Source organism: Lygodium microphyllum, chromosome 22 (genome assembly GCF_053477565.2).
Source record: "Lygodium microphyllum isolate KBCC chromosome 22, Lygodium_microphyllum_v1.1.10, whole genome shotgun sequence".
NCBI lineage: Eukaryota > Viridiplantae > Streptophyta > Polypodiopsida > Schizaeales > Lygodiaceae > Lygodium > Lygodium microphyllum.
Genome location: NC_141156.1, coordinates 34,383,319 through 34,455,407, shown reverse-complemented (window position 1 = coordinate 34,455,407; position 72,089 = coordinate 34,383,319). Strand labels below are relative to the sequence as shown.

The 72,089-nt window shown below is 40.0% G+C and overlaps 3 protein-coding genes across 3 annotated transcripts in view; all 3 read right to left on the bottom strand.

Annotated features, from left to right (window-relative positions):
* LOC148017015 (uncharacterized) overlaps positions 1-3,441 on the bottom strand; it is a 5,066-nt gene extending 1,625 nt beyond the window's left edge. Inside the window, exon 1 of the mRNA XM_087662531.1 lies at positions 1-3,441. This exon is cut by the window's left edge and continues 137 nt beyond it. Coding sequence (XP_087518657.1) covers positions 1-2,525 — 2,525 coding nt within the window. The 5' untranslated portion in view covers positions 2,526-3,441.
* A 37,646-nt stretch (positions 3,442-41,087) lies between these two features.
* On the bottom strand, positions 41,088-41,764 carry LOC148017014 (pentatricopeptide repeat-containing protein At4g18520, chloroplastic-like). Its single transcript, XM_087663145.1, has 2 exons — positions 41,297-41,764; positions 41,088-41,213 (listed from the first exon to the last, which is right to left on the bottom strand). Exons 1-2 carry the CDS (start codon positions 41,762-41,764, stop codon positions 41,178-41,180), a joined length of 504 nt encoding a protein of 167 aa, XP_087519271.1. The 3' UTR covers positions 41,088-41,177.
* A 272-nt stretch (positions 41,765-42,036) lies between these two features.
* LOC148017013 (L-gulonolactone oxidase 5-like) lies at positions 42,037-71,422 on the bottom strand. The gene is made up of 5 exons (XM_087662718.1): positions 71,171-71,422; positions 43,317-43,541; positions 42,719-43,011; positions 42,574-42,644; positions 42,037-42,518 (listed from the first exon to the last, which is right to left on the bottom strand). Exons 1-5 carry the CDS (start codon positions 71,420-71,422, stop codon positions 42,037-42,039), a joined length of 1,323 nt encoding a protein of 440 aa, XP_087518844.1.
* Between the last annotated feature and the right edge of the window lie 667 nt (positions 71,423-72,089).

Sequence of the window (72,089 nt, the reverse complement as noted above, 5' to 3'; positions counted from 1 at the left end):
TGGACCACTTGGGGAAAGCAATCATGGTGGAGATAACACAGACCCTGTGCAATACCCACAGCTATGTTGTACCTTGTGACCCAGTCTGCGAGAATGTAAGCTCGGTCCTTAGCATGAAGAGCATCATCTAGACTACCATTTGTCATGTACTCATAAACAAGCAGAGTGTTGACATTGTTAGAGCAGTAGCCCAACAGACGGACAATGTTGCGATGGCGGATGCTACCCAAAAGATCAACTTCAATCTGAAACCCACGAGCCGATTCTTTGTTGGGAACACCTTTGTGACTCATCCACAGTTTCTTCACTGCTACTACCTCTCCACTGGGCATTTCTGCCCTGTAAACAGTTCCGGTTGCTCCACGCCCGACAATGTTCTCATCTTTAAGTGAATCTAGAATGTCATTGCTTGTGAATGCCAGTCTCTGAAATGCAGTAAGCCTCCATGGCCATTCATCCATGTCTTCGAATGTGTCCTTGCTGCACATTTGGGAACCATATTGCTTGAAGAGACAGCGACCACCGGCAACAAGAATAAGCAATGCAATGCCAAAAACAGTCCCGACCAGCCATGCCAGGGTCCCAGGACCTCTTCTCCCTTGATTCATGGACTCCCCATCACCACCCGAGTCTATGCAAGAATGGGGCAGCATGCCTCCACACAGATTTGGATTGCCCTCAAACGAGCTGGAGCTTGCAGTTTTGAACATTCCTTCTAGTGGTACAGGCCCCGAAAGGTTGTTGTAGGAGACATTGAATGCCTCAAGGGTAGTGGAGTTCTGGAATTGGGTAGGGATAGGACCTGTGAGCATGTTCTGTGAGAGGTCAATCACCTCAATGTTCTGTATGCTCGCAAGCTCAGAGGGGATGATTCCTGTCAGCTGGTTTTGTTGCAGTTGAATGGTGATCAATTTCTGGCAGCTGCTCATGCTGGGAGGTATGGCACCTGTGATCATGTTCTGAGCCAGGGAAAGTGCGGTGAGGGAAGTGCACGCATCAAAGTCAGTTGGAATGGTGCCAGTGAGATTGTTGCCAGAAGCAAAGAAGGCTTGGATGCTGGGGAGCTGCCATATGTCCATGGGGAGCTCTCCACTGAGCTGGTTATATGAGACATCAAAGTAATTGAGCTTGGATGTGTTGCAGAGATCAGGGGGGATGCTGCCAGTGAGCTTGTTCCTCTGCAGCTCAAGGCGTGTGAGCTTGGGGAGTGCACCAAAACCACGGGGGATGGGGCCGGTAAGCTCATTGTCCTGAATTCGGACACGGAGGAGGGATTGGCAGCTGGCGAGGTTGGCCGGGATGGGGCCAGAGAAGCGATTGGAGAACATGATGAGCTTGGTGAGGTTGGAATGGAGGCAGAGGTCGGCGGGGATGGGGCCGGAGAACAAATTGGAGGACACATCGAGCCACTGCAGGGGCGAGGAGCGGCCGAGGCCAGGCGGGAGGGCGCCGGAGAAAGAGTTGTTCCAGATGAGGAGGGTGAGGAGGTTGGGAAGGTAGCCTATCCCTTCAGGCAGGGAGCCATTGAGGGAATTGTACATAAGACTGAGGAGAGTGAGGTTCCGGAGGTTGCCGAATTCGGAAGGGATGCTGCCGGAAAGGTTGTTGACGGAGAGGTCGAGCGACATAAGGGACGACATACGGCCGAGCTCCGGTGGGATGCTTCCGGAGAGGCTGTTCCGGTACAGGAAGAGGGTGTTCAGGGAGGAGAGGCCGCCGAGAGATGGAGGTATGCTGCCGGAGAGATTGGTGCAGCACAGGTCCATGTATTCCAGGCTATGGAGGCCCCCCAGCTCCGGCGGGATGCTCCCGTTATAGCGATTGTAGCCGATTACCAGGTGTCGCAGGCTATGGATGTTGCCGAGAGACGACGGAATGGGACCCGTCAGGAGGTTGCCGGAGAGGCCGAGGTACGTTAGAGACGAGAGGTTCCCCAGCGATGGAGGGATGACCCCCTCTAGAAAGCTGCCGCCAAGATCGAGGTGCTGCAGGTGCGGCAGGACGGAGAAGCCTGCAGGGATTTCCCCAGTAAGATTGTTGGAAAACGCCGAGAAGAACACCAGCGACGACATCGTCGCCAAGCCGGACGGAACTTCCCCGATGAAGAAATTTCGGCTGACGTCGAGATAGGCCAGGTCCGGCAGGGCGCCCGCCGTCAGCGCCCCCGCCGGCAGCGGGCCGTCCAGCGCGTTGCAACACACGTTGAAGGAGGCGAGCGCCGGGAGACGCCGGAGGGAGGCCTCCGACAGGCCTCCCGACAGGTTGCGCTGCGAGAGGTCGAGGCCGGTGACGGAGCCTGACGTGTTGCACATCACGCCCGTCCACGTGCACGGATAGGAGTCGCTGGCCAGCCAGTCCGACAAGTGGCCGAAGGGGTCCTGCATGCCCGCTTTCAACTCCAGCAGCGCCGCCCCGTCCGGGCTCAGCCCCGCCGCCGTTAGGCTCATGCACATGATCATAACGGCCGCCGCCGTCAACCCCACGACGGCCCCCGCCGTGATCTCCTTGCGCCTCCCTGCCGCCATCTCGCACCACCTCTCCCTATACCTGACGGAGCCGCTGCTGCTGACGGAACGTTATCGATGATCACGTGCTGGCTGCTCTGCCGCTGGCGGAACCAACGATCGCGACTACGCTCGATGACGGAGCTCCTGCCGCAACAAATCGACGGATTATTACTCGTGCCACCCTCTCCTACCTCACGCGCCAAGCATCACCCTAAGCAGAGCTAATTCTCAATCTCAATCTTAATCTTAATCTTCTTCTTCTTCTTCTTCTTCTTCCTGATTATATATATCGGCAGCTACGGCGGCGCACTCCACTCAAGCGGTTGCTTCACTTATACTGCACCGTCCATCTCTCAACTACGACATCCATCATGCTGCCTTGCTTAGTGCATAAACTGTTACTAGCAGCTGAAGCTCTGCATCTGGTTCCGGCACTTAAGCTATGGCGCCTCTAACTGATCTGATAGAAAATAATGCCCTACCGTAAGCCTTACGTGCACCTATACACTACTCATCAACTTCACTGAGCTTGCTCAAGTAATTGAGCTGCCCCAGCTTCATGCCTTCCAGCTCCTGGCTTGGCTATGGCGGCTCTGATTAACACATCGCAGGAAGCATTAATCAGCACTGATCTAACTGTAGCCTAAAGTACAGGGTAGAGGGAGACGGACTCTCGATAGAAGGAATGGGAGGAAGAAGCTCTTGCGCTTACCCTATAAATACATCGATAATGCTGCATAGAATAATGACCTTCGTTCAAACTACGATAAAAAGCGGGCAGGCGACACACACACGATCATCGCAAAAGGGCACTGACGGAAGGGGCCATGATTTTTCACAGAGGCGGGGGAGGGGACACACTCACGCACCAGAGATTAACATTAGTTTTTTGAAGGGGGGACAGAGAGAGAGCGGTGCAGGGTCGAGAGAGAGAGGGGGGGGGGGGCCTCGTGAAGAGGGTCGACGGAAATTGGGTTGCATGTGGATGCTCCGTCCAGTCCATTTTTTTAAACGATCCCCGAGAGGCCGATTTGACAAACTATACACAGTAATAATACACTAGTAGGCAAGACTATATAGTCTATAGAGCAAAGTCTACACCCCCCTTCTCTCTCTCTCGTGGTTTTCTTCGACCTCCCTATTCCCTAATCGTTCATCTTGCCACCCCTCGATTTGCCACCACCCCCGCCCCCTCCTTCTATCTCTTCATGAGACTAAAATTCAAAGGATCCTTAGGTATCAGTTGTTACCAACACTTCTTGGAAACACTTATGAAGAAGCATCATAGTCACAAACACTTTCTATCGAAATTTAAAAGGCAAATTGCTATTGCGTTAATAATATGGAGCTTACATTACCTAGGAACTTACTAGACTTTCTAAAGTCTTGCAAGTAAAGTCAGCCTCGCGTGGCTGCCTATTTGACTTTCATTACTCTTATAAATCCAATGCTCACGTTACTTGCTAGACCATGTCCCCTTAGAGTATGTCCACACTCGTCCCCTTAGAGTATGTCCACACTCCTTACTAGCTATGAGGATTACTTTTGATGTGCAACATATGTCCTTATTCTCATCCTTATTACATCCATTTCCAATTAATGTTCATAGAACCCAATATTTGACACATCGAAAACAACAACCAATTTTCAAAACATGAAATATCATGCCCTATAAAGAGAGTCATGCAACTTGTGCTCAAGCAATTGCAAGATATGTTAAGCAATTTCTTCTGCTTCTTGAACCTGCAAATAAAATCTTTTACCATTTCACCAATGGTTAAATCATAACTATATGCTATTCCTTCTAATTATCAAGGTGGCTTATTCTTTATATCGTATGTTAATTGTGTCCTTAGACTTTTGGTAATTGTAGCATCAATGTACAAAAACAACATTTGTTTCTCAATCTTCAACATATATAGAAACCTTACAACTAGTTAAAGAAAAAAAGTTTCCTTTTATTGAACATTACAAGACACAAAGCCCCGAGATAATTTTGTATCCATGGGATCATACACTATAACAAAATTGAAGTAGAGATGTGAATCCTTAACCCCTGTTAGTGGGCATGTTTAATTATGTGATAACAATTGCATTTTCACATGATGATTAAAAAGTATCACACACACAATTAAATGTGCTCTAAAACACACAAAAATAGCCTCACCATTAATGCATGTTTCATTGTTAATGCCCGTTTAAACATACTTCTAAGCACGTACAAGTTAGTCGTGTCTATACTCCTACTTTCAAATTATATTTAGTTGCATTGAAAGAGAAAAGAGAGGAAAGAGGACTTGGAGGGGGAAAATATACAGAGAAAAGAGAGGAACCATTTTCTTTGATCTCCAAGTAGAGAAGGGTTGTGTGTATTGACAAGAAAGAGGAGAAGATTCTTCTTCATATCCAAAACCATGTATGCATTTTTTCCTTCTCTTTTTCTTCTTCTTCTTCTTCTTATTTCTTTTATGTTTTCTTATTTCAAAACTTCCTTGAATAATATGGATATTTGCTCTCCTTTCTTCTCTTTCTTTTACTAGTTGTATACAAACTGCCCACTTTTTTTAAAAAAAGTGAACATGCGTTAAGTCATAGGGTATTAGCACACGTAAACATGTACATAGTAGCTCACTTAAACGTGCAAGTAATAGTGTAGGTAATGGCACAGAGAAATGTACAAGTAATGGTGCAAGCAAAAATCTAGCTAATGGTGTTGTTAAATAAGCATGTAAACATGTGGATGAAAGTGCATGTGAATATACAAGTAAACCTACAAGTAATGGTGCAAACGAAGGAGTAAGCCATAGCACAAATAAATACCCAAGTAATTGCATGAGTAGACATCTAGATAATAGCAACCATATAATAACACATGTAATAGCATAGATAATAATACAAATAATTGCTAAAATAATATAACCTTTTTTTGTATTACTTTTCTATACGGGCTTAAAGTTTTCATTAATAAAAATGTGTAGGTACAAGAAAAACACGGGGAAGTTCTTCTTCAATTGCAATATGATGTATTTTTTAATCCTTTTCTTTTTACTTTTTTATTTCTTGTTTCTTAAGTTTTTTGAAGAATATAGATGTTTGTTGGTCTTCCTCTATGTTCTTTCATGGTTATGGTAGTTTAGTCATGTATTTTGTTTTATTTTCTTATGTAAATGCATAGTGGCATCTACAACAATGCCTCTAGTCACATATATAGATGTGCTTAGAGTGATGTAACAGAAAACTAAAAACAAGATAGTATTTCTTCATATTACTTTATATACATGGGCTTGAAAGTTTTTTCATCTGAAATTTGAAGAAACAAGATAGGCACGGGCTTGAAGTTCATCTTTGAGTGAAATCTTTCTCCAAGGAAGAGTGTTGTGTGTATTGACAAGAAAGTGAGGCAATTTCTTCTTCAATTCCCAAATTAAATATATTTTCAATCTCTTCTTATCTTCTTCTTACTTCTCCACTTCTTATTTTCTTTATGTTCTTTAATAGCTTTGGTAGTTTCGTTCTCTATTCTTTTTTTTTTTTTACGTAAATACATAGACTAGACTATGAAAATGCATAAGCTAGTCTAGGCTATGCATAAACATTGGTTAGGCATAGGCATTAGCAAAATCAATGCCTAATGAGCATGAAAAAAGGGTTTTCTTCAAAAAAAGTAGGGAGTTGTTGATTGTAGAAGTATGCACACTTATGCAACCAATAACTCCCTCTTTTTTTTTGCCAGTATCTAGCATGTTTTTATGCATGTCTAATCATAGCACATATAAATTCACATTTAAAGCACCATAAAATTAGTAGTTGGATTGTGGATAAAAGCGTGTAAGTTGTGTTTGTCCTTCACAAAATACATGTGACATTAGATGACGGTCTCTTGAGGGTTCTTAAGCACGATGTTAAATGTCACAACTCTATAGAAACAGAATTTGTATCCTTTTTCATTAATTTGTCTATATAATAATTTATTAAATTTATTTCCTTTGCACTAATTAGATATAAAGAAAAGTGCATTGGAGTTGGCCACTGATGAGTGGTCACAGGTTATGGTGGACCCACACGGTGGGTTAGAGAAAAGATAGTTCACACTTCCACCTATATGACCCGATTGGGCGCCTGTGACTAGAACTCACGCATATCAGGGTTAGACTCGCACACAGAAAGGATTGATGCCTTGAAGTGTGGGCTAGATCCACCAGAACAGACAGTTACAATCAACAAGATGGCATGATCATGAAATGCTTGTATAATGTGCATGTGTGGGCTGAAAGCTTGAAATGCACATTTCTTTGCATAGGAAAGTCACATGAAGATTCGGATACCATTTTTGCGATGTACACGGAAAAAGCTTTCATATGATACCCATATTGGGGGGGTCCCTAAATTCTAGGAGATCCCTAAATTTTAGGAGCCTCGAATTAGCCTAAAAATGCTAGTCCTAAAAAATAGGGATGTCATTCTAAAAATAGTAAGTTTTGTACTCTGACTGTGCTTACTAAATTTGGTTGTTTCTATTCTTGACAATATTCAACCCAAAAAGGAAGGCCATAAAGAAGAGACAAGTGTCAAGGCACTTGTCACACAAGTTTCCAAGTGTCCCACCACTTGTCACATCTCATGACATGTGGCTGGACACTTGTCTTGTGCTACTCCACTTTCCCCTTTTGTACTACCTCTCCCCTCTCCTATAAATAAGAGCTCGTTTTTCTTCATTGAGCATCATTTTTCTTTGCTGTAAACTCATGTACAGCACCCACAGATAGCCAGAAACTGGCCCCATCCATCCCCATCATCATCCCCCACTTCTCCATTATCAAATTCCTCCATATTCCCTCTTCTATCACTGCTGTTTTACAAGACAGCAAGCCTGTAAATTCATTACAGCACCTCCTTCTTGAGCTCTTTCTTCCATTTTAGCTACAAGAAACAAGCTCTATCCCTGTACTGCTGATCAACGATGGAGAAAGACTGAATTCCCCTTTTTCTTCTCTCATATTGTAAAGAAATCAGTTCTTATCATTGCATAATAGATAATGCATGTGTGTTTGTACATCTTTGCATGATCTTGTGAGAGTGGGAATTACTTCTTCTCACTCTCAGGTTGATTGTAACTGAGCTCTTCCCTAAGGGACTTGGGTTGAGCAGAAATACATTCCTTCGGGGGGGTTGCCCATCTTCAACCCTCAATCTTGTCTCCATTACTTTTACATTTTTATGGCTGTAATTTTGTGAGAAATTTTCATTTTCAGCTTTAAGTGTTCATTCTCTTTTCTATTAAATCTCGAAAACAAGCAAATATCATAATTGTTAAGCATACTACGTTGTTCGGGGCGTTTACAGTGGTATCAGAGCTTTGGCTCGGTCCTCACCCCCAACACTGGTAGTGCTTACAACTATAAGTTTGTTTGTTTCAGCCCTTGCATTGAGTGCTTGAGCATTTTTTTTTCTTTAGTCTCAATGGATCAATCGAGTGCTATCCTTCAAGCCATTCAAAGTCTTAGAGAGGAGAATCAGCAAATTCGTGAGCAACTTCTCAAACTAGAAAAAGTTGAGAATCCCAAAGAATTCAAGGAAAGGAGCCCATCTACTTCAAGGAGACAAAGCCATACCAATGAAAGGAGCCGATCAAGAAGTCCAACTACTTCTAAGAGGCAGTCCCATTCTACTTCAAGACAAAGAAAGAGATCGCGTCGAAGCTCATCCTCTTCTTCAAAGTCATTTGGCGCCTATTCTGATGGATCCTCTTCTAGTAATGAAGAGTCACACCCTTCTCGTGGAAGACCTCATCATCGTCAAAGGCGTCGACATTCTTCACCCTCGTCTCCATCTTCATCCCCATCAAGCACTTCATCATCTTCAACCTCAAGATCCGAGCATGGACGAAGGAATAAGAAGAAGAAGAAGACTAAGTCACTATCTCAACTTGAAAAGAAGATCAAGTTCAGTATGTATGATGGTTCCCGAAATCCTGATCTTCTTCTGAAGTTTATTCGTCAATTTCAAATTTTGTATGGTCGTGACAAGTATAAAGAAAAAGAAAAGATTAAGTTTGCAGCTTTACATTTAACCGACTTAGCCCATACTTGGTGGACGGGGTTGGAATATGATCATGCTGCCCCAAAATCATGGCGGTCCTTTGTTCGCCTGATACAAAGCCAATTTCTTCCTGTTCATTTCAAAAGAGATGTAAAAATGGAATGGGATCGGCTTTGGCAAAGGAAAAATGAGTCACTTGGTGACTATACCAAGAGATTTTGGGAGCTACTTTTGAAGGTCCAACATTTCAAGAAGATCAGCAGTTCGGAAAAGCTTAGGAAGTTTCAAGGAGGTTTGCATTTTAAACTTCGTACTGCTCTTAATCATTATCATTGTTCTAGTCTCAGGGAACTCATTGACCATGCTGAGACATGGGAAATGGAGCACAATGGCAACAAATCATTCCAAAAGAATGATAAGAAGAGAGTAGCTGATGATGAGGAGTATTCAGCCCCAAATGAAGGACAAAAACAGTGGCAAAAGCAGCCATCAAATCAAAAGAAGATGAAGCCCTATGCACCTCCTAATGCTCCTCAATTTCGCTCCAATCTATACCCACAAGCAAAGCAATTTTCCGAAGAAGAAAAGCAACGCTTCATGAAAGAAGGGAAGTGCTTTAAATGTGGACAAACAGGCCACATAGCGAAGCAATGTCCAAACAAGGGACAAAGCAAGGTTTCTGACAACAAGCCTAAGTCACCAGTGAAAATCAATGCTATCAGTGATGTAGTTGCAAACACAACTCACACTCCAGAGACGCGCAAATTATTAAAAGCTTGGGGACAGTTGCAAGGTAAGCAAGCACTATTCTTGATAGATCTTGGGGCGAATGAAAATATTATTTCCTTGCAATTAGCTAAAGAGCTTGGATTAAAGAATGAAGAGATGGACACTCTGGTAGAAGTTCGCCAAGCTTTAAATGTTGATGAAGGTGACACAATGAAGACTGTGATACCCTACATTGGCAAGCTCAAGTTTCAAATTCAAGGCTACAGTGACGAAGATACCTTCTGTATCGGAGACCTTGATGGTTGCGATGTGATTCTTGGCATGCCCTGGAATCATAGAATAGATTCAACCATCTTCTCTCAGAAAAAGAAGGTAGAACTCACCAACAAAGGCAAGAAGTACGAGATCCAAGCTGGAGTTTCTGGAGACACCATACCTATGGTAAGCCATATGCAAGTCTCTAGAGCAATTAAGGATTGTGTTCAATGTTGTCTGCTTTATGTCACTGATGTAAAAGATAATATGAATGCTGAAAACCAAGAGCAACTTCAGCTCTTGGAAAAGTATAAAGATTGTTTTTTGGAAGATCTTCCTTATCAGCTTCCCCTAGAAAGGCCAGAAGACCATCATATTGATATTATCCCGGGCAGTTCTCCTCCTAATATAGCACCATACCGTGTGAGCCGTCCTCAACAAGAAGAAATCAGAAAGCAAGTCGAAGACCTACTCAACCGTGGGCTAATTAGGCCAAGTAGCTCACCATTTTGTTCACCGGTTCTTCTTGTTCAAAAGAAAGATGGCACATTCAGGATGTGCATTGATTATCGAGCCCTCAACAAAATCACCGTGAAGAATCGGTTTCCTATTCCCAGAATTGACGACATTTTGGATCGTCTAGGAGGCTCAAAGGTTTTCAGCCGCATTGATTTAAAGAGTGGTTATCATCAAATTAGGGTAATACCACAAGATGTACACAAAACTGCTTTCCGCACTTCATACGGTCTTTATGAATTCTTGGTAGTTGCTTTCGGATTAACCAATGCACCAGCCACCTTTAATCGAATGATGGAGCGCATCTTTAGAGAGCATCGACAATATGTCGGTACTTTCTTTGATGATATTCTTGTCTTTAGCAAGAATGAAGAGGAGCATCATCAACACTTGGAAATTGTTCTACAATTACTACAACAAAATCAACTCTTGGTAAATGGTAAAAAGAGTGAATTTTTCATGCATAAAATAAATTACCTTGGGCATGGCATCTCTTTTGAAGGAATTCAGATGGATCCTGAAAAGATCAGGATAATCCAAGAATGGCCTCATCTTCGTGATGTACATGAGGTGCGATCGTTTCTTGGCTTATGTTCTTATTACCGCCGCTTCATCAAGCATTTTGCACATATGGCTTCTCCACTTCATGACCTTACAAAGAAGAAGATCTCTTTCCAATGGAAGGAAAAAGAGAAGGCAGCCTTCACAAGGCTGAAAACAACTCTTACTTCTGGACCTGTTCTTATCATTCCAGATCTGGTAAAACCATTTGTGGTGGAAGCAGATGCTTGTGGTGATTGTATTGGTGCAGTGCTAAATCAAGAAGGCCATGCCGTAGCCTTTGAAAGCCGCCGTCTAAATGATGTGGAGAAAAGGTATGACATTTATGAAAAGGAGCTCTTAGCAGTGGTTCATGCTTTAAAGATATGGAAACATTATCTTTTAGGCAATGAATTCCTTATTAAAACCGATCATCAAAGCTTGAAGTATTTCAAGACTCAAAAGCATTTGCAGGAGAAACATGCAAGATGGAAAAATTTCTTGTCTATGTTTCATTTTCAAATTATGTACACTCCAGGGAAACAAAATGTAGTTGCTGATGCACTTTCTAGAGTGCCTCGCATTGCAACTATTACAGTGGCTCATCATGAAGATTTTCAAACGATGAAGAATACTTATGATGAAGATACTGATTTTGCAGCAATTTGGTCAAATTTACAGCAAGGAGGTTCTCATCCAGATTATTCCATCAAAGATGGTTACCTTCTCATGAACAATCGCCTTTGTGTCACTCTTCCTGTTCGACAAAAGGTGCTTAAAGAAAGTCATGAACCCCCTTATGCAGGGCATAGAGGGAGGGCAGCCACTCTAAGTGCAATTGAGCGCTACTTTTATTGGCCAACATTATGAAAAGATACACATAACTTCATTGAGGCTTGTCTGGTATGCCAAAAATCCAAATATGATAGGCAGAAGATTCCAGGATTGTTGCAACCTCTTCCAGTGCCCAAAGATCTATGGGAATCTATCACAATGGATTTCATCTCAGGTATTCCAAGAACACCTCAAGGTCATGATATGATTTGGGTCATAATTGATAGATTCAGCAAACAATCACATTTTATTCCATGTCATAAAACATTGAAATCCGCACAAGCTGCAAGACTTTTCATTCAACATATCTTCAGATTACATGGTATGCCTTCTGAGATCATTTCAGATAGAGACTCCAAATTCACAAGTAACTTTTGGCGTGCTTTATTTGAGAATTTGGGAACCACTTTAAAGTTCTCCTCAGCTTTTCATCCTCAAACTGACGGCCAAACAGAGGTGATGAATCTCACTCTTTTGGATATGTTGAAAGCTTATGTTAGTGAACATAAGTCACAATGGGAGAAATATCTTCCATTATTAGAGTTTGCTTACAACAATACAGTGCACTCATCCACAGGGAAAGCTCCAAATGAAATAGTACAGGGTAAAGTGATTCCTCCTCCAATTATTCGCACTAAAGATAAGATTTTTGCTGCTGATGAGTTTGCTTCAGATTTAAAAACAACAATGGATCAAGTTCGAGCCACTATCAAAGTTGCGCAAGAGCGACAAAAGAAGCAAGCAGATAAACGAAGAAGACCTTTGGCTTTTGAAAAAGGTCAATATGTCTTGCTAAAGTTTGATAAAAGCAGGCTCAAACAAGGTTCTGGTCAAAATTCATCTTTTCCAAAGCTCTCCAGTAGATACTTTGGACCCTTCAAAGTGATTGAGAAAATAAATGAAGTTTCTTATCGACTTGAGCTTCCTACTCATTGGAAAATACATAATGCTTTTCATGTAAGTTTGCTAAAACCTTACATAGGACCAGAACCAAAGGAACCCATTACTGAAGATCCCCCAGAAGTTGAAGAAACAGAGCAACTCTTGGAACCTGAAAAGATTTTGTTTCTCAAGGATCGAACCACGAGAAGTGGCCTTGTGACACGAAAATTCTTGCTAAAATTCAAGAATCTACCCACCACAGATGCACAGTGGGTAGATGAAAAATTCATGAAGGATTACCCAAATATTCTACAACAATATCAAGAAGATTTTCAGCTGAGGACAGCTGAATAAAAGCCAGAGGGCTGTCACAACTCTATAGAAACAGAATTTGTATCCTTTTTCATTAATTTGTCTATATAATGATTTATTAAATTTATTTCCTTTGCACTAATTAGATATAAAGAAAAGTGCATTGGAGTTGGCCACTGATGAGTGGTCACAGGTTATGGTGGACCCACACGGTGGGTTAGAGAAAAGATAGTTCACACTTCCACCTATATGACCCGATTGGGCGCCTGTGACTAGAACTCACGCATATCAGGGTTAGACTCGCACACAGAAAGGATTGATGCCTTGAAGTGTGGGCTAGATCCACCAGAACAGACAGTTACAATCAACAAGATGGCATGATATGAAATGCTTGTATAATGTGCATGTGTGGGCTGAAAGCTTGAAATGCACATTTCTTTGCATAGGAAAGTCACATGAAGATTCGGATACCATTTTTGCGATGTACACGGAAAAAGCTTTCATATGATACCCATATTGGGGGGGTCCCTAAATTCTAGGAGATCCCTAAATTTTAGGAGGTCCCTAAATTTTAGGAGCCTCGAATTAGCCTAAAAATGCTAGTCCTAAAAAATAGGGATGTCATTCTAAAAATAGTAAGTTCTATACTCTGACTGTGCTTACTAAATTTGGTTGTTTCTATTCTTGACAGTATTCAACCCAAAAAGGAAGGCCATAAAGAAGAGACAAGTGTCAAGACACTTGTCACACAAGTTTCCAAGTGTCCCACCACTTGTCACATCTCATGACATGTGGCTGGACACTTGTCTTGTGCTACTCCACTTTCCCCTTTTGTACTACCTCTCCCCTCTCCTATAAATAAGAGCTCGTTTTTCTTCATTGAGCATCATTTTTCTTTGCTGTAAACTCATGTACAACACCCACAGATAGCCAGAAACTGGCCCCATCCATCCCCATCATCATCCCCCACTTCTCCATTATCAAATTCCTCCATATTCCCTCTTCTATCACTGTTGTTTTACAAGACAGCAAGCCTGTAAATTCATTACAGCACCTCCTTCTTGAGCTCTTTCTTCCATTTTAGCTACAAGAAGCAAGCTCTATCCCTGTACTGCTGATCAACGATGGAGAAAGACTGAATTCCCCTTTTTCTTCTCTCATATTGTAAAGAAATCAATTCTTATCATTGCATAATAGATGATGCATGTGTGTTTGTACATCTTTGCATGATCTTGTGAGAGTGAGAATTACTTCTTCTCACTCTCAGGTTGATTGTAACTGAGCTCTTCCCTAAGGGACTTGGGTTGAGCAGAAATACATTCCTTCGGGGGGTTTGCCCATCTTCAACCCTCAATCTTGTCTCCATTACTTTTACATTTTTATGGCTGTAATTTTGTGAGAAATTTTCATTTTCAGCTTTAAGTGTTCATTCTCTTTTCTATTAAATCTCGAAAACAAGCAAATATCATAATTGTTAAGCATACTATGTTGTTCGGGGCGTTTACATTAAACACTCTTGTAAAAAATTTAAAGTTCAAAAAATGCATAAACATGGATGCATATGGACCTAATCCCTTGTAATGATAATATTCCCCAAAGAAAATGTGCTTCTAAGCATAGTGGAATGAATGTATGAGATAATTACGCATAAGCTCAAAGGCCTCTTTATAATCAAATGTCTTGAAAGTTTTAACTCCACTACCTACCCATCCAATACAATAACATCTTTGATCATGATATTTGCAAGGAGGGCAAGAAGGATTTACATCATCCTATCTAAACCTTATTAGGTAATGCATCTCTAAGTATGCAATGGCATGTTCGAGATGAGTCCCCCTAAGGTTTTTTTCCCTCAATTAGAAGTACGTGTTTAGGGAGGAATCATTAGACCTCATGATTGTCAATGTTGTATATTTCACTCCACCACTTGATGCCATTTTGAGAGAGCTTCCATGATTGATAAAGTTATTAGTAGGACTAAGCATGATGTAGTGTGAGTGATCCTAAACACCCTAACTTTACGTCTTGGAATTAAGCTATGTAAAAGGCTAGTGTATCTATTGTTCCATGACTCCCAAAGATCTTGAACCAAAACAGATTAGTTAATATTTGAGGAAAGTTTTAGGAAAGTAAAATAGTTTGATTAAAATGCTTCACAACTTAGGCATATCCTTAATAGATAACTCTTTCTACATATATTGTATGAAGATTAAGTAATGTTCAAATTTATTGAAGCTTATAAAAATACCTATTGATCCACCTTAGATGGTATTCTATTAGTTAGAGTGTTCATAATTTGGAGTTTGAATGAGTCCCAAGATGATCCTTGAGAAGGTTAGATAATCACCATCCTCTCCCCAAAGAGAGTTCTTGTGCAAAGAGAGACTTGGGGGGTTTTTCAAACAAAGTGAAAGCAAATACATGATTGTATTCATAATAGACGCCATTGTCTATTGACTATTCATTATTATAATCACATGGGTTGCACATTTGAATATTAAACATGGCCAATACGTGGCATCAGTGGCCCCATGGGAAGATCAACAGGGTGGGAGAAGAGTCCCTAAAAAATAAAATATGAGAGAGAGAGAGAGAGAGAGAGAGAGAGAGAGAGAGAGAGAGAGAGAGAGAGAGAGAGAGAGAGAGAGAGAGAGAGAGAGAGAGAGAGAGAGAGAGAGTGTGTGTGTGTGTGTGTGTGTGTGTGTGTGTGTGGCCATGCGCACACTAGGAGGAACTCCACTCATAGACCCCTATGCCTCCATTGCTAGTACATTTTGCATCTCTAGCTTATGATATTGATTTTCTTGCATGTCATCATGTCTATTTTCTTCAATCATTGAAGATATGTTGCTTTCGCCCCACTCTCACCATGTTATTTCTATATCTATTTAGCATGTATCCTCACACATCCTAGCTCCATCCTAACAACGTTACTATGTGCAAATCTATAGCTTGACTACATTGGGATCCTCCTTCTTGGTGACCCTATAAGATTTTTAAAATTTTTCTTTTAAATTTAAAAAGAGCCACTGCCTGTGGCAAACGTCATCATCATCATGTATGTCATCATCATATTCATCATCTTCGTCTTGTCCTCATCTATGTCATCCTTGTCAATCCCATCTTCCACAAATACAATAGCATGATCATTGGGTGGCAAAGCTTGCACAACAAAGACACAAAAATCTCTAGAGTTTGATTAGGGAGCAAACAACTCCCATGCAATAACAAAGGAAAGCACACTCAGTGTTGAGTTAGCTAAAGGCTATATAAGACATAGAGCTTACGTTAATGGGTATTATTTTCTTCCCTTTGCCTATCACACTATGAGAGAGAGAGAGAGAGAGAGAGAGAGAGAGAGAGAGAGAGAGTGTGTGTGTGTGTGTGTGTGTGTGTGTGTGTGTGAGTGAGTGAGAGTTAGAAGGGAGAGAGAGAGAGAAGTAGGAGATAGTAATAAAAAAGGAGTTAGAGGGAGAGGTAGTGAGAGAGAGGGAGTTAGAGAGAGATAGTGGAAAGAAAGGGGAATAGAGAGAGAGAGAGAGAGAGAGAGAGAATGCCCAAATTATATTTTCCTCCCAACCGAAAAACCTTCTTACTTTGCCATATTCTAAGAATCCAATTTGTCTCACCTACTTATACTTCAAGCCATACAGATTAGGAGGTGATATAAGGGTCCAAGAAGAAGGGATAAAAAAAGAACGTGTTAGAAGAAGTTCACTTGCTATGATGGCCCCCAAGCAGCAGAGAGTTGGAGCAGGACAAGAGGTTGCACATGTGAACAAGCCCCATCCACACCAACTTCTACTCAAGTGCCATTGGATACATTTAAAGTAATTTTGATTAAGTTGATTGATTAGTCAGCTATTGATACTACTTGCAACAATGAAGAGAAAATAGTAGTTTCTATCCATCATTGACTATCCTTAAAATTATTGCACAATGGAAATGAATTGTCCATAAGGAACTAATCATGATTACCCCCCTTGAAGGAGCAAACTAGTAGAAGTACCTGTAGATGCCTTCCTCATGCATGTTAATGTGCATGTAAAAGTGTTACATGCTAACGTGTTATATCATCTAGGAGGAAACTTTAGCATCATGACTTTTGAAAAAAATGAAGAGGGTTTAAGGAGCATCGCATCCTAAACAATAGAAGGACTATCATGTATCATTGCACTCAAGGAGAAATAAGTCATCGATTGCATCTTCTCTTGTGGGATATTCAAAAGAAACTATTTTGATTTTGATAAAATGTTTTAAGTTATGCTTGCTACTTAGAAAATGACAATTTCCTAGTTGAGAATAAGCTGATTGCCTTGTTTTTGGATTTTGGAAAGAGATATTATGCCCACACGGGTGGATTCTTGGATACACCCTAGGTCTCCCCCAAGATTAGTGACGAAGCCCTACACTAAGGGGCTGGATTTGTCTACAATGGGTGCTAAGATTGGCCTCAAATATGAGAGGTCACTTTGTATGGAGGACATTAGGATAGGAAGCAACAAGAGTGCCAAGGGGAATCTGGCTATAAGTTCCTTGGGTGTTGAGGATCAGCCTAACCCCAACAAGCCTACGATGGTCTTCCTAGAAGGCCTTGATGCTAGATAAGGATGAATCAATGGATTGTGCCCATCCAGGAGTATCTAGGTACTTTGGATGCCGGCATAGCATTACACCTCGGAGAAGTCGTTGATAAATATACTACTTGCACAATTATTTTCAAAGACTCTTTGGAATTGTATTTGAATCCATGTATAATGTACGTGAATAAATGTTGTTTTAAAAGGCTAATTAATGATTTGATTGCTATATGTCAAATCAAATCATGCTAGGATTAATTAGCGAACTAAATAAAACCCTAGATGGAAGGGGGTGGTTAGATGCCCAACAGGTCTTGCCAAAGGTAGGGTGGTGTCAGTTCACCAAGAGGCTTCCATCACAATTTGAACATTAGATTAGGCAAGTCTAAGAAGAGCTGAATGGTAACTATCCTAGTGTGTCATTATTAGAATCCAATCGACATCATTTTAGGAGTCCAAAGTTGAGACTTTAACCTAGGATAGAGGGATTGATGCACATCGATCCCTCTCGTTTCTCGCTCTCTTTGAATCAAGTACGATAATAGTTCACTTCGGCTTGAGAGATAATAGCAATGCAATCACCTCAAAAACTGATGCTAGATAGATGATAGGAGAGTATAGCATATAACATAGGTTCTCATTTTAGGTTAATCCTTGCAGAGTTGAGATGGAGCAAGTAGTTCAAGATTACAAATGTCTAATTATTCTGATGAGTTCCAAGCAACAGTAGTCTTGATTAGTTCTTGATAGGCTACACAAGTACGTGCTATTGACATTCATTTAGGTAGGCACGTTACAAGCACGTTATAAACCCTAACAAGAAGAAGGACTAGCCAAGTGTTTGAGTGGTAAGAACCAATCACACATGCAAACATAGGTACCCAAACTAAGTGATCCACTTAGCAATGATTAAATCCTTAACCTTACAATTTTGAACCCAAATTTCTATTGCTAGGCTATCATCTTGGGCATGTGTTATGTTATTTCAACATCTAATATTATCATGGCAACTTTTAAGTTATTGATTTCAAACCTCAATATATTAATGTACTCTACAAATAAGCATGAGATGTCATGATTGAATTATAAAGGAATCGACTTTTAGTTTTTCTATTTGGTCCAAAGATCTCATTCCACGTTACTATGATGTTTCAATTCTAGATTAGTTTATGGATCATACAATCACTTAAATATAGCCCATGAACTATTGATTATTTCAAAGGCTTAGAAACTTCTAATTGTAAATACATATAGGTAGAAAACTTTTGACTCATTAGATTCACTAATAAACATAGCACGGGCTTTGCGCGCATAGAACGCTAGACCGCTTCGCTACCTCAAAGTGGCAAGCGAAGTTGCCGTGCTATCGCATGGCAACTTCGCTCAACAATCCATTTCTCATATTTCTCTCTCCTCTTTTTTCACTCTCTCTCTCCCCCAAATTCTTTATGTCTTTTTTTTCTCTCTCTCTCTCTTTCTTTCTTTGCCTTCTATTTTAGTTTATTTTTTCTTTTCTCCTGGTTCTCTCTCTCTCTCTCTCTCCTTTTATTCTCCCCCCTCTCTCCTCTCTTTTCCTTCTCTCTCTCTCTCTCTCTCTCCTCTTTTTTCCTTTTTTTTCTTCTTCTTCTCTCTCTCTCTCTCTTTTCATTCTCCTTTTAAATTTTTTCTTTTCTCTCTCTCTCTCTCTCTCTCTCTCTCTCCCCTCTATTTTTATTCTCTCTCTTTTTAAATTTTATCTTTTCTCTCTCTATAATTCTCTCTACATGTTCTCTCTCTCTTCTTCTTCTTCTTCTTCTTTCACTTTCTTCCTCCCCCCAGTCTCTCTTAAAGTATGTAAATTTTATATTCTCTTTATATATAATTATCTCTTTATGTTTATATTCTCTCTCTTCTTCTCCTCTCTCTCTCTCTCTACCCCCTTTTCTTCTTCTCCCCTTTCTCCTAATTTTCCTTTTTCTCTTCTCTCCCTCTCTCCCTTTTAAATTTTATCTTTTTCTTCTCTCCTTCTCTTTCTTTTAAATTTTATCCTCTCTCTCTCTCTCTCTCTCTTTCTCTCTCTCTCTCTCCCCCTTCCTCTCTCTCAAAAAATATTTAAATTTTAAAAAGAATTTTCTCTTTTCTCTTTTTTCCCATCTCTCCTCTTTTCCTCTTTCTTCTTCTTATTCTTCTCTCTCTCTCTCTCTCTCTCTCTCTCTCTCTCTCTCTCTCTCTCTCTCTCTCTCCTTTGCTTCTCTCTCCTCTTTTTTCCTTTTTCTCTTCTCTCTTTAAATTTTTCTGTTTTATGTTTCTTCTAAATTTCATCTTTCCTCTCTCTATAATTCTCTTTGTATTCAAATTCTCTCTCTTATTATTTTCTCTCTCTCATTTTCTTCTCTGTCTCTGTCCCCCCTCTCTCCTCTCTTTTTCTTTTTTCTTTTTCTATTTCTCTCTCTCTCTCTCTCTCTTAAATTTTATATTTCCTCTCTCTATAATTCTCTTTCTCTGTGTTCCCCCTCTCTTTCCCTCCCTCTCCTCTTCTTTCTTTTTTGCTCTTTGTATCTCTCTCTCTCTCTCTCTCTCTCTTTCTCTCTCTCTCTCTCTCCTTATTTTAATTAAAAAGAAAGTTTCTCTTTTTTCTTTTCTTTTTCTTTTAAATTTTATCTTTCCTTTCTCTATAATTCTCTCTCTATGTTTAAATTATTTCTCTATAATTTTCTCTCTATAATTCTTCTTCTTATTTTCTCTCTCTCATTTTGTTCTCTCTGTCTCTCTTTCCCCTCTCTCCTCTCTTTTCCTTTTTTCTTTTTTCTCTCTCTCTTAAATTTTATATTTTCTCTCTCTATAATTCTCTTTCTTTCTTTTAAATTTTATATTTCCTATCTCTATAATTCTCTCACTGTGTTCAAATACTTCTTTTCTTCTTATTTCTCTCTCTCATTTTCTTCTCTTTGTCTCTCTCCCCCTCTCTCCTCTCTTTTCCTTTCTCTCTCTCTCTCTCTGAAATTTTATATTTCCTCTCTCTATAATTCTCTTTCTCTCAATTCCCCCTCTCTCTTCTCTTCTTTTTTTTGCTCTCTCTCTCTCTCTCTCTCTCTCTCTCTCTCTCTCTCTCTCTCTCTTTCTCTCTCTCTCTCTCTCTCTCCTTATTTTAATTAAACAAAACATTTACATTAAAAAGTTTAATCTAACAGAGAGAGAGAGAGAGAGAGAAACCTAGACCCTACGCATGAGAGAGAGGGGGGAGGGGAAGAAGAAAAATTTTTAATTAAAAAAAGACTATTCTCTTTCCTCTTTCTCCCCCTTCTCTCTTCGTCTTCTTCTTCTTCTTCTTCTTCTCTCTCTCTCTCTCTCATTCTATCTCCTTCTCAAAGTGTGTGAAAAACTATGTTTGAAAAACTTTAAATTAAATTTTTTTAAAAAATATTTAATTAAAAAATTTAAATTAAAAAGTTTAATCTAACTGAGAGAGAGAGAGAGAGAGAAAGAGAGAGAAAACCTAGGCCCTACACATGAGAGAGAGAGGGGGGAGGGGGAAAGAATTTAATTAAAAAGGGGATGGGAAAAAGAAAGAGAGAGATTATAAGTGAGAGAGAGGGGAAGGGGTTTTAATTTAAAAAAGGGAGGTGAGGGGAAGAGAAGGCTAAAGGAAGGGGGAGAGATCAAAATGAGATATTGCATGTGAGAAAGAGAGGAGGGGAGGGGGTTTTGATTGAAAAAAGCAAGTTTGGAAAAGGGGGTAGGTTCGGGAAGCCCTCTAGAGGTTTGGGGCTTTCCAAACCTATAGCTAAAATAATATAGTAGTAAGATTGAGCCTAAATATTTGAACTTGGAATGTTACAAATTTGCTTGAGGGGGTCACTCATGCATAAATGTGTGTATCACATAGATTCAAAATACGATATTTTTAACATACCATTCTTATACATTTTTTACAGAGAGAAGGGTGTCATATAAAGGGATTATTTGTAGATTGAATAAAAAAGGTTTGTGTTTTATTCGTGAAAAATTCACAGATAAGGGGATTTATAAATAGGCATTGAACGCACATGATATAGGGGATATACATACAGTGAACCCCCTAAGCAAAATTACATTTTCTACTAATAATAGACAAAATACTTTGACAGGCACAATCATACTAAGCCATATCTTAATATATGGCTCTTACCGATTATTTGTACTTAATCAATCTTGATTGAGAACCTAGATCTACAATGTTGACTCATACTCTTTTCTTATGTTATCTTAAATAATATCAATGCATCATACATGGATAACATTGACAAACAATCCCAAGTTCAAAAGTTGTGAGCCTAGCTTTAATTTATTTAGATGCCTTATATTGATCACAAGGATAATGATAGTTAAATGGGATAACTCTTGATTTAGATACAACTTTGTTAAAGGAGATCCTTTGCTTCTTATGTCAACATGTACAATTGCTCATGCCTATAAATATTTAGTTTCTCTTACTACTTCAAAACCTAGGATCTCTAGTAGTATCCATGGCAAAGGATCAAAGACTTGGTTGGATGTTTGGTATGCTCACAGGGTAGATTGATTGAGCACATGTGAAGTTAAATGCTAGTTTGGTTTGAGTGAACCAAGAATGACTAGATGGTTTGGTCAATATAATGCATGGAAGAAGGCTACAAAAGGAAAGCTAGACTTCTTTGTTTTGGGTAAGAACTTTCAAAGGCTTTGATTTCTTGTGGATTGGGGTGTGACTCCCACATGATGAAAGCCTAAGGCCAAGAGATCCTCCTTTGTGAATGGTGAAAGCAAGTGAAGTATCAAAGAATCATGTGCTTATATTTGTCTCAAAGATTAAGAAGATTCTCATCAAGGATAGGAAGGAAATCCCTTTACAAACTTTGAACAAGAGAATGAATAGCCAAATGGTTACAAGTATGAACATATGTCTACTTTGCCATGATTATTCAGAATATGATTTTTTTTTTGCCTCTTTGAAGAAAAGTGTAGACTTGGATTTATAAGGCTATTTTGATGATGATAAGATCACTCAAAGGTAGGCCTCACTAGGAGTTAAAGTAAGGATGTCTCATAGCTTTTGGTTTGTTCAAATATCACTAAATTCGCACTCTTGTTTTGTTAATCTAAGCTCTAAGAGATAGAGTGGTTTTTAGTGGAATCCCTCAAGCTATGGCTGAGCACACTGACCATGTTGGTAAGGTTGCTGATGAAATTCCTAGGCTAGTTAAACTTGTAAAGGATGATAAGACTTCTATAGCATTGAGAAGGCTCGAAAACATGCATTACAAAGAAAAAAGAGTTCAGTTTGTAGAGACTTAGAAATAACCCATGGATGAAACTTCGATCAATCAAATATGTATTCTTCATAATCAAACTAGAGAGGGACACTAGAGTGAAGAGTTGGATTGGGAGACATAAAATAGAACCCATGGGATCTTTAATATGTATAGAGATTGGTGAAACATATTTAGAAGTCAGCTATCGAACACTACAGCCCAAAGCTCCCAAGGACCTACTCCACCAAGCGAAGATTCACAATTAGTTTGCACACTACCTACTGAACTTGTTGGTTTGCATGCTTTGTAGTTCACAATCAAGAGTTGAGCCCAGAATCTTTTTTGGGCCAAAGATGAAAGCATTGCTTGAAGAAGTTTGCCTCTATTTGCCAGCACAACCTAAAAAGTTGTGAACATTATATTTTATCTTTTGTTGGTACGACCAAAACCTATCTTTATGGGCTCCTGTCTAATGCCCAAATTGGTTGCGAACCATTTTTGAGGTGGGAATAGGTCACAAGTTTCATCTATGTTGTTGCTTTAGAGGTTATATTTATGTATTACTCCATGTCATATCATTAAAAAAAGTACAAGGTTCATAGGTAGATAGGTAGAAGCTAAAGAGAATTTTAAAGCACTACAACGGATCCGAATATCTTGATGTACTTGACAAATAGTTCTTTCATGGATGTATAATTCATCTCATGATTTGATTGACAAATGCCAAAACATTAGCCACCCTCACCCTTCAGGCTAGCGCTAGATCAACATTTGAGATGCGCCCCGCGCCCCCCCTTTTAGTGCAATGCGATACGGCAATTACTACGAGAAATAAGGACCTGTCTCTCTCTCCACACACACACATAAAACGAATTGCAAAATTTCCGAGAAAGGTAGGTAGCACAACGAGATGGGGGCACCAAAGCCAATAAACATTGGACTCGCTTCACCTTCCTCTCTCTCGCTCTCAATCTAATCATCGAAGTCTAGTGAATTTACTTACTTACCTTGCTTGCCCCACCCACGGATGACCCTTTCCATTACATGATAATGATAATAGGGCTGATGTGCTGCTCATACAGACAAGAAGCGAGGACCGAGCGCTGAAAAATGTCGCACGTAATCTGGCTTACCCTCTCCTCCCCAAAGGCCTGCTGCGACTTCCTCGTTGATTATAATTATTGATTGGTCCAGTTGTCCATCATGATTATTTGTTCCACACAAACATGGGCAGCTGCTTGAAACTTGCCCATACCACATATGCATCTCCCTCCTCCTCCTCCTCTTCCTCTAAGCCTTCAGCTCTCCCACGGAAACATTATGGCATTGGCCAATTTATTTGCTAGTCGTATCGGAACAATACCGCTAAAGTAAAAACAATCAAACCATGGTTTTTCATGAACACATCCATGCATTGTTCTTACAACTTGGTCACTTCTAAATTTTCAAGAGACCCCTTGACCTTATCTATTCATAATACTCGATGCCATCATGCTCAAGTTTTTATGGGCATCTTTACTATTAGTTAACGAGAGGTCCCCGCCCCCGCCCGCAAAAATCGCGCCCACCCCGACGCGAAGCATCAGGCTGAGTCTAGGCGCGGAGCGCCTAGTGTTTTATAATGCAATTGTGAAATTATATTAACAAAATAGAATGGAATATGCACATAGCCATTAACATCGCGGGTTTTGAGAAGAGTTCTTAGGCCTTAGACAAAGCTTTATAAAAGACCTTAAGTGGGATTACTTTTATGGGCACGCTTCTTGTGGTTTTTTTGAATTTGTTCTATGTTGATTATTCTGAAACATTTAATAGTCCATCCAATAATACACAACAACTCATGAAAACTTTTAGGTCTTAGCTTGCACACAACAACTTTAAAGGGTAAAGTAACATGCCAAAAATTAGGGATGCTTGAGAGTAGGTGGCCTTTAATGTATCTTAGTCCCTCAATATGCTCCTCAAGCTTATCCATCCTAGGTGCCCATATATAAGGAGATTTTAGGCATTGGTCGTGTGCAATAATCACAAGACTATGTACCTTTTTAATTGGTCTATATGAGTGTACATACAGAGTTCTTAGAGGTGGGCATGTGAACCATTCATGTACTGTAGGATTGGTGGTAATGATAAGTGATGAAATTGTATTAAAGGCACGTTTGGATATCCTTCATGCTCTCTTTATCATGTTTCTAGCATCCCTCTATCATGTTGAATGCAAAAAATTAAATTAAATTAAAAAAACTTACAAGGGCTAGAAAGCCCCCTCATTCTCAAGGGTAACGGATATTGGGAGACAATGGCCCTTTTATATGTTGTTGCATCTTCATGACTTTTGTGCCAAAATAAAGGGCCCCAAAACTTTTTGTGTAGAAGACCAAAGTCTATAAGAAGGATAGCCTCACCTAACTTTCATCTCTTTTATTGTGGCATTTTGTATCATGGGTTTGTTTCATTTACATGGCATCTAATTCATTCCCATAAGCTAAAGTCAATAGACCCAACTAGAACTATGGACTATGTATCAATAAGATTTTATGCAAGTCAAGATTTCTTTTCACATTCTTATCCCTACATGCAACATATACTAGAATTCTTGTTGTCTCATTAGAATTTGCAAAAGTGTTTAAATCAAGTTATGCCTAAATGATTGAGTAGTTCATACGTGAGACTAACCTCTTAGAAGGTAGAGAGCATGTGAATAGATATTAGATTCACCCACCTTCCTAGGAACTCTACTCCATGTTTAACATTACTATAACTAACTTTCTTTTTGTTGGAGAGCTAAAAGATCCCATAATGGGTCAATGAGTCTTGTTAATTTGATGGTGATTTGATGCATGTTCTTTGCATGGTGATTGCCCATAATATAGTGCATCTCATACGAAGAGAGATTGTGGGCTATGTCACACGTTTCATAAAATAACTTAGTTATAGCAATACAAGTAATTTTAAACCTAGTAAAAGCTCCTGCGATTCATGGTTTTCATATGTTGGCTATACACAATATAGAATATCTCATATCAAAAGATCTTGTGTGCCATAGGCTATCACGCTTCTACGAGCTACCAATGATAAAGAAGTTGGACAAGTGTAGAAACATTACTACTTGGTGGCAAAGCTACTTATGGCTAGCTTGATGTGAAACTCATGCCATGTTAGGCCTTGTAAGATAAAATTTCATGCCGATTGTATCAATCCATTGACAAGTTCAGATCTCTCTTTAGATCCTTATTCATCACAGTCTTAAGCAAAGGGAGTCCAAAGCACATTTAAAAGGTGTTTGAGGACTTAAATTTGACTTATCCAATAGGCCCATTTAATAGGACAATATATGCAAGTTCACTACATATGTATCTTAAGGAGAAGATTGAAAACTTGAAACCTACATCTTTAAGCATAACTATAGTCTTAACATAAAAACAATTTCCATCCAATCAATCAATTATCCTAAAGAAATTCCTTGCTCAATTTACTTTATCAAATTTATTTGCATACCATTTAGTAGTAACCCTCATCATGTGGATGGGGAAGTGTGCTTACTTTGTAAGCACACAAACCCATCCATCCCTGAACGAGGCATACAAACAAGTAGACAAATAACCACACTAACTCACCTTTCTTGGTTTTAGCTCAAGAGCATGAGGGCAAACTTTTCCCATGTCCAAGGAAATAAGCAATCTTGTTTCAGAGGCAAGCTACTTGGCAACTAAGGTCCAAGACTATGTAATATAAATAACCAAGATCACTTTAAGCGTTTAATCTTGGGGTTAAACACATAAGGGATGCATGTGCTCTTGATTGTAAAGAATGTGAGATTGTTTAAAATAGTAAGAGCTTTTTCCTCCTTTTTCGACATTTGTGTCTTCCAATCCGTTATCAAAGTTGAAGGCCAATATAATGATAATTGATATTTTGCTAACCTGTCATAATTTAGTCTTGTCACGTGGCTTAGATAAGTTTGCACTTGGTGCAAAAGATAAACTTGTGAAACGTAAACACTTTTTACGTTTTACAATGTGAATATAAACTAAGCACTCTACAAGCTAACAAACTACTTTTCAGCCTTTCAAAGATCAATAAGCATTATCCTCATGTAATTAAACCAAGTGCTAATATCTTCAAGTTAGGTTCTTTCATGTGCACCACCATATGGTTTAGTGCACAACATGTGTATTGTAAGTCAAGAATGATGAAACTTTTGAAATCATTGATGACTTTAGCCAAATGTCTATACTAGAAGTTTCCTTCCAAGATGAAGTTTATTCCTCATTCCATTGACAACTTGTAACTTTTCTATCATAAAAGTTCATCATGCTCAAATATTACAAGTTGAGTATGTATGGTGATTTTCTACTACTTCTATGTTGATATGCAATGTCAAAGAGTGATTGATTACTTCTAGAAAATATATTTTAGAATTATTAAAAAGAAGTCTTATTGCACTTATTAATGCTAATCATATGCTTCAAGATGTCAATCCAAATAGAAACGTCCCACGATTGAATTTAGAAATATCGGTACGAAAGAAACTTTATGTGAAATAATCAAAATATAATGATGTTGAAGGCTAGATTTGATTGATAAGGGTGTGACATCATCTTTGTTCCATTTGAATGTGTGTATATGTAAAACATATTCACACATCCATGATGTGCTCATTTAAACATGGGAGATGTAGGCATCTCGTTTGTAAGTAAATGTGTTTGAAGCTATTACTAGCAAGGGTGATGTCTAGAAGAGGGTCTATAGGTCACACAAATAGGAAGCAAAAGTTTTTTGAAATTATTTGAAGATCCATTACAATGGATCACCATATGTACTCTAGACTAGGGTGCTTTTGCTATTCAAAGCCTCATGTACTATGTAGTAGGGTGACAAGGGCTCTATTTTCATGTACACCATATGGGATGCTAGAAAAATGTGACAACCATTCCATGGAGCTTCTTGGTCAAAGAGTGGGTCCAACCTTCTCCTCCTTGGAAAAGAAGAATGTAGTATTTGGAAATGTGACATTGATTCCTAGTCGTGGGGAGAGCACACAAGAAAAATGACACTATATGGAGCAAAAGACAACAACATATACATGACATACATGTAGATAATAAGAGGATAGTAATTTGTAGTTCACCATTATTTAACTCAAATAATCAACCTTGAAAGCTATAAATATACAACAAAGGCAACACAATACATTCATACTTGAAGTAGTCAGTGGAAGGTAATTTTAGCTAGAAGGCAAGAATTTTCAAATTTAAAAAGTCAAAGATGGGAACTTTTGTCCAAAAAAATTTTGTCAAGAATTTGGCAAGTTTACTTATCAAGATTCACAACCCATGAAAAGTTACAAACTTTTGAGAACGTTGGTCTGAGACTCTCTCTCTCTCTCTCTCTCTCTCTCTCTCTCTCTCTCTCTCTCTCTCTCTCTCTCTCTCTCTCTCTCTCTCTCTCTCTCTCTCTCTCTCTCTCCTCATGCCTCTATTGAGCTAACTAGAAATAGACTCTGAACTATTGGCCCCACCTCATCAGAATCTACCTCACCTCAAAGCTTTGTAGGCCATTCTATGTGTGGTGTAAACACACATGCATCCATGCATTAGTGTGTAAATATGTGTGTTAAAGCATACATCACAAAAGATATAGATGTAAAAAGTTTCCACACATTTCATAAACCATGCATGCTCAAAAATTTTCTCATGAAGTGTCTCTCACTACCTATGGTTTAATCATGCATCACATGTAATGGTATTGAAAGAAACTTTTGTACTATTTTGAAAAATTCAAGTGATATATATCTCTCTCATTGATAACATTGGGTGTGCAATAATATTTAATCATGGATATGTGCATGTAGTGTTGTAATATTATAGCAGAACACAGCCTCTGTAAAGTGCAACAATAGTTGAGTTCATGGTTGTAATATTGGTCTAATGAGCTATTTGATTGTTGCTTCATATTTGTGACCAAGATATATTAACAATCTTTGCTTTAAATTTTCTAAAATAGCACATGCATGAATATCATGGATGCATGCATTTAATAAAATAATTCATTATTCTACAAGTTAGTGTTATGATAGTTGAGTTCAGAGTCATAGTACTTGTCGAAGGGGGGGGGGGGGGGGGAGGGGCAGTTTCATTGTTGTTTCATTTTTTACCATGACATGTATTGTAAGAGTAACTCTTATTGCTCTCCAACCATTAGTCATATTTGATATAAGTCTTGACTTCTAATACATATGCTAGCTCAAATTACTTATCCATGAGAGTTTTTGACACCCATATATGACTTGATTTGAATTGTTATTGGTGATTGACTTGATCTAAGTATTGGCCAATACATAGTGGCTACTAGTTATAGATATATCCATTGTCAACCCTCAACCATATTCTCTATTATTGAAAGCTTAAACCTTCAATAAGCAAATAACATGTTATATAATGGCAAATTGAAATTCGACGGTTCTTGACCTACACTTTATGTTTATGTAGGCAATAGAAGGCCTAAAAGATAGTGCACACACACACACACACAGACACACACACAGAATCAACCAACTAATGTGCTTGCTGCTTCACCATGATTAGGAATAGGAAGCTTGTAGGACATGCCTCCAAAATGAGCATGGTTAGGTTAGGAAAGATAGAATGTGGATAGTGTTTGTTTGGTGAACAAAAAATTGAGTGAAATGTTGATTTTTTGCATTCCATTTCATTGAAAAATGGGGGAGAAAAGAGGTTTTAGTAGTTCTTGGAGCATTGAGGTATGATGTGAGGTATTCAACTTGGGGGGACATAACATAAGAAAACCAAGCTCCAAACAAGGTAAGAAAACTATGAAATATGTGCTTTGCATAAAAATTTCATGTGGTTGAACTTGATTTCAGCATTTGAGTGCTCTCAAATTGAGTGTTAAAGTGTTGATCCTAGAGCTCAAGTGGAAAGAAAAGATAAAAAGAGGATAGGAGGGAGAGGACCCCTCCAAGGTCTCAAGTCAATTGGAGAGGAAGAAAGGAAAAAGAAAAGGAAGAAAGAGAATTAAAGACATCAAATCAAGGCAAAAGAACATTGAATTGTTGGCAAGGGATTCACTGTGTGAGAGAGGACATGAGAATAATCCAAAGGGAAAGGGTTTGATAGATCAATGTAGCACATGTGATTGCCATCATGCATGATGCTAGAGCCATTAATTGTATTGATAGCATGTGGACCCCCACATATACCAAACTCGAGAGTAGAGGTCAATCACCTGAGTGCTTGAGTAGAAGAGACAAATGATGGAATTGAGAGCCACTTGAGAGTTGTATGTAGGAAGTTTGAACTTGAGCACTACCCAAAATCAAGTGAGGGAAAAAAGTCAAGGATTCAAAAGTAGTGATTACAATCATTAAGAGCATACAAATGCATCTTCAAAAGAAGTGTTATATACTGATTATGCATTAATGGCTAATTGTCACCATAAGGGGGTGAACCTCTTGAGGCCATTAAATATTTTTTAAACCTATATTACTACATGTTAGCTTGATTAAGTTGAGCTCCCAACAAATCAATTAAGGGCTTGAGCAACTCAATTGTTGACTTGACTCTACATGCACTTGAGGGTGCCTGTGTAAAAGCTGAGATAAAAATTGAGCAACTCAACCATCAACTCGACATTACATGCACTTGAGTGTGCAAATATAGAAGTTAAGATAAAAATAGAACAAGCACTCGCAATTAAGTGAGTGTGAGACTAAAGAGATGAGTGAAGAGAGCACTGCTTTTGTGGGTTGTGATTTCCATAACACAAGGGAGAGTTGGGGGTGCACCCCAATCATGCTTTTTTCTTTCTTTAACTCTAATAGCCAAGTTTATTCTTGCTTTCATGGTCGTGTTTCCTTCAACTTAGTAAGACCATGGCTTGAGGGTGCACGAGCAGCATTTCCTGCATGAACTTGAAACGTGCACATACTTAACCCCCGTTGTGCACTTGATGCACCAGACTTATTTGACTATAGAAACTAGACTTTACACTTAAGCTAGGATCAAGTCTAGGGCCTCTCAACCACAACACTAGATCTTGACTCAAAGGGGCTACTTGAACTTGGGAGATGATTGCTCACACACACAAAGTCACTTAAGCCCTCGATTGTTTGAGTTGACAATTGAGTCTTAGCACTTGAGAGACCTATATTAGACATAATATTTTAGTGCAACTATTTTATATACATTTTCAACATTACTTGAGCTTGAGAGATCTTGACCAATTGATAACCAAATCCAATTAACTCAACAAATTGCACTTGAGGCATGCAGTCGATTATTGTAGAGCACCCCATTGTGTGCTTCATTCAAGCCCTTAAAGCCCACATTCACTTGAGGTTGAAGGACTCCTTATAGAAATAGATTTGCACAATTGGACCATAGAAACTATCAAGTACTAAAGTGCTCAAGTCACTACTACGAGAAACCAAATCCATCAAGTGGAGAAACCCCTCGAGAGTCTTGCCCCACATCAACACTTGAGTGGGGCCCGTAACCTGAGTATTGCTATAGATCACAATTTGATCAAGCTTGGAAGACTCAACTCCATGTAGGAACCTTTACACTAGAAACTCAAGAGGAACATTCCCCAAGTCTTAGTAGTCAAAACTCAAACTCAGTGTGCTTGATTCTAGTCCCTTACCATTGGTGTAAACTCAACTATCATAATTTGACTCAAAGGATCCTGAAACCACAAGCTTGAGCCCATGCCACTTGACCCTCAAGAAACCCACTTAAGTATTCCCAAAGGAGTACTTCATGTCTTACCAAAAGTGCAATCAATTATCATCATCGAGTTGAACCCTCAAACATATCACTTGGTCACTGACTCGATTGAGCTAAGCACTCGTGAACCCAATATCTATCAAGCCTAGACATCCCTTAAGTGCTCAAAAAGATACACTAGAATAGTGTTCCCCTTGACTGCATCAAGAGATCAAGTCTCAAGTGAAGAATCAAAGAGTCTACTCGAGTGGAGAACTAGAGAGTTGAAAGGGCTAGAATTATTGTTGATCAAGACCATATGTGCCCCTACTCTAGGCCATTGAGTAGCACAAGGTCATGAATGTGAGTTTTAAATTACATGAGTGATTGAATTAAGAAGACCCTTGTGACCAAGAAAAATACTTATAAGGGAAACCAACCCTTGGAAAAGGGACCCACCACTGGGAAGAACCAGACAACAAAACCTTTTAATAAGGACTCATCCCACCATTTTAAAAGGAACCTCACACATAATCATTAAGAAATTGAATCGATGGAAAACTAGGTTATTATGGGCCAAGTCATGCAAGCTCTTGCATATTTAGACAAAGAAGTATTGGCCCAACTAAAGCCCACATCCCCAGTGATTCATTTCCAATTTGGCCATGATGTTAACACACCCAATACACATTATGGATAAGTAACATCAATTGAAGGATGTGTTAGCAGACTTAAGCAACACACTAGGTAGCTTTTGACCTATAATCGAAAGGGACCTCATAGAATTATCATCGATAGATGTACAATAGTAATATCGAGCACTAGTAGGGTAGAGCAAGGAAACCTTATAAAAGTCATGGACTTGACCATAAGTGTCTAGGGTGAGAAGGAGAGCATTAGAGAGAGATAAATAAGATTAGGAGATTACTATTAAACCTAGGCTCATAGGATCCTCAAGTGACTTAGTTGCCAATTTGGTGCAAAGGAAGTTGCTTAACAACACCAATGCTCTATAGATCCAGACCCATGTAGGCAAGTCCTTGCTCTAGGGACTAGTGTTACACTTTCTTCAAATAATCAAGCAAATATTACCTTGATTGTGAAGAAAATATACAAGTATAGAGCAAGCCATGGCACCTATAGGTTTATATAGTAGCTTGAATAGGCTTATGAGACTAGTATAAGGTACTTGGATCACCATGTAGCAAGTAAGATATGGGAAAAGACAAATATGTGAGAGCTCTTTTATCTCCGCTTAGAAGGGAAGAATCAAATATTTGAAACTTGGAGCAAATAATAACAATATAACATAGGTACTACTACAAAATGTTTTATGCATAGAGAGTTATGTTTAGAACCCAAAAACTCAAGCCTTCTGATACATAGACCTAATTGTAAGTATTTGATCATTAAGGTCTTTCTTTTCTCAAACTTAGTATTAGGCTATACTATGAAAAAGTTTGTTTTTTTGTAGACATCTGCCCATTTGATCTTGAGGAATGTCAACCCGTCGATTTTATTGTTGACATTATTGGGGTTCTCCATGATTCTATTGAAGAAGAAACGTGCAAAGATAGGAGAAAATCATAACTTGCAAAGAATGGGATATTCTTTTATGACTATTCTTATTTATCCCAATACAACATTGACAATGGGGAGCAATATCCCTCCTTCCTTTGCTTGACTTTCAATTAAGCTTTGAAAGGTGTTTAAGCCTATTATTGTATTTATCAACTTCTTTTCCAATGCTCAAATAAGAAGATCAAAGACCATGCTCTTAGTGAAAAGACTAAGATATGATCACGTCTTGCAATTTATTAATGATGAAGGATAGGATACCATGATAGAAGGCAAGATAATTTGTAAAATAGATAATGATTCTATTTCTTATAAACACATGATGGCTAGTAGCTACTCAAAATTTAATCCTTAGCTTTTATTATACTAGATGGCATTATGTTGGTGGTAGTGCGGTTGCTTTAGACCAAAACCTTGATGATTTTAGTAAAGATCCTTTATTGGAGCTTGATGTTTGGTTCAATGAGGATGTTATTACAATCCTAAAGGTTTGATCATCATGTATACTACATCAAGTGAGGATGCATTGATACAATGAAGATATTAAATTATCAAGCTCATTTGTGTTCTTACTTAACAATAAAAGGGTAAGTCTTTACATAATTAAGTGTATACTTGATTCCACTTGTTGAATGATAAATATATTTATTATATAAAAGCTATGCTCTTTGTTGAGCCAAATGCACCAATAATAGGGGCTTTGGATTGACTTCTATTGTTTCAGAAGAAGTTGCAACTCACATTGGTAATAATCTCTCACCTTGTCTCTCAACACTCCACTCTAACTAACCAAGCATCCTCCTCTCTAACCCAAGAAAGCAAGAACATAAGACTAGCTCTGATCCAATGTTGTTGCTCCTTCGCATCCACCACCAAGCACACTAACGAGTCGAAGAGCTAGTAGAGAAGATGAGCAAAGAAAGATAACAACGAAATGCTTCACCTTCCCTCAGTCCCTCGCTTAACACACCTCTCTCACACACACACACTCTCTCAATCATTCTCAACACAATGGAAGCAAGATGATAGAATGGAAAGATTGAATAGAAAGCTTGAGTAGTCACACTGTGATAGAGCTTCCGTAGCATGAACGTGCCAAAAACGGGTCCATACAGCTGAGACCTCCCACCCTTATATAGACATAAGCTTAGGGTTAGGGTTAGGGTTCGCACCCCTTTTTCCTTAAGGATTTTCACAATTGTAAATTAGGGTTAGCACCCTCTTTTGGGCATTCTACCCACTTAGTGAGCTCTAGGCTAGTCAATCCTCATTCCATAGTTAAACCTTAGTCTAAATAGACCAAGTCTATGCTAATCTAATCACAAATACATGTGCACAACCCATGCAATTCTTGCACGTGAGACAAATATAACTATGAGTGATAGATTTAATTTACACAGGAATGAGCCCAACTCTCACAAAGTAACACATCCATGATAATATGATGATGCATGCTATGGAGAATCACTGATGAGCAAATAGACAATCATAATGAGGCAGAAGCATTGACAAAGAAGAACAACTAATATTATCCAAGCATAATGCAAGTATAATTGATTGATAATGACTGATTGAATGAGTGTGGGGATGAGTGCCTTTTATAGGCTTATAGTAGGTGGTATTGGTAGGTGGAGATAAGTGAAAAGGGACCGTATTCAATAACCGTGGTTTTAATAAACCGTGCATACATGACCTAGTCTAAGGCTTTATTTGCAGTCTATTTCTTTGCCTTGTTTGTTCCAAACAAAGAGGCTATGGTAGATGTGATTGCACATTTCTCAACACCCCTCCTCAATCACAACCGGAAAAGACACTGAGTATACAGAGGCTTGTTGTGAGTAGAACCTTGCTAAGTGTAAACATGGAAGAAACAAAAAGAAAAAACAATCATACAAAGCTAGAGACTATTACAAGGCCTCACTAAGTGTGTAGAGACTGTAGTGTGCAGAGGTTACATGAGGAGTTTAGGAGCTTATGGTGGGAACATTAGGCAAGTCCACATGTTAAACTTTAAAAAAGTCTATCAAAAAATGAGCTACAAAAGAGGAATTGGTGAGTCCTATCCTTTTGTTCTTGGGGTTCTTCTTCTCCTTCTTCTTCAAGTGTTGTCTTCATCTTCTTTGATTGTAGTAAGATATGCTCTTTGAGACTTTTTCTTAGCATAGCAAAATTTCTCAATATGCCCAGATTTCTTACAAAAGTCACAGACTACGCTCTTCTTCCCTTTCACATAGAGGAGTTGTTGGTCTCCTCTTGGGATGCTTGTTTCTCCCTTGTTATTGATCTTCTTTTCCTCTTCCAGGAGAGAGGATTTGATGTCCAAAAGTTTTGGCTTTGGCATGTTGATTAATGTGGTAGACACATTATCAAACTTAGGTGGAAGACTTTTGAGAAGCACTCCAATGCAAATGTCTTCATCCATCTTCAAGTTGATTCCTACAAGTTGTGTCAACAAGCTTTCTATATAATTCAAATGAGTTGCAAGTGAGGTATTACTTTGCCATGTCCAACCTAACAAATTTAATTAGTAAGCCATATTTTGAGGATTTGGAATGAGCTCCAAATAGGGTTTCTAATCAATCCCATGTCACGTAAGAGGTTTCACAATCATCAACATGATGAACATAGCTGCCATCAAGTTCAAGCTTGATAATAGCTTGAGCCTTATCATGATTTTTATCCCATATTGACCACTTGTGATTGACCACAAGCCTTTCTTCATTAGGATTAGTTTGATCCTAGTTTGCCATGTATGGAATCCAACACCATTGAATCGGGATGTCGGTGAGTCCTTGCCCATTTTGAGATTGCAAGATCAATAGCAAATCAACTCCAAACAATTCAAATTTCAGTTGAGCACAAGTGCAAAGAAGCACTAGGTGATTAGTATCAAGTGATCCTAGGTGATTTGGTAACTATGATGCCCTTGAAGTTGGAATCTTCAAGATCTTGCAAGTCCGAGTCTTCCCCTCCTTGATTTGATGCTGGAGTTGCAAAAAAAAAAAAAAACCGAGAATATTCCAACAGAAGTGTCGAATGTGAGTGTGTCAAAGGACATAGGAGGATTAGTGTTAATCAACACTAGTATTAAGAGATACAATGTAGTTGGCACTTGATGTTGAATCTTCTTCTTGCTAATTCGAAGTGGTAACTTAGTTGGGAAATCAATGTTGTAGTAGATCAAAGGGTCAGTGACATTACTGAGCAAAAGGAAGTAGGATAATGAAGAAAAAATTGAGCTTTGAGGTTGATGGCTATGGAGTTTGCATTAGGGTTTCTAGGGACAACATGATTTTTCACCTCCTGTGAATTGAATACTTGATCATTTCCAAAACTTTCTTCATAGAAATGAAGCTTAAGAGTTAGGCTATCAAATCTCTATGATGCTCATCAGCATCGCAACGTGTGCAGGCAGAATCAAATGTACGAACAATAGAAGGTGCAATCTGGACAACGAGCTGTCGCATGTGCAATGCTGGAGCAAAGAGGTAGCCATGTTGGGCTTTGAAGTGATAGGGAGGAGTGCCTAGAGCAAAGGAAGAGTTCTCCAGAAGAAAGCATGAGCTGAAATGGCCTGGTTTGAGGGATTCAAGCCCTCCACTGAAGATGGGTAGCTATGGAGGTAGGTGAGAGATTCATGGAAAAGTGGAGGGAGCCAGAAATTCAAACTGGAATGACTCAATTAGTGGCCTGATGACTCACTAACTTAAAACCCACTCTGATACCATGTTAGAATATTAAGAATGCATGCTATGAAGGATCATTGGTGAGCAAATAGACAATCATAATGAGGTAGAAGCATTGACAAAAAAGAACGACTAATATTATCCAAGCATAATGCAAGTACAACTAATTGATAATGACTGACTGAATGAGTGTGGGGATGAGTGCCTTTTATAGGCTTACAGTAGGTGGTATTGGTAGGTGGAGATAAGTGGAAAGGGACCATGGTATTCAACAACCGTGGTTTTAATAAACCGTGCATACATGACCTAATTTAAGACTTTATTTGTAGTCTGTTTCTTTGCCTCGTTTGTTCCAAGCAAAGAGGCTATGGTGGATGTGATTGCACATTTCTCAACATCCATGAGTATAATAATATAACTACCCAAAAATAATACACTAAAGTTTCAAAAATAATAATCCATCAACAAATAGTATCTGCACTTGCGCAGCCAGTTTTCCTTCTCAAAATACCATTAACATTATTTCCCCCTGAGACGAGTACTAGTCCCATGGCACTCATGTTGTAGTAGGTAGCATGCAGTAGCGTACACCGAATATGCAAAATGTTGGGAACAGTTGATGAAGGAGTAGTGGTCATGAGACTGAGAAATATGAATGTTGCTAATGAAGAACTTTTGTTGCTGAAGACGAATGTGGCCGATAAAGAATGATGTGATGAAGAACTAGTCCTAAAGACTAAGATGCTTTAGCTGATGGTGTAGACGATGTCCAAAAATTGACTCATTGATGGAAAATGATGGTAGCCTGAAAATCAAGGATAGCTCCATTGAAGAAGAAATCATGAAATGGGAAGGATGTAGAGGCCATAGATGTGGGTGGTTCTTCAGGTCTTCAAATGGCCCTTTACAACAAAAACTTGCAAGCCAGCTTCTGCTCTCCCTAAGGGGTGTGTCTAATGTACTTGTACAATGATTTGTGCATGTGCAAGTGCAATTGGGAGATGGGTCAAACTCCAAGCATGCCTAAAGTATTGTCCCACACTTGAGACCTAGTTGGTGAACTGTTATTGTGTGGTGCAAAACTCAGGGGGGTGACAGGTCTCGTCGGAGAAAGCCCAATATGTTTTTCCCTTGATGAACCGTGGGATTATGTAGTGAGGAAAGGGGTAGGGGGTTAGAGACGGAGCCAGCCGACCAAAGCCACTGCATGCATCCAACTTGAGGATCCTTAGGTGCAGTGAAATGTGAGTGCACCTAACTAATCATGAAGCTTTTACTCTCTTTTCTTTTCTTTTCTTGCCATTCTTTTTTTTTGCTTCCTTTCTTCATGTAAACTATTACAGAGATATAGTAAATATTACAAATATCTTTTTGGGATAACAATTAGGATTATTTTTAAGAGCCCTTGTCTATAATAATATACCAACAACGAGTCATTGGGGTATTTGTTGAGATTTTAAGATGCCAATATCAACAACATATGCCAAGCCATGCATTTATCAAGAGAGTTTGCATGAGTTTGGGAAACCATGCTAGTGAGTTAGAGACACTCCTTAATGCTTGCTCTTATCTATCTTATGCCATGCTCAATCATCATTGATGGGATCATGTGAGTACTTCTAATAAGGCATCCCAAACTAATCTAATAGGATGAGTCCCAAATGAGTTCTTGTTATTGATTTGAAGCATTGGGTAGATAGGAATATTAAAGGATATATAAGATCCAATTGGACACTAGATGTTGGAAACATGTCTATTAGAGATGTAGACTCTATTAGATATGCAAATAATTCCACATGAGTCTTTGTAGCTAATATTGTCACTGATGAGACAAAACAATTTTTATTAAAGAATCTTGAATGCTACCAAGATCCCTTTAAGTCTTCCAATTTTGATGAGACATAAAAAATCTCTACAAGACTTGCGTTTGGAATGATGATGATCGACAAAGTTTACTCACCGTACTCATGGAGATAATTGATGTGGTGCACGCACCAAAAATCACCAAGAGTTGGAGTCATTGAAGGGGGGGGGGGGGGGGTTAAGATTTTATAACAAATTGGTGATGCTATCAATATGATCATGTGACTTATCTTTTTCTAGAATTCTTCAAAAAAAAAATAGAGAAATAAATATTGATAAACTCAAAAAAAAGTTCCCTCTATTACGTTTTGGAACTCCCGCCTTCTCTAAACTACGACTTCTCTTCTTTTCCCCTTTTTCCATTCTACAACATAGCGCACAAGTCGTACTCTGTGGATTGAGCAAAGGTGCACCGACTTTCATGCTGGAGAAAGAAAAGACACTTGAGTCAAAGAAACGATAGTACTTAGCAACTAGTCGAGCTTTGACGTGGAGTTTTAGGCACTATTGTACCACACCAATATTGATCACACCTTGTGTAATATTCTACAATCTCCAAGGGCGCAGGTACTCGAAAGTACATCTCTTGATTGAAGGGTTATCTAATAAGTTGAATAGCACCTATCATCATCTCCTATAATATAATATTAATCATAGTTCATCCTAAGAAGTGTTAATATTTCTAATCTGTTGGACTCTCAATGACTCATTGGTGCATTTAAAATTTTCCCCCCACAGCAATATGATAAGGCGTGAAATATAGAGACATCATAGATTTCAGTATTGGTCACCATCACTAAGCTCCAATCCAGGTACAATTTTGCAATGTATTATAAGCTTCTTTGTAATACGTCTTTTTAACATAGTATGGTTGTACTATCATCAATATATTATAATGATCATCTTTTCAATGCACTATGGTCGTAACCTGGCTTATAACAGGGTGTAAGTGGAATGAACCACACCCTTGCTTGGCAATGTCTACAATAAACTATTGCTATAGGTCTCTGATTTGTTGGCCATGGCACCAAACCATGCAGGTCTGATTGCTTGATCAACTGCATCAGAGCAGTAATGTCCATTTTGGGGGGTTGTTCTCCTACAGAGACATCACTAACTTTCTCTTCCTCTAGTTGCAATAGCTTACTACTCTCCTGGACATTGATGATACTCCTCTTTTCTCTGTTATAGCTGAGTCTTGAGGAAGGACGTTGCCCAAGAAGCTTTGGCACTAATGATCTGAAGTTGGCCACATCAATCTTGGCCACTTTAGGGGCCTTGATACAAACTATCCTAGTAGCTAGGGATTGCTTAGTCTCCTACTTGACGGGGGATGGCTATAAGCTAAAGTTAGGGTAACTATTCATAGGTCATAAGATGGAGCTAAACAAGCTGTTGAGGTCCTTAAGCTTGTATCATTTGTTACATATCTATAAAATAGAAACAACATCTTTGATCCAAGTGAAAGATGCAATAGAGATCCTGAGAAGGCTTTTAAAACTATTCAAGGCCAATAGAGATAGCTATACCACCCATGAAACCAAGAATGGCTTCATGGGAGAGAAATTCTGTTATAAACCAATCCTGTACATAGCATAAATAGATGAAGTTAGCATCTGAAAACTAGGAAACCACCAAAAAGAATATGAGCACTCTTTTTGGAAAATGTGAGAGACTCTGAGATTAATTTCCAAGACCTGAGTAGACCAAGGATTCTTTTTGGAATCATGCATGCATGCATGCAAGCCAGGACAATCCCCAATATGTCTCCAACTCTTCTGACAAGGAAATTTCCTTCAATTGATGTTGCCCTGTTTGATGTTGTGCTCATGCCATGGAGCTGCAAAATATCACAGGCATGGTAGGTGCCCGAATGATGGCAAACTAATGCAGCTGGAGCTGCCATATTGCAAGCCTTACTGCATCCCCATTACATTGGAGGACCTGCTGCAATTGAAAATGCTTCATACATGAGCATATTAATTGGGAATTTAAAGGCTACTTTCATAAAATTTCTGAGCTCTTGTTCCAAGACCTTAACTTACTCCTCCAATGCCAGATTTTGCATTCCCTGCATTGCAACATGATCAGAAAGAGGCTTAGCAGTAAGAAGGCCAGAAGTACTACCCTTGATAAAAATTATGTACTTGCAGATTGGTTGGGGAAGAGTAGGTTGGTGATTCTTGAAGGAATCTACCATGGTGACCCAGAACTTTTGAACTTGCTCCTAATAAAGCTTGCGAGTTTAAAACCCAAGCTCAATCATCCACTACCCAAGTTCAAAACTAGCAAAATGATGATGTTAGAGATAAATCAGGACAGGAATTATGAGAGTGCTGCAACTTCAACTTCTCGTAGTGGGTAAAATACCAACCCAGTGGAATTCTTCTGATAATGCAAGCTGTCAATCATTAAAGATACAAAAAACACCTCAGGCCTATCAATCATTCTTTAAGTTAAACCCCAAAACAAAAAAACTCAAGCTGGTGGATACAATTATGCAAGCAATAATTGGGCCTTACATGCTGCATGGTGAGACTCGATTAATTGCCATTGCAATGTGGGCATGTAACTCCTCCCTCTCCTGCATGCAGAGGGAGTTCAGTATACCCTACAGTCAAAGCATTCCATGAGGCTGCATCTTGTTTGGGCATTAAGTCTAATACTCTGTGTGCTTCTACAAGAAGACCACAATTAGCATACATATCTCTGAGTGTGTTGGTCATTTCTGCCTCAATTTCCCAACCCCTTTCCATTATTTTAGCATATACTTCAAACCCTGATTATGCACCTGTTGAAAGACCACATGCCTTCTGATCCAACAGAAATGTGACACAGTCCGGATATATGCCTTCTTCCAAATCCATCTGTGTGAAGCAAGTCAGCACTTTGTCAGCCATCCCATTTTCCACATATCCTGCAATCATTGCATTCTATGAGACCACATTTCGAAGTGGAAGCTGGTCAATTACTAGGCTTGCTTCTACAAATGGGCCACACCATATCCACAAGGGTGCTGCCCATGTAGAGTTCTGCATCAAGTCCTCTTTTGGTTATGGCTGCATGTATCAATTGGCCGGTTTCTAAAGATCCAATAATGCCACAAGCTTTTAAAACACAAACAAAAGTGCTAGCATCCACATGCAAACCTTCCTGTAGCATCTGTTCAAAATAGTCAAGAACTTCCTGACCAAGCCCACAATCAGCATATTCAAACATCAAAGTGGTCCATGAGACTGAATTTCTATGAGGCAGCACATCAAATGTGAGATAACCTTCTTGAAGGGAACCACATTTGGTGTACATATCAAGCAATATGCTGCCAATGAAAGCTTCTTTCTCCAGCCCTCGTTTTGTTGTTCCAGCATGCAGCATGCTACCGCATTTTACATCCACGAGCCTACTGCAAGCCATTATTGCAGCAACATAGGTGAATTTCGAGGGTTTTACAAAATTCTCCTTCTTCATTCGGCGGAAGAGGTGCAGGGCATGGAGAGGGTTCCCTTGATCATTGAAGTAGGTGATGATGGAGGTCTAGGAGTGCTCGTTCAGAAGGAAGGGAGGGACACGATCAAGCACACACTGCACATTAGACAAGCACCCACAATCTGCGAGCATGGGGATGAGGTAGTTGCAGAGGATCGGGTTTGCCAATTCCTTGCGGCGATTGCACATGTAGGCATGCAAGTGCTTGGCTGAAACTCCATCCTTCTTGTGCCTGCACTCCTGTAAGATGCTGATCAGGCTCCTTTTCTGCACCACTGCCTCTTCCTCCACCACTGCAATGTGGGCATGTAGCTCCTCCTCTCCTGCATGAGAGCAATACCCCGTGCTGTTCTTGATGCAGAACCAAGCAAGCTTGCCTGGGGGACATGGTTTCCTGTGGTGGAGCAGGAGGCAGTGTGGGTTCCATGACCTTCATCATCTCTAGTAGATTTCAACTCTAAGGTCTCATTTATGGGTCCTCTTGTAGACTCAAGCCATGCCCTCGAACACAGGTGCCTGTTCTTGCCCCAGTGTGATTTCCCCCCATATCTCCCCAGCAGCATCTGCTCCACCTCATGCATTGCCCCTGTGTATAGCAGCGGCTCCATGGACCTCCTGACTATCATCTCCCACATCACTGAGTCCTCGCGCTCCCCCAGGTACGCCATCGACACCCCCACGAAATGCATCCAGATGCTCCCAATCTGCACCAGCCCATACAGTCCCTGCGGGTCCGCTTATCGGAGCTTCTTCACCTTGGCAATCGCCTCGCCGATCCTTGATGCGGATACTGCGATGGATATGTAGTGGAAAGACAGGCCTTTTATCAGAGGATTCCACACACAGGTGGAGATCAAGCTTCCTACTCCGATCTGCCATGTTGTACAGATCATGCATAGCATGGGCCCCTACAACATCGTCACTGATTAAGTCCACCATGTTCGACGACATCGCGATCGAGACCTGTGGCCGGCCTCCCGACCACAGCCGCCACCCGTCTGCATCAGGTTATTGTAGCCAACAACTAGGTAACCTGTGAAGATGTTATCCCTGGAGTTGACATAGCCATCCCTTGTCTGAAAGCGGTGATTCAATATTGCATCCCCCTGCATGCAGACATCGCCAATCTTGTCCCTTGTGTTTGATGCTTTCCCTAGCAAAAAGGGATGGAACAAGACAATATGGTCACTAGTGGTGATGCACATCGACTTTATCAATTTGGGAGGAACCTAGTTACACACGGAGAGTAGATGCTTGCCCTAATTAGAGCACAAACAAAATGAACATGAGTGCTACATTGGTTTTGTAGGATCAGTTCATAGCTTGTCAATGCATATTTAGTCTCAAAGCATGCAAAGAATCAACAGGTGTAGTAGTAGCTGCCTACACCATATGATCACACAGAGCACACACACACCCTACTTTGCTATAGTGAAGTGAGAGGTTCCCCCATTAGTGAGTATATAACTTACAGTTTAATGCCAAGCTCTCGATGACTTGCACCTGGTCCAAAAAGAGGTCTTTCATATATAACTCCATCTCCCTCTTCCTCCACACTCTCTTTGTCATCTAGTTTGAATAGAGTCTTCCTAGAGGAAGGATACCAATAGGCTGTTGTGAATTCATGCTGCTTTGCAAAGTCTAGTATCTCAGATTCCAAGTTCTTGTCACCTTGAATATCGAATGCCACAGACCTCTTGAACATGGACTCCAACTGAAATGTGACCTGGAAAATGACGCCCAACACTCCGAGAGAGACCTTAGTGGTTAATCTCAAAGGAGAGTGGCAATGACTTAGATAAGAAGAGAGTGTATAAACTAGTTGTTTTTGTACTTGTTGCAAAGATAGAGATCATGTAATGGATGTTGCCATAAATCAACTACTTAGATTGATGTTTGAAAGAAGACTTGCTTGTGCTTAGGTATGCTTGTTCTTGGTTGTGATTGATAGAATGGAAAGGATTTGCCATAGATTATGAGTAAGAAAATCAATGAGATTAGTTTTGGTATATCATACTCTCTCTTTGAGTCTTGCCAAAGTTGACTTTCTCCTTTGATTGGGGCTATTACAACCCAGAGTGCAATGGCTCACACTCATGATGATGAGGCCAAACGTACGATGAAGGTTCCCATCTACGGAAGCATGGGACTAAAGGGGGACTCTAGTAGTGTTAATGTTAAACCCAAGTCAGTAGTCCTATGATGAGAGAAAAAATCCTCAGCTTCTAGAGTGCATGGACATAGAGATCAAACCCTAATTCTAGATAAAAGTAAGGGTCAGGGACCTTGGAAAGGGGTTGGATATCAGTACATGGTTTGAGGCTGGAACCCATGATGGTTTGGTACATTTCTTCGATATTGGATGGGTCTTGGTTAAATTTATCAAATAGAAATCACTTTAAGGAAGTGTTTGGGAAAGATTGCTTGTTTTTAATTGTTTTTTAGTTGTATCTAAAGGATATTCAATTAACTTCTTATAATTATAAAGATATAAAGTGAAATTCTTATAATTAAAAATAATTTTTAAAAAAGATATAAAGATTTATAATTATAAATTTTCACTTTGAATATTTTCTTTTGATCCATTGTATTGTAATTATAGTATTCTTTATATTAATAAACAGTGTCCACAAAGGGAAGTTGGGAGGTCACTATACGTATCTTCCATCGCATTGAGGTTGTCTATCACTTCTTTCAAGGCAAGTCATCTCTAGAACCAAAATTATATACTTTCATTTATACTGTCTTGACATTTTATAAATATAGTAACTTTAATCTTTGCATCAAGGGTAAATCATGTCTTCAATAGGTAATTTACGCAAATGTACTTGCAATTACAAGTGTGCACGCACACCTCAAGGATGGCAATTAGTAAATAGAAGCACCTACTTTAGACACAATAATCATGATTTTGTTGGTAACTTGTATCCTCATATTGAAGAAGGTGTTGACAATATGTTGGAAGATCACACAAATAGAGTGGAATTGTCTCATGTTAATAAAAACTGGATGTGGTGCAATTGTGTCGCATACTGTGGTGGTGGACACTATGTGACCCCTTCCACATATTTCAAACATCAACAATTCAAAGTTGTATATAATGGGTCTGGGTGGAAACTTAGGTCTTCTAAGTGGTGATGAGTCATGTTCATATAGTAGGGTTAATAATTTCATTACACAAAGTAATAATTATAATAATAACAATGGCCTTACTGATAGCAGTGACAATAATAATGCAAATGAAACCCCACCATGTGACTCTTTTATCAGGAATCTTAGTAAGAATATCAATGGCCTTTGTCAAGAGGAACACAATGAGAGTAACTATAACTACCATAATGAAGATGATGAGGGTGAATCTAATAGTGAGAATAACCATACTATCCAATCATTAGCTCATCAAATTATAGAGAGACTCATTGAGCTTCAATCACTTTGGGACAAACACCGAATCTCAATTATAGCTCAAGATAATATGCTTCAACTCTTATTTGGGGGTTTGGGTGGAAAAAGAGCTGGAAAACGTAGTGGAGAAAAAGCAATGCTGAGATTATGTAAGCCTTTGATCCAATTACTGGAGACATCAGATGGTGATTTAGATATTATGAGAGTTCCAACATGTTGGGAACAATTAAACATGATGTTTCATGAACTTGGAATGGTTCAACCACAATGTTATAGGCTATGTATAGGTGATGAAACAAATCCCCATGAAGTACTTTTTACCTAGTAATGAGGACTTGTACTATGGAAATGTTATCACATGTGGATGTAAAGATGGTACAGAAAATTGTAAGCTTAAACGTGATTGTTTGACTTGCTGTGAGAAGTGTAAAAAATGTTTTAAGCCTAGAAAGAACACTATAGCTTTTGATTATTTACCAATAGGAAAACAAATCAAACTTCGAGCTCGAAGCAAAACTTTTTGTCATGACATGCAAACAATGTGGCATCAAAAAGATAGGTGGTTAGGTAAAGAGATAGATGAGTACCCCAAATATATAAATGAATTTTGGGATGGGTCAAAATGTAGAGAAGTTCAAAGTTTTTGGAATCCAAGTGTTGAATATGAGATGGCTATTGTGTGTAAAAAGATATAATGTAAGAAAGTATGTACTACATTCCCTAGATCTCGTTTTTCAGAAGTCCTAGAAAGAAGCTATAATGAAACAAATCAAGATTATAACTTTGTATGTAAACAATGACGTTCTCGAAACCAACATAAAAAACATATGTTGAAAGGCTATCCTTGAAACTTGGCTCTTCTTCTCCATTGGGATGGGTTCCAAGCATCTCGAACAACTCAGTGTGATTGTGGAGTGGTAGAAAAGATTCTACTATAGGTGTCCTTCTCGTCTTGTTTCTACCTTTGAATCCTTGCAAAGCCATACGAAAAACTAATGATATATTTCATGCCTTTTTGCGGCATTTAATTATTGAGCTAGAAGACCTTTATGTTAATGGTCTTTACATTTTTTATAATTTTTCAGTCAAATGTATATTTGGAGATCTGATAGGCCATTCTAAAACATGTAGAATTCGTGCAATGTTAATGATGGTTATTGGGGACCATCCTGCACAATGTAAAATAGGCTCATTTAAAGATGGTGGTCAATTCTCTTGTCGCATAGACAAAGCTCATGCAAGTCTAGATGTTAGCAATCCCATCCTTTCAAGGTAGATACATGTACGATTTAAATAGATACCAGGTTAGGTATCCACCAATCAAACGAAAAGTCAACGATATGGTCATAGCCTTATCCAGAGCAAAGAGAGCTTTGACAATAGGTGAGAGGGAGAATGTACTAAAGATAGAAGGGTTGTTTGGAGAGTCATCACTTTGGAGATAATACAACTTGTACGGGTTAGATTTTCCATTAGATTTAGTATATGATACAATGCATATTCTATCACTTAATTTATTTAGTAAATATATATAATCTCTAATGAAAAATTTATCAAACGAGACAAAGAAAGTCATTGACAGCTATACAAAAACAATCTATAAGCTTGCTCCTGCTTTCATTTGATATGGATAGTGGCCGCATGCTCCAAGTAAATATTGTGAAAGTTTTAAAGCACAAGAGAATCAAAATTTTATACAATGGTGCTTGCCATGTATCATAAGCATTGTAGAGGGTATGCCAAAGGAATTTAGTGATCTAGGTATTCTTTTGGTGGATATAGAACATGCATTCTACAATTATAATAGAGAAAGGTTGGTCTAAGAAAAGCATAGAAGTAGTCCACACTTTGCTTGCAGCTTGGTGCATTCGAAAGGATGAATATTACCTCTTCACCACTAGAGCATGTAGTAGGAAATGGCGAGTTATTAGACGACATTTTGAGACATGTCTCACATGACATTTTTTGGTGTTATACCTTTTTGCACATGGTTGTTGGGGGTAAAGGCGCCTTTGCCTAGCCACTCATGTATTACTACATTGACAATACCCGCCACTGCACATTGCAGGTGGCGCACGCCCATCACTGTCACTTTATTCTTTATTCTTTTAGTGACAGCTTGAATAAAGAAAGGCCCAGACACACATTGTGACTGTTGGAGTTCTTGTTTAGTCTCTCTCTCTTTCTTGCTTTTGCTCTCCTGCCATAGCTCTTCCAAGAAAGCTTCGATCCTTCTCACCTTTCAACAGGCATCAGAGCATGGTTGTTCGAGCATTCCGACTTGGTTCTTGGCATCTTTAGCTTCCTATTGATTACCTATACTCATTGGGTCTCCTTCTTGATAGACATAGCTGACTTTCCTGAGCTCCGGTCACTCCTTGGCTTCTCGAGCACCTACCCGACCCATTTGGGCACCCTTAGGGCATTCCTTCAAAGGTATTGGAGCTCTATTTTGTTATTTTACTTGAGTCCACAGGTTTTGTGAAGCAGGGCAACCATGTTCTCTTACTTATTGTGATGCTACTCTTTACTGGTGACTTTGCACTTCAAGAGGGAGCTCTTGAGGGTCCTTGACTACTCCCCCAACCTTGCCTTGACCTTTCCCAGCCCTTCCACAAGCCCCAGGTCAATTTGGGCCAACTTGAAGACCTACAAAAAATTCGTTTTTTACTTTAGCCCTCCCTTAGTACTCATTGGTAGCTTGAAAACACTTCATTTAGCACTTGGGAACACCCCCTTGATGCTCAACATTGGTGGTTATCATTGGCATTGATTTGTGAACTGATTTACTGCAGTCCATGTAATAAAGCATAAATGCCTAGCATAAATTCCTTAGTCTAAGGTCTTTCTTCTTATTCCTAGCCATTAGGAAACAATGTTGTAGTAGTAGACAGTTTGTCACTTAATCCCTTGTTTCTCTCTGAATATGGCACCAATCCCAATGCTTAATAGCTCTATGGAAAGCTTATTATATGGGGATATACTAGATTTATTAATATCTCAACTTGCAATAGGATATATAGGTAGATTGAACTCAAACAGTGTATTCCAGACAGCCTGTTTAGGTGCAGTCCACTAGACCCCCTATTAGTAAATTGGCTGTAACTTTTGCTTTCGATGTCAGATTTACAAAATTTTTGATTCAAATCGGAGCTTAGGATCCCCTCTTTGAATCAAGCTATTAATATCCCAAATCAGATCATGACAGAATTTTCTGTAATAGGAACTGTGTACTTGTCCAGAGAATTCCTGCAACCTATTAACACCCTATGGAAACCTTGCTTGACCTTGTAAAAATAACCTGAGTGAAGGAAACCCTTGTAAACCAATGTAGCAACCACGAGAGGATTATGAGGAACCTGTAGGGATCAAGAAAAACTTGTAGATGGGTATATACCTGCTGTTTTATCTGTCAAACACCTGTAGGTGTCCTGAAAATAGAAGATGCTATGCTCCTCTTCCAATGGTTCACCAACCACTTATGGAACCCTGATTATTGCTGAACAATGATGTACTTGGGCCATACTCTGATGATGAAAATGTACCTACATCTAAATTTGAAAATAGCATGGGCTCGGAGACAAGAGGGGTGTGCAAAGTTCCACCTCAAGCCGGGTTGTGCACCCCTTCAGGGTCTTAATCGGGAAGGGAGGGTCACCTCACTCTTGGCCACCATAGCTTGGGGTGCATACCTTGCTGCAGCCTCTCATCATTTGATTCTCAACTAATATTGGTAATACCATTTCTTGCCAAGCCACCTTGGCTATGGCTTCTTGGCATTTATGTCTATTTCTTGTATTTTCAGTTTAAAAGCTTGCTGTGGAATTTAGCTTTATTACATTGGTATGAGAGCATGGACTTTGATCCATGGGAAGTGTCATTTTCCAGGAGAATTTAGTCATTGGGACATGAACCAGTTAACTGGAGCACCAATATTTGGTCACAAGGCTTGGTACAGTTCAAACCGTGACTAGTCAGAGTTCTCTGCAACAAGTTGGGACTAATTTTGAAGGCTTTTTGAAGAAGATCTTGAGGAAGATGGAGGTCCTTGGCCGAAATAGCAGGGCGTGGTCAAATGGAGGTCCATTTTGAAGTCTTTTGACCCTAACTGAAGTCTAAGTGGGGTTACAGTGGTTAAACTGAGATTACTTTTTGGGGACAGTTTCTCTCTCTTCTTCCTTTCAAGCTTCTCTCCAAGAATCCATGGAGTCACTTGCTGAAATCTTCTTCCAAGATCTATTTCCTCTTGAAGGGACATCATAGCCTGATTCTTCGTGCCAAGAGCTCCAGATTGAGTAGCATTGTACTCACCTTTGATGAGTGTGATCAGCCAAGACAGCAGGCTGAATCGGTGCATTTTGTGCTGAATTTTTTGCTCATCTTCTCCCTGTTCCCAACAATCAAAGGCATCACCCATGGCTTGAGCAATCAGTAGTCATCAATCTTTGAGTCTCCATTCTAGTATACTCAACTGAAGGCCATTCTCTTGAGCATTCTTGAGCTCTCAAACCCTAGACTAAGGCATTTGTGCTTTATTACAGTCCAAGTCTGTTTTCCACAGTCCACAAGTAGCCATAAACAGTGTTAGATCAGCACTTTATGTTTATGCTTGGTTGGTACTGACATTGGTTGCTTGATTGTGGTCCCGAATGTGGCCCAAATGCTAGGGGAATGTATGCCTATGATGTGAGATGATTTTGGGGCTGAATTTACACAGTCATTGACTATTTTACATAGTCCACAGGTAGCCCGAAACAAGGTAGCCCCCTGCCATTACACTTTATGCTCATGCTACATAGTCATTTGATTCCCGATTATGCCCGGTTGGTGCCCATACATATGGGAAAGTATGCCTATGGTTGTCTATGTTTTTGAGCTTGGATTGAGCCACTGTTTGCTTATTTTTGGATGTTTATTTATTGCTGGAATGTTGTGGGCTGAAGCTTATTTGCTTATGTTTGGATATGCCTATTGGATTCGGGCTAGGTCTTGGATATATACATCGATGTAGTGATTCTTGAGGATCGACATAGAGATTGGATTCGCTCTCGAATCATTGGTTGAGCTGGAGCTTGCTTCACATAGCATTGGGATCTTCATCTCTGATGTACTTATGGCATGTACTTTGCTTATGTTTGTTTGACCGGTCTTGACATGCTTGGCCTATGCCACTACTACATGCCTCTTACATTGTTTGGAGTTGGATGCTACTGAGCCTTGCTTTGGCTTGACATTTGATTGGCCAGAGCTTACTCTGGCTATTTTATGACTTGCCAGAGTTACAGTTTGGATGTACTTGATGTCTATGGACGCTATGTACGGATGCTACATGGCCCATATGCTCATGAGGTCTTATTGATGCTTGATGTTGGATCTTCTGGCACCAGTGCTATCAAATGCCCTTGTTGAGCTTCTTTGCTTGATATTTACGGCTTTTGTGCCAGTGGGAGCATCTTGATATGCTTGATAGACATTAAGCAGGTGATTTATGCTACTTGAGCATTCGGATACTTGAGATTGGGATCTTCACTTGGATGTTGCATGGTTGATATGCAGTGGTTTCACAGATGTACTTGGGCTGATTTGGGCTTTGCACTCCTTGAGCATACACCTCTTTGTGTCAGGTCTTGCCAATGTTGTGTACACTTTGCCCTATTACACAAGGGGTGTGTCAGCTTACTAACAGATTCATTTGACATGCTTGGGGTGTTTGCTCGATGTATGTTTGACTATCACATGTTGATTTATGCCTGCTTGATATTGGTTATACTTTGACAATCAGTGTGGTTGACTTGGTGCATTCATTTTGCCTACAATTTGCTCTCATTGTACATGTATGTAATTTATTATTGCAAGTAGTTATGCATGGACTGATGTGAATTTTCTTCACTTGATGTTGCATGGTTGATATGCGGTGGTTCTCACAGATGTACTTGGCTAATTTGGGCTTTGCACTCCTTGAGCATACACCTCTTTGTGTCAGGACTTGCCAGTGTTGTGTACACTTTGCCCTATTACACAAGGGGTGTGACAACTTACTAACAGATTCATTTGACATGCTTGGGTGTTTGCTTGATGTCTGTTTGACTATCACATGTTGATTTATGCCTGCTTGATATTGGTTATGCTTTGACAGTCAGTGGGGGTTGACTTGGTGTTTTCATTTTGCCTATAGTTTGCTCTCATTATACCTGTCTATAATTTATTATAGCAAGTAGTTATGCATGGATTGACGTGGAATTTTTATGTTGAATCATCTTGATTTTATGTACTTTTGATGGTACTTGGTGGGCAGCATCATTAGCTATTAGTTCGTGGTCATTTTGCCTTGGTTTTGGTGGTATTTTGGCTATTTACAACAGAAAATAGCAAGCAATTTTGAGCTGCCTACACCATTTTGGACTGCATTATGGCATCTTCTTCCATTGTCAGTGTTATCTTCAAAATCATTAAGCTCGATGGTATGAATTATGCCTATTGGAAAAGCCAATTTTGGCAAGTATTGGTGCAGAAATCTTAGATCAAGATGCATGGCGAGCAGCCTCAAACTATGATTGATGACGAATAGGATAAGCTTGATGAGTTATGCAAGTCCGCCCTCATCTTGTCTCTCACTGAACATGTGCATTACAATGTGATTGAGGAAGCATAGAATGCTTGGCAGCTTTGGGATAAAATTAAGAACCTCTATGACAAGAATTGTCTAGCAAGTCGGATGTATTGGTGGCTAAAGTAGCTTATGGACCTGCACATGAAGGAGAATATGACAATGTCTACTCATTTGAGCCAGTTCCATGCTATTTTCAAGAACTTAACTTTGTAGGGTGTACTATCTTTAATGATGAGGTTACTCCATTGTTTTTGCTTGGGACTCTGAGTGAGTCATGGGATGTATTCCACATTGCTTTATATGCTCCTACTACTATTTTGAACTTGCTTGATGTAGAGAGTGCTCTTCTGCACGAAGAGATCAACTGTAAGAACTTGGATGCCTCTCGTGTGTTGCATGCTTTGACTGTTAGAGGCAGAGATGGTAATGGAAATAATGACCGTGGGTATGGACGTGGTAGAGACTCGCAGAAGTCTAGGTCTAAGTTGCGTGGTAAGTTGTGTAGCAAGTCTCGTGGGAGAAATGCTAATGTGACATGTCATCATTGCGGCGGCAAGAAGGGTCATATATACCCATAGTGTCATGAGTTGCGCAATGAGAAGCGCAAAGAGAAGGGGAAAGACAAAGTATAGGAAAAGTCCTCTAATCGTAGCATTATGCCTGCGAGATCCAGTGTGAAAATCAAGGAGATAAATGTCATGTAGATTGATGACCTCGATGGGGAGTACATACTTGCAGCTAGTTCTGGTGATGCTACGCCGTTGATCGAGGCTCACTCTATGTATGGGCACTGCTGGCTTTTGGATTCTAGTACTTCATTTCATGTTACACCATGCCGTGAGTGGTTCCATTCCTAGTGCACTGTCTCTGGTTCAATTCACTTGGGTGATGATAGGTCACTTGCTATTGTTGGCATTGGGGATGTACGGCTGCTGCAGTTCTCTACTGGTAGTACTTTTCTATTATAGGATGTACATCATGTATCTGCGCTTACACGCAGTCTTATGTCTATAGGGTAGCTTGATGATGCTGGATTTCATGTTTCATTTGGGGATTCTGCCTAGAAGATCACCCGTGGTAGACTTCTGCTTGCTAGATGTACCAAGGCTTGTAGCCTCTACCCTCTTGTAGTTGATGGGTCCTCTGTTGACCATGTTTTTTCAGTTAGTTCCATCCCACATGTATCTCTTTGGCATGCCCATTTGGGCCATATATCCTTGAAGGGAATGGAAATGCTTTCTGGTTTGCAGTACTTACCTCCCCTTAACTACGCATTTTTTGATTTATGTGAGCATTTTCTTTATGGTAGACAGACTAGGAATACACATAAGAAGTCTAGTAGGATATGCATGAGTGAGTCCCTGACATTGGTACATTCGGATGTCTGTGGACCCATGCCCTATCAGTCTATGGGTGGTGCAAAGTATTTTGTGATGTTTATTGATGATTTTTTTTCGTAAAGTTTGGGCTTATCCCATTAAGCTTAAGTTAGATGTCTTGGTTGTGTTTCAGAGATGGCTTGCATTGGTTAAGAACTAGATTGGGCATAGGATGAAATGCCTTAGGACTGACAATGGGGGAGAATATGTGTCACGTGCCTTTGAGCAGCTATGTGATGAGAGGGATATTAAGCGTCAGTTGATCGCCCCCTATACCACCCCACCTCAGAATAGTTTGGCTAAGCAGATGAATAGAACCATCTCAAAGCGTTTATGCAGTATGCTTAGCCATGCAGGCCTACCACAGAGCTTTTGGGATGAGGCAGTCAGTACAGATGTGCATGTCATCAATAGATCACCTACTAGTGGTTCGGATTTCCAAGTTGTAGAGGAGGTATGGACTGGGAAACCTCCGTCTTATGCACATCTACGTGTCTTTGGATGTCATGCATTCTGCCATGTCCTTAAGGAGACAAGCGGACTAAGTTGGATCCTAAGAGTGTCAAATGCATTTTCCTTGGCTATGGAGATGCAGGCAAGATGGGTTATCGCCTTTGGGATTCATAGGCGTGGAAAGTCATCCGCAGCCATGTACAGTCTTCCATGAAGACAATATGCATAGGCAGCCTGAGAAGGTGGTAGAGATATGCAAGGTTATATTCTAGGAGGAGCCACGTGCTCTTGCACAACCAGTTGAACAACCTGCAGCAGCAGTTGGTACACATGGCCAGGGTGTTGGACAGGATGCTAGACATGCAGCAGAGCCTATAGTGAGACAATCTACTAGAGTTAGACATCTACCTGATCTATTTGAGCCCTCAATGCATTGTGTCTTGATTACAGATGTAGGAGAGCCTCTCACCTATGATGAGGCTATGCGCAGGGGTGAGAGTTGCTCCTAGGAGAGGGCTATGTAGTCTAAGATAGACTCCTTGCATAAGGATACGACTTGGGATTTCGTTTCCTTGCATGCTGGCAAGAAGACCACCCTACGCTTGGTTTTGGCCTTATTTGTATATAGCTTGACTTAGACATGTATCAGATGGATGTCAAGACTGCATTCTTGCATGATGAGATTTAGATGGAGCAGCCTAAGTGCTTTGCAAAACCTGGCAGGGAGCACCTAGTGTGCAAGTTGAAGAAAAGTCTTTATGGCTTGAAGCAGGCACCTAGGGAGTGGTATCATAAGTTTGATGCCTTTATGCAATCACATGGCTACATCATGAGCTCTATGGATCCATGTCTTTACATTAAGATAGCACGTGATGGCTCATTGCTTATTTTTGGTACTTTATGTGGATGATATGCTGATAGCAAGGAAAGCTCATGATGAGCTGGATGCTCTTAAATCTTAGCTGAAGAAAAGCTTTGAGATGAAGGATTTGGGATAGGCCTCTCACATTCTTGGTATGCGCATTAAGCGCGATAGGCATCAGGGACTATTCTACCTCTCACAGAGGGAGTACATTCATAAAGTCCTTGAGCATTTTCGCATATAGGGCGTGAAGCCTACTAGCTATCCATTACCTTCTTATGTGAAGGTTTCATAGGCCGATTGTCTGCAGACAGATGAGTAAAGGGCCAAGATACCAAGATCCCTTATGCATTAGTTGTGGGCAGTTTGATGTATAGCCACTCGACCATATATTGCCTTTGCAGTTGGTGTTGTGGCATGCTATGTGGATACACCTAGCAAGAAACATTGGGATGCAGTGAAGGGTATCATGAGATACGTGAAAGGCACATCAGATATATGTATTTGCTATGGCAGCCAGGATACAGGAGTTGTGGGATACACAAACTCCATTATACAGGACATGCAGATAGTAGGAAGTCCACTTTTGGCTATGTATTCACCTATGTTGGTGGTGCTATCTCTTGGATGTCCAGGGTTCAAAAGTGTACAGCTCTCTCTACCACTGATGCTGAGTATGTTGCACCCATTGAGGCTTGCAAGGAGGCCATATGGTTGGGCCATTTGGTTCATGACCTTTGGATTGATTCTATACCTACGTTGCATTTGGATTCTATGAGTGCTATTCAGCTAGCCAGGAATTCAGTCTTCCATGTGAAGTCGAAACACATTGAGATGAGGCATCACTTCATATGTGGGGTCGTGGAGGATAAGTTTATTGACCTTGTCAAGATATCCAATGACAAAAATCCTATCGATTTGCTCACGAAAAGCCTCACTATTGAGCGCTTTGCCTTCCTTAGGAGATTGATGGGCATTGGATGAGATGATGTGTTTCCTCATCCTATTGTACATGTGTACATTGTATTGTCTTTTCTTTTTCTTTTCACTCCTCACTAGGGTAGATTTTCCTTTAAGTGGGAGGTTGTTGGGGTAAATGCGCCTCTACCTAGTCGCCCATGTATTACTACACTAAAAGTACCCGCCCAGTCACACATTGTGACTGTTGGAGTTCCCATTTGGTCTCTCTCTCTTTCTTGCTCTTACTCTCCCACCATAGCTCTTCCAAGCAAGCTTCGATTCTTCTCACCTTTCAATGGTGTCATCATGTATGGGGATTTAAAAAAATGGCAAAAAAATGAGGTATCTTATGTATCTTTTCATACCAGAAAGTTATTTACCATGGCATTTAAAGTACTACATGAGGAAAGAGATGGCCTTTTATTAATAGAAAAAATACTTGTTCAATGCCACCAATGTATTTCGCTTCTTGATAGTCTTGTGATTGCTAATTGTCAGAGTTCTATTTGCCATCCACTACATGAGGATGGAATATTAGAACTTTCATGTGTTGCAAAGGCAAAGAGAATTTGGAAGGTATTATCTAGGGAACATGACAATTCACTGTGCTTCAACGTGATTAAACAAGGAGTAGGAGCAAGCACTCGTACACCATCAAGAGAAGGTGCAAAAGTGATAATGCATTGTAAGAAGGTACCATAGGAGACATTACTGAGTTGACCCTTCCGTACTCATTGAAAATGTTGATCCATTTTGGATAGTAGAAAGCTTGCCCAATTGAACTTATTGCCCTCTAGTATCTTCATAGAAGCTGTGAATAGTTCCATGGATAGATACTTAGATGCAAATTTTTGCGACATAAACTAGTCCTAAAGGAACTGACATAGCTGCTTTCATACGGGAGAAGAGATATGGGCAATAGATACCCATGAACTGTTAATAAGCTAGTTGATAAGCAAGGGGGTAGAAGTTTCCTTTTTCAAGAGCATGACAATCTCTTCAGCAATAAGTAACTGGTTGTCATTGGGCACAAATGAAGTAGAAATGGGCAAGCACAATGCCTCATTGATATTAGCTATAGATAAACAAAAGGTGCGGTTATAAACCAGACCAGACTGGTTTTTATTAGAAGCCAAGAAGAAGTAACAAAGCTTCTTATCCACAGGCGGCAATGTGAGGGCAACAAATGGTCAGAGGCCTGCATGTAAGATGCAATTTGCCTCTAAAAGGAGGGAATAATCATGGACTGCAAGGGGAACATGCTGTACCACGGAATTGCATATGACCCATAAGCTCATTGCTATACAAGTTTATTCCTATTCCTAAGGATAATAAAATTATAGCTTATGAGACAAAAGATTTATCCCAGCACACTAGATTATTAAAGTTAGGGCAATTTGGCTGTGTATCTCCTTGGTTGGAGAAAGATGATATCGTCATAGGAAAAAATAAAATTGATGACAATACAAATAGCAAGTATTTTCATACTGTAGTTAGAGAAGTAATTGTGGAAACAAAGGAGTGTAGGCTAGCTCTATTAAAATGTGATTGTATATGTCCAAATATTTGGAGAGTAGATGTTGAAGAAAAAACATTAAGACAATGGGACACTTGTATAGCATTAGTCTCAGGCTTTGAAGCTATAAGAAGAAGGAAAGTAATCTTGTCGAAAATGGTGGATTGTGTTCTCTTCCTATGATGTGGAGTTTCTTAAACTAGAATTATTGTCATGCTCTTTTGATTAAGCCTTGATGCATATATCACATCTTTTGGATTCAGTTGATTCTATGCATATGCATTGCATTGTTCTTAAATGAGTAGAGGTTTTTAAAGCATTTCATGTTATATGTCAATCTTATCAAGTCACATGCATGTGTAGGCAACATCTTTGAGATGGCATTTTCTAGTAAGAAAAAAAAAGATTGCCAACCAGCTCCACATAGTGCTATAGGCTTAATGAAGAATAGCAAATCACAAACATTGATTCTTAGAGGAGGCAATGTGGTTGTGTTAGAGACTCCTTCATATAAGCAAATATTTCGACCTCCCAAGTTGAACGATCGTGACAAGAGCAAAAAATATAAAAAGTCATTTTTGTTGGAGTTTTGTAGACACAACCAAAATGCTGTTAATTGTGCAAACCATAGAATAGCTAAAAGTTAGCTAGATGGCCATAGTATACATCATGATTTGAGAAACAATAAGGAAGAGAATCAGAAGCTCATGGATATAATTGATGCAAATCATCACACCATTTTACCTCTGGAATCTCCTGGAGCTTTTTACATATGGAAGAGAGAAGATATATATGTTTATATTCATGATACTTTGGCCGCATGTCGAAAGAATCAAAAGGCAAAAGCACAAGCAATGGGTTTATTTATTGTAAGTCATTTATCTTACTTTTATATTGTGGTTTCATAAAAGTTCAATTTCATATTTAATACGCATTTTCCTTATATATGTAGGGAAAGTCTATCACAACACCTGAGGTTCCTATGCAATAAGAAAGCTTACCAGAGCAAGTAGAGACTAATATTCATGAAAAAAAAATATTGGATGATGAACCTATCCAAAAAAGCATGTGATGTTTTTTAATAAGTATTTCAATTTTTTATTTTCATATTTAAATATAATAAATTCATTCATTCTGTAGAAAAAGTTATACGAAGCAAATAATTCTTATGATGAAGTGGTTACATCCCATGAGACAATGGATGAAAACAATATGACTATAATGGTGTGTACTTATTTTTATATCTTTGAATATTGAGCTTGTAAAATATGAACGTGTCATACAATGACTTATATGAAATGATGAAAACATAGAGGATGCCGAAGAGGATGTGTATCGACCACAATTTGAGGATCAAGTTGTTTATTATAATGAGATATAGTTATTTTAAAAATGTATAATCTCTATATTTGATCTTTAAAGAAGTCGTAGATGATATTGATAACTTTTTTATATATTACAGGATTCCTTGTTATCAGAAAGAATATCATTTATGGAGCTATTAAATGACTCTACAAAGGTTTGATATCTTTACAATTTGTATTTATGAAAATAAAGTTTACTTATATTTATGAAATAGTTTTTTTTTTCAGGTAATACATAATGATCATGAGGATGATATTATTAAGGATTTGCAAAATGAGAATGTAGAGATTGTTGCTGCGAGAAAAAATAACCATACATGCAAGATAGTTTTGCATTTCTAAGTTAAATATTAGCTTTTATCTTTGCAAGACTTTTATATGAAGTGTATTTATCTAAAACATTGATGGTATTTTGAAGGTGATTGAGAAAATGCAATTTAACATTGAAAGTAAAAAGATAAGTCATGAGAACAAAAAGCCAAAAAAAAAGTGCGTGCGCTTATAAAAAATTATTACTCTTTTGATTGAGGTTACACTTTATATTGATATATGTGTTTATTATTATATAGGATCTTAGTCTTATCCAAGATTGTGGAAGATCTCATTCTTTGTCGCAACACGAAAGAGCTCAATCATCTCATCTTATGACTACTTCGGTATGTTATAAATGTTTACTATTATATTTACTTCATAAGTAAGGATTATAACTACTAATTACATGGATAGCATTTTAAAATTATTTTTTATTTATACATAATGATTATGTAGTATAAGTTTATATTTATATTAAAACATTTATCATTTATAGATTATAAGTGATAATATTGGATTGTGTTTCTTACCCTTCATGTTTCTTCAACTTATGTAGGTGGAAACATATGATGATGAAGATCAAGAGACCATACTTATGAATTTTTTTGACATTCAAAATATTGATGAGTTATATTTATCATTGAAATCATCTTTCAACATCATAAAGAGAGATGCCACCTTTGAAGGAGATTGTAGAGAGCAAAATCCTTTTGTAATTGAAAAGTTTATTGTAGATTGGCTTCTTTATACAAAAAAAAATATTTTGACCATGAGTTCTAAACTTGTGAAATATTCCCAAATTCACTAATATCGTGTTTTGATCAAAATAAACAAATGTCCTATGTTTTGACTTTGCATCTTGGAGCCACTCAAGTAGGTGTTTGCTTGGTTCTTTCTGTTTATGGCTCTATTTTTGAAAAGCTATGTATCTCATAGCAATACACTTGTATATTATTTCATAACATGCAAGATCTATGCTCACAACTATTATATGTGTAGTGCCATCCTTATCTCAATATGTGCACTCGGCCCAACAAGCCCAAAAGTTTTGAGGCAAAATTAGTTGTATATCATTATGATCAGAGAAAAGTCTGTAGTTGTACTCTTTTATGGTTGTGGAATCCATTTCTAGTGCCATAATCAAGGCATCCTACACATGACAATTAGATCTAGGTGTTAGCCCTAAGTAAGTCAACACAAATATAGAAGCTGAGGTGCGAAAAGGGAAGGGAGACTCACCAAGTGAAAGTGATGGGTTAAATGGGCTACTTGCTCAATAGGTCTAAGTACATAACATATTCTATGTATCAATAAATTATTTTCGTATGTTTATTGGCTTCAATTGCACTTTGTTATACTAAGGTTTTGAGGGAATCATGATGATAACTTACCTACTAAACTACAATGTATGTTATAGATTAGGGTACCATAATATAATCAATTGCCTTGATATTTTCATAGGAATCCATTTTAATTAGATTCAAAATTATTGTGTACCTGCTATCAATGAACAATGAGTGAATAAATGTGACTTTGTTATAGTTGGATAAGTAGCAAAGAGGGTCTAAACTTAATCACTACTGTAGAGGCGAGCTCAAGCTCAACTGCCAAGACCCACGGATCGCTTATTGTTCAAGTGTTTCAAGCAAACACTAATGGCTACCTCTCACATAGTCAACATGCTATACTTCTCTATGAGAGTAGTGAGCTTACCTTGATGCTAGATTGAGTTGCTTCCTCCCTCAAGCACATCAATAGCCCCATGGTTCGTGATGCAAGCTCAAGCACCCTCAAGCCTCTTCCTCAAAGCTCCATCCTCCATACCCACACATGAGACAAGAGAAGAGAAAAGAAGAAGAAGAAGAGAGGAGATGGTGGAGAGCTTCACCTCCAAGATCCCTCACTCCCTCACTTGCTCACACTCCCTCCCTCAAGCAATCACATGCAAGCAAGAAAAGAGAAGAAGAGAAGAAGAAGAAGAGTCCACTTTGCCACACACCAAAGAATGAGCTCTCGTTCACGTTTTGAACTTTATGTATAAAATCCTAAATCCCTTTTGGGCAGTTATCCCTTTATTCCCTTTTTTATATGGCTGGCCATGGCCTAGGCTCTTTTTCCCATTATCCTCCTATCTTCCTAGCTTCCTTCCTACCGCCCATCTACCTTTACAATTTTCACGGGTGAGAGCCCGGTGCTCTTAAAATAAATTATAGTGCCCCTTGCGCTCTTTTACAAAAGTATTGACTTGCGCTTGCGCCTCTCTCCTTGATTTAGGACTTTTTCACACTTCTTGTGTTTCTCGATTTTTTCTTGATGCACCTTCGTCTTTCATTCCACTTTTGCCTTGGCCTTTTCTTTTGCTTTAGATTTTTTGTATTTTCACTTTTCCACCTTGTTTGTCTAAGGGTTAACATTAACCCCTCCTAGTTGAGTGCCAGTCCCATGGCACTTGTTGGAGTTGGACGGTGTTATTGAGGTAGCCAGATGGCTTTTTGAGTTTGTATACAACCTGTGTTGGGAGATGTGTTGAAGGGATTTATGGAACTGGAAGGCCCTTGAGTTGGGAATAAGCCCAGGTGTTGGAGGGATTTATGGATCTGTTGGAGGGATTTATGGAACTAAAAGGCCCTTGAGTTGGATATGATTGCTGGTGCTGGAGGAATTTATGGACATGTTGGAGGGATTTATGGAACTAAAAGGCCCTTGCATTGGATATGATCCCTAATATTGGAGGGATTTATGGACCTTTTGGAGGGATTTATGGAACTGAAAGGCCCTTGAGTTTGGAATGAGCCCTGGTGCTGGAGGGATTTATGGACCTGTTGGAGGGATTTATGGAATTCAAAGGCCCTTATGTTGGATATGATCCTTGGTGCTAGAGGGATTTATGGACCTTTGGAGGGATTTATGGAACTGAAAGGCCCTTGAGTTTGGAATGAGCCCTGGTCTTGGAGGGATTTATGGACATGAAAGGCCCTCATATGAACCCTAGTGGAAAGTGTGCTAGAGGAATTTACACCTTTGGAATTGAAAATAAAGTTGGACGAATCCTTGCGTGGAGAGAGGCTGATGGGCAGATTCGTCTTTGAAATTGAATATTGTGTTGGATGGATCCATCACCTGGCCCTCTGTGGTTTCCTTCTCTTGCATTGTGCCAAATGAGCTTCTTCATTCACTTTTCGACTAGGGCTATCACATCTACCCCTTGATTTGTCGTGCTTGTATGGTGGCATATCGCATAAGATGGGGAGTGCATTACATGGATGATGGGGTCTGTGGGGCCAGATGGTCGGGGCCTCTGTTTGTACCCAGAAAGAAAAGGAGGTGCACTACTTGGGGGTGTGTCTGCCTTACCGTGGAATGCATGGTGCCAGTGCTTGTACCTTGGGCAATCCCTCGGTGTGTCCCACACTTGAGGACTCAGTTTATGCATAAGGAAAGTGATGTGCAGGGTGCTTAGGGTGACAGGTCTAATCATAGGCGAGTGTTACCTCCCTAGGTGTGTCCTGCCCTTGATGTGCCATAAGTGTGGAGTGGAGAATCAAAGTGAGGCTAGAGAGTTAGGGATGGAGCCAGCCGAGTGAGGCCAGCGGACACACCTAACTAGAGAACCCCTAGGTGCAATGACTATGATCGATGTTGTGTAGCTTGCGATGTCTCTTTTTTCTTTTCTTTTTCTTTTTTTTGGTTAATATAACTTAAACCCAAGTTACATAGTCGTGACAGAAGTTATTCTTTGTCATCGGAGTGAGGTGGAGAAGGGAGCTTAATAGATTTGCTAAGAAATTGGCGGCTTTGGAGATACCCCTTGAGGTTAAGGTGGACCTGAAGGATGGTGGTGGAGAGAAATGGATGATTGCAACAAGTGAAGCATCTATCATTCATGTCCTCTAGAAGAGCCGAGCAAAATGAAGGCAATAGAGCAATTCACATCATTAGTCGTCTATGGCATTAGGATCAAAATGGAGTACTGGGAGGCCACGCTCCTACGGGGTGGGGTCTTGCCTAAGGAGTATCCTAAGCAATCTAAGATAATTACAAGTAGTAATAAAGGCAGGGTCAAGGCATGAAGAGAATTCGTTAGTGAATTGGATTAGGGTATCATAGAAGTTCTTTGACATGAAGACGAGGGCATATTCATACGTAGTACAATGAGGGTTATAGATTACAGGAAAGTCGTAGTGGCCGTGGATATTGGAGTCAAAATCCACTCCCACCCTTTGAGGGTAAGGCATAAAGGTTGTTGGGTCATTCTGCTCAAAGGGTTGAGTATTGCAAAAGGCCATCCAAGTGTCCAGGTTGGATTCGTAGACCCTCCTTCTCCATTTAGGTTGACATTCGTAGCTGGCCACCACAGACTGTGGCACTTCAAAAACCTTATTCTGCCAAAACTCGACATCTTCAGTGACCCATAAGGTGGGATTTTGCTCTGTCTCATCCAACCATTTCTGTTTGAGCCTGCTTTCAATGTTAATTACATCCTCCACCACCTTGATGGGCAAGATTCTATGCAAGGTGGTGGGAAACTAGAAGTTAAAATCAAAGGGGCTCCTAGACATTTCTTACCTCTCCTAGATTACAAGGTTGACATGGAAGCTTGTCCTCACATGGTGGGATAGGTGCCTAGGGTGCCCTCACTCCCTTGGCATTCTATTTCCTCCTTGTTTCCTTCACCATTTGTTTTCTTTTTTCCCTTAGTGCCGCCTTTCTTTCTGCGGAGATGTCTATGTGTTGCTGCTCTTCAGGCTACAGGGAAGGAGGTGCTCGGACAAGCTCTTCTTCACGTGGTCCCATTTCAAAGTTCACATCCACCTCTCTTTCTTGGCTTGGCTCTTGCTACTCTCCTTCGATGAACTCGAGTGCATCCACTTCGTGCGAGGTTAGACCTACCAATAGGAGATAATGGCGTTGCTCTTCCAGGCTTGGGCCAACCCTGCTAGGTTGTGGTGGCATCCACAGTCTTGCTTTCAGCACTCTACGAGCCATTCCTAGTTTCCTTTTCATTGTCTCTATGGACTCTCCCTCTTCTGCTTGGGTGACGTCCAATAGGGTATCTAAGAAGGCACTTTGATGGGTCTAGAAGCTCACTTTGGCGGCCTCTGCTCTGCTTTCATCAAGTATTTTCTCTTTTTCTACTTGAGTGAGATGGCATGCCAAGGCTTTAACTCTTTTTTTTGTTTTGATTAGCCCATTCTTCTGCCCTCATATTCATACCTTCGAGGCTTTCCCTTGTCTCTGAGCTAGCACTATCAGTTTGTGTTCTTGGTCTTCCATCTCTCTCCTTAGCTTTTGCTGCTCTTCCTTTGTTGCGCAGCCTCTTGGGTTAGTTTTTCCACCTCTCTTTCATACCAGTAAGATCTTTCCTCCCTCAGCTCCTCCAGCTCTTCTGTGGCTTTAGTGATTTTCTCCATTTCTCCTTGTAGATATTCGTAGCGTGCCACAATCTCTTCATTGTGCCGCCGTAGGCATCGTGTTGCCTTGGTTTCTTTGTTCAAGAACACTTGCCATTCTGCTTCTGTCTCTTCCTTAGCTTGTAGCTGCTCTTTCAGCTCATTGACTTCCCTTTGGGCCATGGCCATTTGGCGTGTTCTCTCCAACTAGGATGCATCCAATGCCTCTTTTTCAACTTCGAGCTCTGCTCCATGATTCTCTTCTCCTCCTTGGCTCTCTCTGTTGAGATATCGAGCTCCACTCGTGATACGCCAGGGTGACCGTTGTATATTTATGTCACCGACTTGTCAGTTGCAGACGCGGTTGGTACACCGCCCATGAATAATAGCTACATGAGAGCTATCCTTATCTACTCTAGTTCGTGGCTCAGTTAGTATGCCACCTTAGTTAGTTGAGTTTGGTTTGAGACCCATATATAGGGTTCTTCTATTTCTTTGTACTTGAGTTCTTTTGGCTTACACAACTAAGAAGAGGAAAACTGTTTTCAGCCTCCACCCTTGTGTGTCTTCCCCCATTGTGCAAGCAAGAAAGCTTCAAGCGAGACTCCTTCCTTCTCTCCCACAATCTTGACATGGTATCAGAGCCTTGTTCGTGGTAAGGAGCTCAAGAAAGCAAGCCAAGCTCGCGGTGGTCTGGTAAGAGGAGCAGTGTTGCTTTCATTTCCTGTTTTGGGAGCAGATCTCTGCAGGTAGCACAACCGGAAATTGCAGGAGTGCATTGTCTCAGGTTGAGACGCCCTTCGCGGTGAAGCAAGAGGGCAGTATATGCTGCGGGTAAGGGCTTTAGCCCTTGGCGACCTTGTTTTTTTGATTTGAGGCCATTTCGGGGCCTGTTTTGCAGACGGAAGTTTTCTGCACGCACTCAAGAAAAGGCTCAGTTTTATGCTGTGCGACCACTGTTCTACAGGTCGGTGAAAAGTTACTGTAGAAATTGCATCGTATGCTTGTGCGCAGAGACATTGGGAGTTTCAGAATCATCCTTGGTTCCTGTTTATGCAAAATCGTCACTAGGAAGTGACTGTGTGGTCAAATACCACTTTCGCCAGTTTTGCAGATTTGCCCTTGTGAGGGTGAAGCTGTGTTTTTTGCAGTGACAGAATTTCTTGCAGTATTCTGTAATGGCGTCTGATTCTCTTTCACAGATTGTCACTGAAAAGCTTGACAAGAACAACTTCCAGGCATGGAAGTTTAGAATGACGAATTTCCTTATGGGAAAAGGATATTGGGAATTTGTTGCAGGAAATGAAGAAGAACCAGTTCTTCCTGATGTTCCCAATCAACAACAAATGCAGGCATTTAAAACATGGCATGAGAGAGCCAGGAAAGTTATGTATTGGCTGTCTATCAGTATTTCAGACTCTATGATTGTGCATATTCAGGATGCAAGTACGCCAAAGGAGGCATGGGATACTTTGTCAAAAATGTATAGCACAAATACGCAAGCCAGGAAAATGCAGCTCAAGCAAGAGTTGCATAATGTGCAAAGAGAAAGTATGAGCATCAACGACTACCACATGAAGGTGAAGAAGATTGCAGATGCACTTGCTTCCATTGGGTCGCCAGTGGAAGATGATGATTTAGTTTCCGTGACCTTGAATGGTCTAGGAAAGGATTATGCACAGTTTCGGACATCCATTTCAGTTCGTGAAAGATTTCCTGATTTTGAGGAGTTGATTGCTCTTCTAATTTCTGAGGAACAGAGAAATGGTGGTGCATCTTCTTCAGGAGGAACTTCAAAAGAAGCTGTCTTCTACTCAAATGCTGGAAGAGGTAGAGGCAGAGGTAGAGGAGGCCGATTTGGAGGCCGTGGCAGAAATCAGAATATGCAGCAAACTCAAGAAAACCAGTCCTATGGAGGAGGACGTGGTAACTCTAGAGGCAGGGGGAGCCAAAGAGGTCGTGGTGGATGGCAAAGAGGCCAAAATGCAAACAGTAATGTTGAATGCTACTACTGTGGTAAAATGGGTCATATGGCTAAAGACTGCTATAAAAAGCAGAATGACATCATGAATGGAAAACTGCAACAAGGGAATTATGCATCTTCTAGTAGACAGGGTGATGACAGAAATGAGCATTTGTTCATGGTGCAGCACATGAACAATTCTATGACAAGTGCAGAAGAAAGCAATGATGTATGGTATGTTGACTCAGGTGCATCAAACCACATGACAGGTCATGCAGAATGGATGGAGGATGCAAGGAAAATGGAAAAACCAGGATTTGTGGAGACTGGTGATGATACTGCACATCCTATTGTGCAGATTGGAAAAATTCCCTTGTCTATGCAGGGTGGGAAAAAGAAATACCTGTCCGATGTATTTCATGTCCCGAATATCACCAAGAATCTGGTTTCAGTTGGTCAAATGGTTGAACAGGGCTTGCAGGTCAGATTTAATCCTCATGGATGCTTTGTTGAGGATATGAAAAATAAAGGTCGCTTGATAGCAAAAGGAAAGAAGAAGGGCAGAATGTTTACATTGGATGCAGACATGTCTGAATTGAGTGCAGCAATGTTTGCACATGGGACCGGTGTAGTTGCAGATATTGATATCTGGCATAAACGCATTGGTCATGTTAATGTACAGCGACTTAAATCAATGCAGGCCCAAAATATTGTTGCAGGATTGCCCAAATTCAAGGTTGCAGAAATGCATAAGGTATGTGAAGCCTGTCAGTTTGGAAAACAGGCAAGGAAACCATTTCCTAGACATGTTCAAGAGAGTGATAAGCCATTGGAATTAATTCACTCTGATGTGTGGACAACTAAAGCTGCATCTCTTGGAGGCTGTCATTATTTTGTCAGTTTTATTGATGACTATAGCAGAAAAGTTTGGGTGTATTTTATGAAAAAGAAAAGTGAAGTTTTTGGGCATTTCAAAACTCTTAAAGCTATGGTTGAAAAAGAAACAGGCTTGCAGATAAAATGCCTAAGGTCAGATGGAGGGGGAGAGTACCTCTCAAATGAGTTTGCAAAGTTCTTGCAGGAGCATGGCATAAAGCAGCAATATTCATGCAGTTATACCCCACAACAAAATGGAATTGCAGAAAGGAAAAACAGGCATATTGGAGAGGTATCTCGTGCCATGCTCAATGAAAAAGACTTGCCAGATTTTTATTGGGCTGAAGCAGTTGCTACAGCAGTCTACATAATGAACAGGACTCCCACTGCAGCAATACATGGAATGACTCCAGAGGAGAGGTATACTGGTAGGAAACCAGATATTTCTCATTTGAAAATTTTTGGTTGCATTGCCTATGTACACGTGCCAGATGAGCTGAGATCCAAGTTGGATCCAAAAGCTGAGAAGTGCATCTTTATTGGTTACTCTCTGCAGCAAAAAGGGTATAGATGCTATAACCCTTCTACTCGTAAGTTTACAGTGAGCAGAGATGTTGTTTTTGATGAGATGAGTAGCTGGTATAAACCAGTAAATGTGATTGATGATGAAGATGCACAAAATGGTAATGCTACACAGAATTCACAGCAGCAGTCACAAAATATTAGTGGACCTGGAGCGTCCTCTAGTAGTGGTTCACATTCTTCGCCATGGACAGGCAGATTGAGATCAGGAGAATCTTCTCAAAGCAATGCAGATAGTGGTATGCAGGTATCACGAAAAGGAAAAGAGAAGGTTGATCAGCCCATGTTTGATGTGAATGCAGGTCACTCTTATGTGGATGGTGAATCCAGTGGCTCAGAACAGAGCATTGATGATGAGTTGGGTATTCCTTCTATTATTACACCTGGAGTAAGGAAGACCAGGGATGTTTTGAGAGCACCTGGGAGTGAACCTACTTTGCGCAGGTCTACAAGAGCTAGGTATCCTGTGGATAGGCTGAAATATGATGGATTTACAGCCATTCACTATGCATATATGGTCAAAGTGATACAGGAACCAGAACCCACATCTTTTGAGCAAGCCATGGGAAAAGAAAAATGGGAGAAAGCCATGGATGAAGAAATGGATGCCTTGGAAGCAAATGCTACATGGGAGTTAGTACCTTTGCCTAAAGGTAAGAATGCAATTGGCTGTAAGTGGGTTTATAAGGTGAAGCACAATGCTGATGGTTCTGTGAACAGATACAAGGCAAGATTAGTAGTCAAGGGGTATGCACAAACATATGGCATTGACTATGAAGAAACATTCAGTCCGGTTGCAAGGATGGCAACCGTAAGAGCAGTCATTGCTATGGCTGCATCAAAGGGATGGTCTTTACATCAGATGGATGTAAAGAATGCCTTCTTGCATGGTGATTTGCAAGAAGAGGTCTATATGGAGCAGCCACCAGGTTATGTGCATGCTGTTCATCCTGAGTTTGTTTGCAGGTTGAAGAAAGCCTTGTATGGCTTGAAGCAAGCACCTAGAGCATGGTCTGACAAGATAGGACAGTATCTTGTCACTATTGGCTTTCAGATTTCCAAGGCAGATTTCTCACTTTATGTGAGAAAAACAGAGAAAGGTATTATGCTGCTTGTCATTTATGTTGATGATTTGATTATGACAGGTGACAGTGATGAAGATATCCTTCATGTGAAAATGCTATTGAAGCAGAAGTTTGAGATGAAGGATTTGGGAGAGCTGCGTTATTTCTTGGGCATTGAGGTGATTAGATCACCAAGTGGGATACAGCTCTTGCAGAGGCAGTATGGATTGGACATGCTGTCCAAATATGGGATGACAGGCTGTAAGCCTATTTCAGTTCCTTTGGAGCAAAATGTGAAGCTGAGCACAGATGCAGGTGAGCTTCTAGAAGACCCTACTATGTACAGACGCATAGTAGGAAGTTTGATTTATATGACTATTATCAGGCCAGATTTGAGCTATGCTGTTGGATTGGTAAGTCAGTTTATGCAGGCTCCAAGGAAACCACATTTGGATGCGGCTAGACGCATACTTAGGTATGTGAAGTCCACATTGCAGTATGGACTATTTTATGAGACTGGGGTTCAGATACAGTTGCATGGATACACTGATGCTGATTGGGCTGGTAGTATTTCTGATAGACGATCTACCAGTGGATATGTATTCTCTTTTGGGAGTGCTGCAGTCACTTGGAGCAGCAAGAAACAGCCTACAGTTGCCTTGTCGAGCACAGAGGCTGAGTACAGGGGTGCAGCAATGGCTGCATGTGAGGTAGCTTGGTTGCATAAGCTACTTTATGATATGCATCAGTCTACAGATGGGCCAGTTGTCATTTATTGTGACAACATGAGTAGTATACACTTGGCAAATAACCCAGTCTATCATGCTAGAACAAAGCACATTGAGGTGCATTATCACTATGTGCGAGAGAGGGTTTTACTAGGTCTTATTGATCTAGTTTATGTCAGCACAGAGGATCAGGTAGCTGACATATTCACGAAGGCATTGGGCGCAGAGAAGCTGCGCAAGTTCAGAGACCTGCTTGGTGTGCAGGAATTGGGATTGAGCTCGAGGGGGAGTGTTGAGATATCGAGCTCCACTCGTGATACGCCAGGGTGACCGTTGTATATTTATGTCACCGACTTGTCAGTTGCAGACGCGGTTGGTACACCGCCCATGAATAATAGCTACATGAGAGCTATCCTTATCTACTCTAGTTCGTGGCTCAGTTAGTATGCCACCTTAGTTAGTTGAGTTTGGTTTGAGACCCATATATAGGGTTCTTCTATTTCTTTGTACTTGAGTTCTTTTGGCTTACACAACTAAGAAGAGGAAAACTGTTTTCAGCCTCCACCCTTGTGTGTCTTCCCCCATTGTGCAAGCAAGAAAGCTTCAAGCGAGACTCCTTCCTTCTCTCCCACAATCTTGACACTCTCTAATTGAGAGAGGAGCTCCTTGATGTACTTGTTGTACTTGTTGTACTCTTCAAGCGGCTTTTCTATTGCGGGAATGGAGGTTGTGGAGCTTGCCACCTTTTTCCTCTTAGGGTTTCACCTCAACTCGGCGTCTACCGCAGCCCCGCCTTTTGGTTCCTACTAGGGGGTTCTTCTGCTCCTTGGCCCATTTCTTTATTCACAAAGTATTGGACCCAAGCCATTAGGTTGCTCGCATCCACCTAGGTCATAGAATTGGGAGTGGAGATGGCGGCAGTGGTTGCGGGCATCAAGAGAGTGGGAATGGGGGTGATTAGGGCCTTGCCCTTACCTTCTTCCATTGCAGGTGGCATGAATTCTAGCACCTAGGCGTTTGATCTTGGCCCTTCATCTTTGATTGGGCTTGCAGGTTTCGGATCATCATGCCTGGATTGTTTCTCAATGGACCTGTGCGTGGAAATGGCCATGTCTTCCTCCTCCTTTTTTCTCAATTCCTCTTCCTCCTCTTTCTACTTTCTCCTTCTTTCCTCCTCTGCCTTTTTGGACTCTCTACAGGCCTTTTGCAATTTTGCATTTTCTTGTTTCTTCCTCTCCCTTTCTTGATGTTCTTGTACAATTTTCTTCTTTGTCTTCTTAGCCTTTCCTCGGCTAGTTTACTCTTGTTGTTCCTTGTCTTCTTCTTCCTCACTTAGTGTGCTTTCGTTGGAATGCGCCTCTTATTCCTAGTGAGGTGGTGACCTGCTTGGTGTTTCATCCACCCCTTCTCCTCCTTCTTCCTACCCTTGTCCCAAGGCTTCCCTGATGATTGCGGTGAGGACCCCATCGAATCCAATGGTTGCAGCCTTTAAAGACGAGGCTTTCCTTTTAGCTTTGGTGGTAGGAGATTCTCCTCTGACAGTTTGTCCTCCCATTGCCAAGGATTTTGCTAAGGTCTCAATGGTCTTCCTCACAAAACCATTGAGGCTCACCTCATCCAATGACCTTACTGCGACGCTCTCTAGCAAAGGGACGTTGATGCGGCTCATGATGGTGTTGTATCTTTGACTAAAAAACAATGCATGCACCATTTTGGCTTAGAGTTGGATTTCGGGGTCAGGGATATCCGCCAAGCTAATGCCATCGTTGGTGTGGAATTTTACCTTGTCCATTCATAGAAAGGCATATACATCTCTTTTCGGCTTCCTCTCCACTTTGTTTGCCAAGCCCAATGGATTTTCCACCAACTCCGGGGTCAATTCAATCTGCACTTGACGAGTTTCCTCTCCCTCATGCACAGTTACGGTGCCATGGTTCCTGTGGAAAGTCCTCAGGAACTTTGCATAGTGGAAGTAGTCCACCCCCTGGCTTAGTGCTTCCACGTATTTCTGCAGATTCCATTGCTCGATGATCTGCCTCACGGCTTGCTCTTCAATGACCACATCTTCTAGGTTGAACTTGAACTGGTTAAAGGCTTGTGTTTCCATCAAAAGTCCATATTTTGCTTGTTCTTCCTCTAAAAAAGGCAATTTACCAACCTTTTCTTGGCCTGCCATGATGGGTGCCTATGAACTGAAATGCTTGAGCACAGAGGTGAATTTTTCCTCCCAGTAGTCTATTGATTTCAAATTTTATTGACCTTTTTCTCAATCACAAGTTATTGCATTCTACCCTTTGCAGTGTGTGCTTTTCCTTTATTATTTTCCTTATGTGTTTGGTTTGAGTCACCTTACCCCCACTTATGGTTCACCATTAGCATTCCTAAGATATTTTCTTGTTGGAAGATAAATAGGAGTTGATCATGCTTTTATGGAAAGAAGAACGTGCTTTAAGCATCAAAAGGGAATTTTCTTTCAAGAAGTTCTATTTATTTCTAGAATTTTATGACACTTTTCCTTGATTTCACCTTACTTCACCTTGCCCCTCCCCCCTTGGGAACGAGAAGAATCCTTCCTAGGATTAGACATGGGAGAGACAAGACATTTGAGCACAATATGGTGCTATCTACTTTGGCATAAGCCAATTGTAGAAATTAGGATTGTATTCCAAGTAGGCATGACGATCAAGGTTATAAGGACTAATGCAGACTTGGGTAATGTAAGTTAGGACATCGGTTAGAAAATCACCCGAGTTGATGCAGCTAGCCACATGTAGCTCCTCTTCTGTAAGGATGCAAGCAATGTAAGGATGGGGCAAGACCTAGTCGTCTAAGTGTTTGTTTCG

What these genes read in the sequence shown, in the direction of transcription:
- LOC148017014 (XM_087663145.1), bottom strand. Translation starts at nt 41,764, where the DNA reads ATGAAGAAGGAGAATTTTGTAAAACCCTCGAAATTCACCTATGTTGCT. An exon ending in GCAGCACCCTTGTGGATATG is followed by an intron (nt 41,214 to 41,296) that starts GTGTGGCCCATT and finishes CAATGATTGCAG; the next exon opens with GATATGTGGAAAATGGGATG.
- LOC148017013 (XM_087662718.1), bottom strand. Translation starts at nt 71,422, where the DNA reads ATGGCAGGCCAAGAAAAGGTTGGTAAATTGCCTTTTTTAGAGGAAGAA. An exon ending in TGGAGGAAGAGGGAGATGGA is followed by an intron (nt 43,012 to 43,316) that starts GTTATATATGAA and finishes GTGTGTAACTAG; the next exon opens with GTTCCTCCCAAATTGATAAA. An exon ending in TCCACTACATATCCATCGCA is followed by an intron (nt 42,519 to 42,573) that starts GTATCCGCATCA and finishes AGCTCCGATAAG; the next exon opens with CGGACCCGCAGGGACTGTAT.